Source organism: Stenella coeruleoalba (genome assembly GCF_951394435.1).
Source record: "Stenella coeruleoalba genome assembly, chromosome: 10".
In the NCBI taxonomy this organism is placed as follows: Eukaryota; Metazoa; Chordata; class Mammalia; order Artiodactyla; family Delphinidae; genus Stenella; species Stenella coeruleoalba.
Window position 1 is genome coordinate 29796752 of NC_137156.1, and position 72089 is coordinate 29868840.

Genomic DNA, 72089 nt, shown 5'->3' on the forward strand with positions numbered 1-72089 from the left:
TCTCCACCTGCGGCAGCATACTTTTTCACACCTCTATATTTTCTGCCTAAAAGTCCCTGGCCTCTCTATTTTCAGGACAATCCTGCTTCTTTTCTCAAGCAGTCCCAAGCCCCAAGTAGATTTGTCACTCCTTTTGCTTGCATCATAGAGTGTGTTTTATACACACATCTATTTAGTATTTTTCTTAAACCACTGACACACAACAACCCATTCCTGGTCCCCCACCCCAACTCTGGAGGAAACTGAAAGACCAAGAAACTGCAGGTGTCCTGCACTGAAGGCTGAACCCTGGAGGAGGGTCCATTCTCTATCCATCCTTGAGTGAAAGGAGTGGGGAGGGGTGGAGAGAGTACCAACAGCCCCTCCCTTCCCTTCCTCACTTCTCTCACCAGCCGTTGTCAGAAAAGCAGGATCAGAATCGGTGCGTTATGTTCCTAGCAGGAGGGGGAGGTAGATGGGAGCTGGGAGCAGGGGTAACACGTGGTTGGCCTTAAATAGAGAACTGTAGTAGAGATGGCCTTGCATGCTGAATTAGGAGAGAAGATAGACGTGGAGTTGAAGGCCAATGTAGACCTAGTATTTACATGCCTGCTGCCTTTACGAACTCTTAAAGGGCAGGCATCTGCATCTCTTTACCTGCGGACCTCACAAGGTATTTGTTGCGAAAAAAGAAGGAACAAAAGAAAGAACAAAGGTAACAAAGAATAAAAGAAACAGCACTTATACAGAGCTAGTTCACTAAATTCGTTTCTTAAATAATTATAGCTAGTAATGCCCTGTCACATCCACTATAGTAGTATGTAGAACTTAATGAAAAAATCCATAAGAGTCAAATTATCATCAGTGGGAATCTCTTTGGTCCTCAAATTCTGAGATACAAGAGAGTTTTCCATTGAGGGATTTAAGGCAAAATTGATTTCCTTAGAGGACTACTTTGTGGCATCACTACCATTAGGGTGTGACCCTCTGTCCGCATGAGAAGAGAGAGGCTTCAAGAATCAAGAGCATCTCCCGGTCAAAGAGCCTGTGGTCCAACACCCTGCCCCCATGATCACCCACCTAAATGAGCCCCAGAAACGGCCTCCCTGGCCCTACATTAAGAAATAATAATGATGATGTAATGAATTTAAATATGCCCTAATAAATAAAACTTTTAAACATTGTTCTTAATACCTCAGACTTCACACTATGTACCATGACAATAGGTTTTAAAATAGAATTAAAAAGAAAAAAATTCCAGGGAGGCTCATTCTAGTAATATTCCTGGAAGTAGTAACCTATCATCTAGTTTCCATTTGGCCACTGGAATTTCCTAGCAAATCTTGGCCTAAAGAAAAAGAGGGAGAGGGTACAAAATATAAAAATATAATATCGAGATAGAAGTGTGGTCACAAACGTTTACAGCAGTGAAGAAGCAAATAAGTGAATCATTGTGTCCATGAGTAATGCCGTGTCCAACTTCATACCTCTTGACGGATTTCCAGCACAGCAGAAGACTTCCTGACTGTGGTTACAGTGTGCAGCCTGGATATAGGAGAAGAAAAATGCAATTTAATATATATATAATACACTATATATGTACATACGCACACAGATACATACACAAAGACATATATGTATAGCATGTCAAACTTGAGTACCATGAAGATTATATGCACAAAACTTGAATTAGAAAGAGATGGAAAATAATAATTCAATTTAGAATATTCAAAGTCAAGAAATTCCTTGGGCAGAGCTTTCCAAAAACAAGCCACTGGTTTAGAGCACATTTCCTGTGCCCTAGTGAGTTTCCTGTCCTCTAGGACAAAATTCTCTGCACACCAACCTACCACTCAGTTGGGCCCTGTGACTCACCCAGCTAACGTGGTCAGAGGAGGCATGATTACAAGCAATGCCAGAGTCTGGGGCTTTGTTCTTCTTTGTTCTTTATCTTTACTAAAATACTAGGAATGTGGAATGCCTCAGGCCTTCACTATGCACCACCAGCTCTTTTGAACATTTCTATTCCACCTAAGATTGGCCTTGCATCTGAAGTCTGGGTCACCTGTCACTGGTGATTGGTGGCCTCATTGGTCTCTAGGTAGGTGGGGTAAAAGGCCTATGACTCCACGTGCTGCAATGTCAATGTCTTCCTTTCCCAGACTCTGGTTCACTGGCTTTCAACCATGGCTGTGTATGTGAATCATCTGGGAGAGATAACCAACCAAACAACCGATGCTCAGGTCTAATCCAGACCAGTTAAATCCAAATTTCTGCAGATGGGGTCCAGAGAGCGGTATTTTTTCAAATTTCCCTGCATGTCTCTAATACACAGCCAGGGTGCGGAAACACTGTTTACAAAATATGCGAGACTACTTTCGGATAATATAGTGTAGTGAATAATAAAACTTCAAAAAGGGCTCTTGGCCACATTTTTTCCCTTCAGTTCATCAGTTTCTACCAAAATCTCAGGGGACTCAATTCAAGGGGGGAAAAATGAGTTGACTTTTAATGAACCGTTAAAGTTACTCAAAATTTATTTCAACAATCTCATATTCAAACACATTAGCTTTTTTATTTGAATTCGAACTATTTCCCAAGAGAGTCTCCCATTATGAGTAGTACATTTCAGAGCTCAGAAAATGAAAGACCAAGGATAAAATGAATCCGGTTTAATTCAATTGAATTGTTCTGGTAGTACATTAGCCACTCTGAACTGGCTTCCTATGACTACACCTCACTCTATGGACCTCCACATTACCTATTTTCTTAGCTTTTTGATAGCAGCAAAGATAAATACTGTTCTTCTTGTTTGTCTGTCTTCTTTGGAAAGCTAAAAAGAAAACTCTGGTGGCCACTGCTCAGCCTTCTGGCTCTCCCCCAAAATAGATCCTTCTAGAATCTGCAACTCATCACACCTTTTCAACATTTCTTCTCTGAAGATGCTTCAACCTCTAGCATCCAAGGCCTCCACGCTGCTTCATCACCACCGCCTGCTTTTTCCACCAAAAGCTGAAACTCTGGAGTAAGGAAGCAGCCCTTGCTTTCGTTAGGCAAAGCAATTGCTCTGTTTCATATAAATGGCTAATCGGAGCAGGTGAACCGAATTGTCCCTTGCCTGACTGATTTTTCCAAAGCTTTGTGGCCCTAAGTCATCTTCTTCCACATCATTTTTTTTCTCTTTGTACTGTGGAGTGTTGAATATTTACGTGCTACTCACACTTGTGAGCAAATATACAGAACACAGAGTCAGTCTGAAGCCAAATTATGAGGTGAGTGAAATTTGTCTTCAGTCATTCCTGTCAAATTCCCATCTCCTTCAGATGAAAAAGTGCCTCACTATTTTCTCCCGCAGCTGCTCCATTACAAGTGTTCTCCCTACCTGCATTCATAATAGAGTTGTTGTGTTTTTTTGTTTGTTTGTTTGTTTTGTGGTACGCAGGCCTCTCACTGTTGTGGCCTCTCCCGCTGTGGAGCACAGGCTCCGGACGCGCAGGCTCAGCGGCCATGGCTCACGGGCCCAGCCGCTCGGCGGCACGTGGGATCTTCCCGGACCGGGTCACGAACCCGTGTCCCCTGCATCGGCAGGCGGACTCTCAACCGCTGCGCCACCAGGGAAGCCCCATAATAGAGTATTAATAGCTGATAAGGACAAAGTGTTATTACGTCCAAAACAGATGCATTTTAGCATTTGAATTTAACTAGTCAATTCAACAGAGATGGTAATAACCACCAACAATGTGAAAAAAGAACACTAACAGTTGTCACCTAGCCCTTTTCCCCTGGGCAGTGCCACATGGTATTATTACAGCTTGGAAGATGGGCTTTGCCCTCAGCTCATCCCAATCCTAGGCTCTGAGTGGTTCATCTTCCCAAAGATGTAGGGCTACTGTAAACAGCAAAATCGACCTTAAACTCTGGTCTCCTACCTCCAAGTCGTGTGTTTCTTCCCCTGGACCACGGCAACAGCGACAGCACTACCTTTCGTTTTGTGCCTGTTTTATCTTTTTTTTTGCTGCTGTACCAACATGCTGAGGAAACTCAAGGTCAAAAGATTTGTCACTTGCCCGAGCACAGTGAAAGAACAAGGTCAAAACCCACATCTTCTCTCACTTCGGAGTGGCATGGACATATATACACTACCAAACGTAAAATAGATAGCTAGTGGGAAGCAGCCGCATAGCACAGGGAGATCAGCTCGGTGCTTTGTGCCCACCTAGAGGGGTGGGATAGGGAGGGTGGGAGGGAGACGCAAGAGGGAGGGGATATGGGGATATATGTATATGTATAGCTGATTCACTTCGTTATAAAGCAGAAACTAACACACCATTGTAAAGCAATTATACTCCAATAAAGATGTTTAAAAAAAAAAAAACCTGCATCTTCTCATAGTTAATTCTACCTTTTCCTCTGTTCCCTACTTACTCAAGGAAAATAGCATTGAAAAATATCTAGACTTCAAGTGAGTAAGAATTAAGGGGCCGTTCAATACCCCTCACCTCAGACCAGGAACTTGGTGCCTGTTCCACATTCTACTAAGACTGTCCCTGAGTGGATACAGAACACGACCAATCACCCTCCACTCTTGACTCACCCTGAGCCTTTCAGGTCTTTAGGAAAAATGGCGCTGGATCCCCAAACTCACTTGTTCATTGTGTAGCAGAAGATGTAAAACAGGACATCAAAATCACAATATGTGGGGGAAGGAAGTATAAAAATGTAGATCTTTTTATTCTGTTTAATTTTTTATTATCCTATGGCAGGGATCTTTTCAGAAAATGGGATAATTAAAAGCAACACAGTAGTCATAGCATAAAATGGTAATAAGTGCTAACGTTAAAACTGTAGATCTTTTAGAATGTGTTTGAACTCGAATGAAGATCAGTTTCAAGCAAGTAGATATAGTTATGGGTCAACATGCTTGAGTTCTGAAACCCAACAGACCTTCACCTTGCTTGAACCTCCATTTCCTCATCTGACAAAGAGAAGAAATAATATGGGTCTTGCTGTGAAAATAAAGAAACTGGCAGAGAGTAAAAACGTCATCTCCCCTTCTCCCCTTCCTTTGCCTGTCCAAATCCTATATCTTAGCTAATGGTAGAAATGTCCCAAACAAGAGAATCTTTTCTGTGGTGAAAACTTAATTTTGGATCGATGCCATGTGGCACAGTAACTCTTGGAGTGAAGTGGATTTGGTTCCACATGGGAGTGATACAGGGTGGATGCTCAAATGGTCATGGCTCCGTATCTTGGCTGCTCTACAATAAAAAGCAGAATCACTTTTCCCGCCCTCTACTCCTGTTGTCCAACTCCTATATATCTGATTACTTGATTTCAGGAATTCTGGTGAACAGAAAGTAAAGTCCTCCTAGCACTAATCCTAAGTGATGAGCTCTAACCCTAAGAAAGCAGCATTCCCAGTGGCTTGAACCCCACGGGATTTTGAAACAAAGAGGGTATCCCTCATTTGCAGCTTCAGAAATTTTACCTGAAGTCTTCCAAAGATTTCTTCTTGGTGGCTTTCAAACCACCAGTTTGGCAACAGGCAAATTTGTAATCGATGACCTGGTAAATGATGGGGTTGTACACTGCTGCCGATTTTGCCAGGAGGGTTGGCACCACGGAGAGCTGTATGGGGATGGAGTCTGGCCTTCCAAAAGCTGACCACACGGAGACCACTGCGTAAGGAATCCAGGCGATCAGGAAGCCAGCACAAATCAACATCGCTACCTGGTAAGGGAAAGCGACAGAGAACAAAATCGAGGCACTTGGTGGAAACAATGGGTGTGGGGAAGAGGATCAGGCAGCCTATTTTCACCCAAGAAAGTCTATCATGTGTTCATTTATCTTGCCAGTAGGAATCATTTCATATGGATCTCTGAGATGTTCAGCCAGAAGAAGTTATGACAATTCTTATCCCATTCACCACATCTTATCCATTCTCCACTCCAGAATTTGAATGTACCCAAAGACCCGAAGTTTAACCCTATAAAAGGTGTCAGATTGTGCCTACGTGGAGCAGGAAAATCATGCTAAAAGGACATCTGTGAGCCGGAAATTTCCAGACTTCTCAACCCACATTCACTTAAAAACTAGATGGAGAATATGTACACCTTGATGAAATTTTAAATCGCCCTCGTTTGCCTCAGGAAACTTAGAAACTCTGCCTTTGTTTGAAATTCTAATAGGAAGCTTCTTCAGAGATTTCTATGAAATGGAATTTCCTTTGGCTCAAGTTTGAGGCTCAGATGGTGGAAATTCACTAGCTACAAAGCAAAAGAGAGTCATCGAGCTTGAACCAAAGTGACACAGTTGTATAAAATGAGACTTTTCCAGAAAGTGCTTTTCTCTCTCACCAAATTATATTTACCTTTAGAAGCCTGTTAATTTTAGACCAAAGAATAGTTAGAGACAGGGTTCAAAGCACCCTGACTAGTTTCTCACCATCTGCCATTCAGTCTCTTTAAGAATGTAGTCTGGGACTTCCCTGGTGGCACAGTGGTTAAGAATCCACCTGTCAAGGCAGGGGACACGGGTTTGAGCCCTGGTCCAGGAAGATCCCACATGCCACAGAGCAACTAAACCCGTGCACCACAACTGCTGAGCCCGCGTGACACAACTACTGAGCCCACGTGCCACAACTACTGAAGCCCGTGTGCCTAGAGCCTGTGCTCCACAACAAGAGAAGCCACCGCAGTGAGAAGCCCGCGCACCGCATCGAAGAGTAGCCCCCGCTCGCCGCAACTAGAGAGAGCCCGCCTGCAGCAACGAAGACCTAACGCAGCCAAAAATAAATAAATTTATTTTGAAAAACAGAATGTAGTCTGACCCTACAGATTATCCCACTTGAATTCAACAAATCTTTTTTTAGCAAGTGCTTTGCGTGAGACACTGTGTAAGTGCTCTGGAGACACCCGCACCCCTCCGTGCCTGGGTTGTATCCCTCTAGAGCACAAACAACTACGTGACAAAGCTGAATATGGTTTAAGTGCCGGCTCAGAGGAAGACAAAATTACATGCTATGGAGCAAAGTAGGAACAGTCTCAGGAGGAATGTGGCGTATAACCTACACGCTGGCAAATGGAAATAAAGGCGAGTGAGACCAGCACAAGCAAAGGTAAAGACAGGTGTGTGCGAGGTTTGTATAGGAACTAGTAAGCAATTCACTTCGATGTGTGAGAAAGCAACCAAGGGAGACGAGCCTGGAAAGAAAGATAACATCCACGTATTCAGGGTTCTGTATAACATATTACTGAGCTTGCCCTTAATTCCATATGCCTGAAAGCACCAGGAGGTTTTTGAGCAGGCGACATATGAGAGTCACGTTTAGGAAGATTAACCTCTAAAATAAAATGCAGCTGGGAAAAATCGGAGGCAGAAAAGTCATTGTTTATTCATTCAACCAGCAAGCGTGATTGAGGATCTCCTACGTGTTTGTGTTGAGGATAAAAGAATGAACAAAGCAGACACAATGCCCGCACGCCTAGACTTTCCATTCTGAGCAGGTTTGTTTAGGCAACTGTATGAACAAGAAACAAAAGGGGTCTTAATTAGAGTACCGAGATTTGCAAAGGAAGTCCAAGCTTCCGGTTTTCTTTTAAATGCGAGCTATTTTAAGCCCCGGTTGAGAGAGAGAGAGAGAGAACTAACTTCAAAGCATCCTTAATACCATTATCTACTAGATTATTCTTTCAGTAAGATAAATAATGAAACCGTATTCAAATTTGCCCTCTGTGTGATGAAGATCTGCTGTCGTTTGTTTGTATTTATTTTCCTCTTCCCAGTATACCTTCGGCCTTAGCATTGCCAGCAACCCTTCTGCCCTGTATCCTCTTTTATGGAGTTGGCATCTCAGGAATCACAAGACCAAGTCTGACCAGAGGACTGCATGCCCCTGGCTACAATCCTAGGAGCAGGGTTGGACACAGGACTAGAACGAGCATAGTCAGACCCACCCTGGGATTTTATAAAGGCAGTTTTAGGAAAAGTCAGCCTTCCTTTTGAGTTACCTAAAGGCCTGGGAGGATGAGAGGCTGGAGATATCTGAGGCCAGGAGCCACTTCCTTTCACAGCCCCCATCCCCTAATTTAAGAAGTAAAATGTAAATTAACAGCTCCGAGCATCAAGGTCAGCAACGTCAAGCTGGCGTGGAGGATGAGGAATGAGACACCAAATATTTTATTAATAGTAGTTAAAGCAACAATAGTTGCACATACTTGATTGTGTTTGAAATTCAATTGGAAGAGTTTTTCCCATAACAAAGTCATTTGTGTGCATGTGCATTTCAATATGCTTTTGTGGGAGCAGAGCTATTGCATGCAGGAAGTGGTCCGGACCCCTCAGTCTACTTGATCTGTGGCACAGCCTGCCAGTAGGGTGTGCTTGCCCTGGGAACCCCGTATGTGTGGGCTGTGTCAAGAAGGAAGCATAAGAAATCTACCTGAAAGTCTCAGATTCTAAAGCTCTACCCCAAAAAGTTCAAGGATCATCTTTAAATATTAACTGTAGCAGAGAAAAACCTCAACAGTAACCATTTTGCTCCATTTTGCAAATAGAGAATCTAAATCCCAAAGAGGTGAATCAAATGAGCCCAGATCTCCTGCACGTCCTCAAGTCCCGAGTTAGGGTCCTGAGCTAAACTTCTCACCTGCGCTCAGCAGTTATAGAGGAGGCCTGAAGCACACATGCAGCTCTCCTGCCTACTTGCCTTTCCATCTTTCTGCAGACGCTTACCCAGGAGAAACAGCATTTGGTTTGGTCTGTGTGACTTTTGTTTGTAAATGGAGTGGATGCCTCAAAGCTCACAGCGAGGGTCATATTTTTTTCTAAATCCTCAAATAAACAATAACAGTATAAATAAAGCTTGCTCTAGCCGATGTCTGGGAACTTAACATAGCTCCATCCTCTCTCCTTTGGTGTGAGTCATAAGATGATTTCACAGTATCTCAAAAGCTGTTTTCTGTGTTGCTGCCAAAGTCATTGACAAAAAATAGATTAGCACTTAGTCCATAATATTTTCTATGTTTTACATATTTTCTCTTTTTATGGGAGTGTATAATGGGGAACACTAAGGACTTAAAACATTTGCATTTTGTTATCCTTTTTAAAAGGACAGAAGAGAATTAAAATATACCAAGGTTTTTACATACATAGCAAATGAATCCGAGTGTTTTTTCTGGGATTAGAATAAAGCTAAATACTTCAAATTGAATGACTAGAAATCAAGTTTAAAGCAGAAAGAGGGATAAAAGCTTAGATCTCAAAGTACTGCATAATGTTACTTATGTTTTTGAAGTGAATACAAAGTTAATATGAGGCACAGTCATTTTCTACAAGCTTCTCACGTTAAATAAAGTCCACAAAATATTAAACTTTGAAATATTAAAGCTATTTTTAAGAGAGACTACAAAACTTTGCAAAACTTTGCAAAAGTTTCACGTGACATTCAGTTTTCCCAGAACTTTCTACTCAAGTTGGAGCACGTTTAATCTTCCCATCACTCTGTCCTTCGCTTTCCACATTTCTAAGTGTGTCCTCATTTCTATTTTCCAAAATTTCTCTCCCAGACATCCTTAAACCAATTCTAATACAGGCACCCGTACCCATCAATTTCTTCTAAGTTGTTTATTTTTTTAATTGCTTCATTTTTATCACTGCCTTTTGGTTCACTGGAAAAGGAATAAAACTTCAAATTCTTAAACTAGACAGTTTTTGTGGGAGGAAATTCATAGAATACGTGTTTAGCTTCTACAAAAGAATTACACATCTGCAACCCTGCTGATTTTTCAAATATCTTGCTGCAGAGGACCAAGAAATACTGGTACGTTTCAGCTACATGGTTCAAGCTGGCATCAGGCATCACATAAGCAATACTGCCCACAATGGATCAATTCCAGTGAATTAACCAATTAAAGCAAGAATAGAATAGGGATGAAGAAGTTCTATAAGGCGCTGCCTCTGGGCCCAATACATCTGAACCATTACAGCAGAGAAGTTTTCCCAAAAAGGGAAGTCCTATCTCGTCTGTGTGCAGAGGCAGCGTGGAATAGTGGGGAAGTCTGACATGGAGATATTCAGGTTTGGATTCCAATCTTGCTTCAGTTCCACTGACCACTGTAAGGGAGACAGAATAAGATCTGCCCCTTCAGTTCCTTCCACCAGGCTCCTTTGCCCAGATATAAGTAAGACTTCAGCCAACATTTGAAGCTGCCTGCTACCTTGGATAATGAAATAGATAAGGAGAGGACTGGATGCGGAAGTGAAGGCTTAAAATCAGAGCCAAAGAAATGGAATAAATGCCCCACCAATGATGAGGCTGAATCACACTCCAGAACCAGCTAGACTACTGATAACAAAGATATTGCAGTGGCTGGGATGAGATAAGGTCACAAGGAGAGAGATCACCACATCTGTGCATTGAGAGACAGGGCAGGAGAGGGTCCCGCCTGCCTACAGAGAGCGTACATTTGGCAGGAACACAGGCAGGATCAGATTTGGTTTTTCTCTCTTGGCTCTAGCCAGCAAGTATATGGATTTGTTCCCAACTAGAGGGGAAAACAGTAATAAAAGTTGGCAATGCAATGATAAATGCCAATTGTAAGACTACGGCCCTCCACGTGTGGGCAGCCTGTCATTGAGGGATGCTGCCAGTGACAAGGAGGAAGGTGGGGAGCTGGACAGCTGTGACCTACCTTCCTCGGCCCTCTGTTTCCTCATCTATGTAGAAACAGGGGTAGCGATATTTCGCTTTCACACCACCTTTAAGAAATTAAGTAATGCGACAACTCCAAACACGTCTAGTTTGAGTTTCCTCCTTCCTTCTATTTTACCAGCAGAATGACAACAAAGGCCAACTGTCTCAGACCCACCTTCATACACTGATGAAAAAATTTCTGAGAGCTTTGGTGCCCTGGTTGTGATCCGACTAGGAAATATTAATTTATATATATTTTAAAAAGGAGTAGGGACCTCCCTGGTGGCGCAGTGGTTAAGAACCTGCCTGCCAATGCAGGGGACATGGGTTTGAGCCCTGGTCAGGGAAGATCCCACATGCCAAGGAGCAGCTAAGCCCGTGTGCCACAACCACTGAGCCTGCACCCTAGAGCCTGCATGCCGCAACCACTGAGCCCGAGAGCCACAACTACTGAAGCCCACGTGCCTAGAGCCCGTGCCCCACAACAAGAGAAGCCACCGCAATGAGAAGCCTGCACACCGCAACGAAGACCCAACACAGCCAAAAAATAAATTAAAAAAATTTTTTTTAAAGGAGTGGAAGAAAAAGAAGAATTCTGCACTTCCCAGTTGCAGTTTTCTCAAATCTTAAAATACCACTACTCCATAAGCAAGCGAAAGCTGTGATTGGAAGGAGAGGCTGCAAATTAGGTCATGTCACTCTATGCATCTGTGTTTTGAGTTGTAAGCAACAGAAATGGACGTTAGCTGAGTGAGACAGAAAAGGAATGCACTGGTTAGGACAGAGCATCACTGGGAATGCTCAACTGAGAATCGGGGCCAAGCAGACAGAAATGATACCCCAAAACTATGACCTGAACCTGTTCTGATACACAAACTCCTGCTGCTGTAGCCGTGTCCTTGGGAGCAATCTCCCTGCCCTTCACCAGGTGTCACTAGTTTCTGAGACAGGCTACCATAGCTGGAGCCTAGGGTCATAGCTGCACTCTAGCCACAAGGGAATCTTGGAAAATCAATAACTTGTCTTGGCGTATCTTTTAAGTCAAGAGGCCATCTTTGCACAGAAACATTGTTTCTCCCCTGCTGCTCCCCAGCAAGACATAAAATGTTGACAATTTCTCAACATGGAAATTTCAGACCCGGAAAGGGTTTCAGCCACTGTCAGCCAAAACAAATGACAAGCGTCAGCTTTGCGACATTTCTCAGTGGGGAAGTGGCAAAACTGGCACTGAACTTTGAAATTCTTTCCATCGACAAATATATCTGTGTATGTTTGAGGCATTGTATTAGGTTCTGGGGACACAAAGTGAACAGAAAGATATGGTTGTTACCCCTGTGGGCCTTATTGACTAGTGGTAAAGACAGACATGGAACAAATAATCACAGAAGTAGGTAGGTAATGGTAAATTAACTAAAAATTGTGACAAGTTCTACAAGGCAAATGTAAAAGAGGCAATGAAACATTTTAATAGGAGGACGTGAATTCAATTTGGAGAACGCTTCTCTGGAAAGTAACACTGAAGCTAAGAACAAGTAAGAAGAACCAGAGGAAAGCAATTAATAAATTGGTTCAAGAATACAGTTCTGCTTTCCCACTAACTGCCCTCAGAGTCCCCACGGGGGTTCTCTGACGCCGAACCCCCAATGATAAATAACATTCAATGAGCAATGCTGGAGGGGAGTCTTTTGAAGGAAGCAGAGGTTTACGTTGATGAGTTTTAAAAAGGCTTCACAGTCAATGTGAAAGAACAAAGCAAAACAAAATGCCTCTTCAGGTACAAAACGGACAGAGGGCCTCAAGCTGGGGGTCAAGGGACCAGTTAACACTGATCAAGGTGATTAGGTTAATTAACATAGTATATTCAATTATGTGTCATCCCAGCAATCCTGATTAAGCATCTAGCAGGTGTCGGGCCCTGGGGAGCCAGAGCAAACAGCACTTGCTCTCATCCAGCTACTATCTTGCAAAAAGAGCCACAAAGATGTGTCATTCAGAAAAGTGGATATGCCAAGTCCTCTGGTGGCCCATAGCAGAGGGACTTCAACAAAGCAGGAGGGATTGGGAAGGTTTCCTGGTAGAAATAAGAGAGATAAAGAGCAACCCAGGTGTCCACAGGATCTGGATACTAACTATAGGCCTGGGACATTGTAGGTGAGCTGTGTGTGCTGAATGAATAAATATGAAGTACCAAGATGTGCAGCATAGTCATATACGGAAAAATTAATGGAAACTTCTGGTATTTCCTTCCTGTTACTCCACCTTCCCCCTCATCATAGCAGCAGCAAGAGTGTCCACTGCATTGGTATGAAGGTTGTCACAGGCAGAAATGCCGAAGAAGTAAAACATTCATTTCTCAGCGTCTGAGTTTCAAAATAGAAATTCGAAACTTACAAGAGAGGAAATAGTTGAAATAGAGGGTTTCGAGTGTGACAAAAATGATTTTTGAGTATCTACAGCCAGAGATGTGCAAGACTAGAGGCATTAAGTGTACAGTGTGGACAAGTTAAAGGGACGTACGTGGATACAAGAGCCCACAGTCCGTCAAGGGCCTACAGCCCAAAGGCAAGGGAGGACATCAGAGGAGCTGGTAACTGACCTTGAGAAGCTGTCCTGAAAATACTCCACTGAACCGAGCACAGGGGGCCAGGGAAGGGGTTGGGGGAACAATAGACTCTCAATGCAGTTGCACAAGCAGACAGCTTGTGCCTCACTTCCCAGGGTGCCAGCCAAGGTCTTGACATCCACCCAATGGGTTGCCAAAGAAGGATGGGGAAGTACCTGGAATTTCCAGTGAGTCTAAAGAGGCCTTATAGCTGAAACAAGAAAGATGCGAAGTGACCCATGACAATGGATGCCTGAGGCCAGAGGAAACCTTAACTATCTCAGCAATACTAGGGTCAATAAATGACAACAACCAAACAAGATGCCCCCGCCCATTGGTCCCATGGAGTTATAAAGACCTCCCTGAACTTACACAGAGCCTAGGAAGAGGAGGAAAACCCAATTCAACTGAATTTACCCTGATTGTGTAACGTTGTTTGTTTTACAAGGTCAAATGCCGGCATAAAAATGAGATTATACTGAGTCATAGGAATATGAAGAGAAAGGGTTTTTTCTTTCGGTTTTTTTTTTTTTTTTTTGGTTTCTGTAGGGTTTTTTTTGCTTTTGCACACCTCTGCAATTTCTGTAGTCTGAAATTTCAGCCTGCTATAAAAGTCTAGCAAAACCATTTTTTAATTAATTAGAAGGAAATTACAATGTGGAGAAAGGTTTATAGCTGGAACATCAATTTTTAAGTTGGCGAGGTCAGACTGGCAAAATGCAGGCCCAGATAATAACCTACCTAGAAATAATTAGAGTACACAAAGAAATGAATTATTTTCATCCCATAATCCTATGAGGTAGCCTTTCATAAGCTTTTAGACCAGGACATTATGAAGATCAGAAGCATCAAATGAACAAGCAAAGGGCCAATCCTGAGAGGTAGTTGAATGCAGGACAAGGCTTCTAAGACTATGAAAAGGCCTGTGAAGGTTTTTCTACTTACTTTTACTCACTACAAAAAAAATCAAAATTAACTAGTAATTGAAAATAGTTTAAATTTAGAACAGAATGTGCCACAGTAGAAAGTTCTGTTTATTTTTCAAGGTAGGTTGAATTTTGACTTAAATATTTTGCACAAATGTCAATAATTAGAAGCATTGTATGTTTCGGTTATTTTAATATAGGTTTTATATATACAAATGAAGTCAAGATGTAACATATACTATAGATATCATGTATAATATAATGAGAATACATGTTAGAAGTCATATATAAAGTAAAATCATACACATATATGCCTACGCTTTTCCTCTAACATTGCTTTGATTAATCTGGTCTGGGTGAGCCTGACTATTTGATCTGCACAGTGCAGGGCAAGGAGAATGATGACACATCAAGGTTGGGATTGACATATACACACTACTATATTTAAAATAGATAACCAACAAGGACTTACTGTATAGCACAGGGGACTCTGCTCAAAACCCTACAATCTAAATGGGAAAAGAATTTGAAAAAGAATAGATACATTTATATGTATAACTGAATCACTTTGCTCTATACCTGAAACTAACACAACATTGTTAATCAACTATACCCCAATATAAAATAAAATTTTTTAATAAAAACAAACAAAAGAACTACGCATCAAATTAAATGTTATATGCTGAGCTTCCCCGTGTATGTATAACGAGCTTTAGGAGCTCTGACTAACGAGCTGCCCACCCCCAAGAATACACGAAGAACCAGATGCTAGGGTATTGGTGAAAGCTGGCTGTGAGTGGGCTGAGTTGAGGAGTTCAACTAACAGGAGAGAGGATGATGAGTGATTGCCTCAGAGAAACGGGAGAAGGGCCTCATGGGTAGGAGGACCCAGATTCACCCAGACAAGTGTCTCAAGGCCAGTAACCTTGGGGGATGGGAAGAGGAGAGGACATCATATGACATCTCGGCAGCTTCATGGCATGCCACACTACAGGAATGCAACTGAGATCACATCCCCATGTGACAGCCATCACGTGGTTCCCTGGGCATACTTCCACGAACTATTGAACACAAATACTTTTAGCTCGGTTGCATTCATCTATTTCCTAGAACAGTACCTGGTACCGAATAGGATTTGGATGAAACGGAATCCACATTTAACTTGGATGAATTTATTGGCATTAGTTGGTTTTTTACATCACAGACAGGAGCTAAAGGAAGAGCTAGAAATGAAGAACTTAATTCATGATCCTGAATTTATGGAAATATTTTTCTTACATAACAGCCCATTGTAAGCTAGAAGTTGATCATGATTCCTGATGCTGCATATTTGTCCAGGTAGAACAGCTCCATTTTTAGGTGATCAGTATAGATTTAGAGTGATGACAAGTTCAAACTTTCTTCTACGCAAATGTGGAGTTTAGGGAGTAAAGGAACCAGAAGCTCTAGCTCTCACTGTGCAACCAAGAGGTCCTTGCACAACATCTAAAAATCTGAAATTTGGAGAGAAAACTATTACTAGGACAAAAGTCCTGACTTAGTAGGTAGCCACCTGTGGTCTGGAGGGAACTGTGTTACTCCTGGTCCCTAAGGCCAGTGGTCTCCAGGGTAGGCTGTGAGGACACTTGAAGGTGGATATCACTCAACATGATGGATTGGGACACCAGAAGAATGATTAGAACTTCAATCTACATTTATTTTTATCTTTCAAATATAAGATGGAAACTAGGGTGCGCTAATATTAAAAACTCAGTTTGAGAGTATGTGCTGAAAACTATTTCCTCGATACAAGGGTGAAACGTGATGGAAGTGTAAAGACCACTGCCTTAGCCCTTACCAGACCTCCTAAAAGTTAGAAGAGACATGAGGAATCATGATTCCTTTAACATCATCCACGCAGCCGATGACAGGATAACATGTTTATCTCATTGACTCCCCACCACAACCCAGAGAGATAGATGTTACTATCCCTGTTACACAAGTGAGGAAGTAGAGATTCAAAGAAGCTAAGTATCTGTCTCTGGGTCACAAACCTGGCAAGTGTCGGTGATAGAATCCAAACTCTCATCCGTTTTCAAACTGTCTGCTCTTCTCCTTACACCACAATATCTGAAGAGCTGCTAACTCTGAGGCTAGCATTTGCCAAGGGACTCAATGCTGCAGAAATTGCCCTTGTGTGAAGATGGGTTTCCCATAGGAAAGCAGACATGGTAAGCTCTGACTCTGTTAATAAGGAATGTCCCTAATCGTGCCCATCAAAGTCCATACAGGACAGTAAATACTGTGAGGCGTTCTATGAATCATAAAAGTTATTACTCTTATTAGTGAAATAATTGTAAGAAGCAATGATATCCTATTCAATAGAAAGAAAAAGCCCCCAGTAGATCCATTGTATAAATTCGGTAGCTATTAGACGTGTGTGTGTGTGTGTGTGTGTGTGTGTGTGTGTGTGTGTGTGTAAATGAGAGGGAGATAGAGACAGAGGGAAGAGATACTACAAAGGTTTAAATAAATAATAACAAAGTTCATAAGGACATAAACAGTGGACATTGGAAGTTCTCCCAGTCTCCAACATTCTCTGTCCTCTTTGCCCTATGAAGTTTTAACTGATTAGAAAACACGTCTGTAAATTACGACGCAGTTACCTTGGTCAGTTTCATTTCCAGCACGTGGCTACTAGGGATCCGACTGTCAAAATGAGCTACTTCTTTGGAGGAAGACTTAACCTTAGCAATGATCTTCACATAGGAGAACACGATCACGGCCGTTGGGAGCAAGAGGCAGAAGAAGAGGATGTTCAGGATGAAAATCTGGCCCCCTACTGAGGCCTGGGCCAACCACCAGTCCAGGGTGCACGAGGTTCCGAAGGGCTCAGGTGCGTAGTCCCCCAGACCTACCAAGGGCATGGTGGTCCAAAAGGAAGCATAGGCCCAGATGACGGCCAGGCAGATGTAGGCGTGCTTTCTTTTCAGCCAAACCCCTGGAGGTGGAAGAATAGCATTAGTAGGATGTAATCTACCCTCCGCCCAGATACCTCCCTTCCATAGGTCAAATTCCACATCCAAAGAGTTAATCCATTGGATTCTGGGAGAAGTGGTCACAGTAACCAAAGCCGGAGGGAGAGTAGGGTGGAGGGAAGAGAGTTCCAGAGCTTGGGCCCTTTTTCCAAGAGAATAAAACTGGAAGTGATTTCACAGGGAAGGTTTTCTCTAGGCATCTGGGAGCCTTGGGAGGGGGAAGTGACAAAAGCTGGGGAGAGGTGGCAGTAAAAAAGATGAGAGGATGCTGAAGACAGTGGAAGGTCTTGGGAAAACATCCGGAATGATCTTTGAGATCCTATCCAGGACAAGAGGCCAACTGGTAGAATATAAAGATGGAGCCCAAAAAAGCATGTGTTAAGGGTTTATCTAAGGTAGAGTCCTTTGCGGGAGAAGTGATAAGACACTGCCCGTATCTTTAAAATACGCTTCTTCCTAAAAGCTCGTGTGCCTCTCACCTAAGCACTCGTGGAGTGGGTGTTGGTGCCACGGTCATGACTGTGTGGGGTGACGTTATGGGGTGACCCCACTGGGTGAGAGGAGATTTTGAATCTTCCAATGTTATTAATACGACAGTCACATTCACACAGCCACAGATGGAGAAGTGGGGAATCTAGGTAGATCATATCATGTTCTGCAAAAGAAATTCTGTGAAAATATTTCCAGTAAAACAACAACAACAAAAAATGAGCTCTGTGTTTCAGCACTAGTTTCCATTCGCCGAAAGAGAATTCCAAGAGGCAGAAACAGTGCAGTCATTTAAGGAAAGCTGTAAAGCGCTAGTGATCATTTGCAAAAGTTCAATACAACCACCTAAGACAGGTCAGCCTGATCTAGGGCTTCAGCCTGCAGGGGAAATTACCTCCATACCGGTTATTGCCTGAAACCCAAAGGGCCAGAGAAGTAACCCCTAACTGCCTTGCTTTTTGGTAGCAGAGAAGAAATATCAAAACATGCTTAATAAAAGCCAAACGATTTCTTCAGCACAGACTCAAGGCCTGCCTCTGTTTAGTGTCATGTGAGGTCTGGGAAATCAGAAGGGCCTAATGCTTCTCATTTCTAGTATTTGACCCTCTTCCTGTAACCTTTCCAGACGTCAGTGTTCTTATCAGTAAAATGGAGAAAATAAAGATATACTGCTTACAGATTTTGGTACGGGTGAAATGAACAACGCCAGGCCTCCTTTGCAAACTATGAAGAACTGCACTAACACGAGTATTTACTCCTGTGTTTGTCTTATTTGGCGCTAAGAAGCAATATAACAGATTGTTTCCTTTGTCTCTATTTTTCCAAACATACAGTGCCATAAAATGCAAATTTCACGGACCCACCAGAGAGGGGTAACAATTACGTAGCCACAATAGCTGTCAGCTCTCAGTTCTCCACTCTAATGGAGAAGACACTGGCACAAATAATTATATATATTTATAGGAATGTGCATAGGCATACGTAGAAGCATTTATGGTTAGGGTTACTTAGTGAGGTGTTTTATACTTACATTCGGTTATGGTGAAAGGCTGTCAAGTACAGGAGGGAGTAGATTAGTAGATTGGTTCTGTGATGCTCCAGCAGTCAGAACTAGGACCAATGGGTGGAGGTTACTGGGAGGCAGTTTTGTCTTAATATAAGGAATAACATTGTAACAATGAGAGCAGACCAATCCGAGAATGGGCTGCCTTGTGCAGTAGTAAGCTCCCCGTCACTGGTCACTGGAATTATTCAAGAAGAGGCCAAGTGGCTGTCTGTCAGGGATGCCTTAAAACAGTTTATCACATTACATGGGAAAAAGGTCTACATGTCCCCAAGCGACCTTCTAATTCCAGCATTCCAAGACACTGTGTGGAGTGTTTAATTGTGCGACAAAACAAATGATGAAACTAGACTATCGAGAATCAACCTTAGAAGAAGCTGGAAAAAAATATATCGTTCCCATAGGAATTATGCCCTGCAATGATTCTGGGGATGGGCGGCACCATCTCTTTAACTGACCCAAAGCCTAAAGTCAGGAGAATATTTAAAAAGCAGAGACATCGAGGTTTAGTCTTCCTCAAATATTCTCAGGAAATGGAACTTTTGCTTTTTTGTCTGTAAAATCTATATTTAAAATCTATTTTGATATGATCAAAAATAAGTTTATAGAAAAATATTGAATCTGAAATCATCCAGCATGGTTATAATTGTATTTTTTGTATTTTATTGGAATTTTTGATTCAAGCTATTTCTATTGCAAGTTTTAAGCTGTTTAGAAAAAGATGCAATTTTTATTTTTAAAGGTGAGCCTGGATGGTGCAGACATTGGGCCATGACCCTACCCCTGCCCTGACCCCCTGCATGTTTTTTTTTTTTTTTTAATTTAGGACTGTAAACTTTTAAAATATAAAGAGAAATTCCACCCCATTGAGAGTGTCACATCAACTTGATCCTTCCCATTTCAGGCCCCAAGAAGCCAAAGTACGAAAAGTTAATTTTTCACACGTAGAATCGTTTTATCGTTAAAGAAAAATCTTTAGCCTCTGAAAATTTGTTTCTTGCTGGTTCACCCCTGGCCCGTTCTCTTAGCTGCTCATCTTTCTACCTACCAAGACCACAAAAAGAATGTTGGGCGGTATTTCTGTATGTGTGTCCTTTCCTGCAGGCACGGCTCTCTAACCTGGAGGAGAATTCCTCTTCTCTGCAGTCATAGGGATCCTGAGTGCTAAAGGAGAACCAGAAACATCTTTCCGTATAATTATATTTACTACTTGGGGAACCAGCCAAACGTCTTGGACCCAACATCCTTTCAATGTATAAAACGCATTCTTTTGCTTGTATGGCTTAACACGGTAAAAGCTTACACAATTTAGACAGAAAAATGATACTTTTAAAAGCATCATAGCCAAACACCAGACATTCCTATAAAAGTAGTATTTAAAGAAACCTACATTGACACAGGTTCCAATCTTTAAACATAGGTTAGAACAAGATAAGCTATAAGTAGAAATACTCCTGGTCTCTGAGGTTATTCATAATCCTTATTACCTCTGGGTAAAACTTGTACCGCTTTGACAATCCACCTAGATTTGACTCTCAGGGAATAGAAACCTTCCTACTTACCATACGATAAATAGCAGATTTTCAAGTACCGGTCCAGGCTGACAGCAGTCATGGTGATAAGACTTCCACAGCCGAAGAAAAATCCAGCCCATCCGTACCAGCGGCAGCCAATCCAGCCAAACACCCAGCGGTGACAGAAGCAAGAGATGATGGTGAACGGTTTGCCTACAACTGGAGCGCCAAGCAACTTGTCAAGGGAAGTTCCCTTCGGTTAAAATGTACCTCGCCTACCGCAACTCGCTGTTGAGTTTTATCCCATGCAGACCACAGAGAGCTCTTTTCGGAAATGTTAGGCCCAGTTTGTTTACAGCCAGACCCAGATTTCTGGGATTTAAACTATTTATTCCTTCAGGCTTCATCAGTTCATTTTGTTTGTTTGTTTTTTTTACTTTCTAGGAAGTCATCTTCTACTGTAATTCATGCCCTGCACCCGCCTTATCCAGCTGTGCATTCAATCTTCCCCCTCTTTGAAGGAAATGGCTGAGGAAGCTTTCCAAAATCTGTATCTGATTCATCTGTCAAAAGAGGGTCCCCAACCTGAATGCGTTAGAAGAACCAAGTCACTGACATTGGCAGCCTGCAGGGGCCAGCCTTCCCCACCCCTCCCAGGTGCGCCCCGTACCTGGTACACTGTTAGTTCAGTCAATTAACACATATTTATTGGGTGCTTTTCTAAGTTAGACATGCATCGCCTCTAGTGGTCTACACAGCTGGTCTCATACTCCAACTGGCTAGACTGGGCACCCTCATATCAGAGCTTCCCAGTCCTATTGGGTCTACAACCCATTGTCAGTGAGGAAACCCAGTGTAAAAGAATTCGTGTTTTGTTTAACAAATGAACTATTTAGTGCCCAGGATGCAACAAGGTGCCAGAGGACAAAGTGGAGATTAAGATTAACAGATTCATTTTTAATAGATAGAGGGGGCAAAAGAAACAAATAATTTGTAATATAAGATACAATATGATGGACTGATGGGTCATGATGAGTTCCGGTAAGAAAAATGAAGCAGAGGAAGGAAATAGACGGAAATGGTTGTTTTATATCAGGAGATCAGGGAAGACCTCTCTGCGCATGTGATGTTTAGGTAGATGCTAAATCAGTGGTTGAGGACTCGAGCAAACATCTAGAGGGAAAATATTCTAGGCAGGGGAGACAGCAAACTCAGAGCTTGAATTGAGTGTCTGCTGGGTGGGTGCTAAAGACAGCAAAAAAGACAATTGAATGTGACTCCGATGGAGCAAAATTTGTGTCTGTTGTGCCTGGGATCCATCAGCAAATGGTATTTTAGGCTTCTTTCTGGAGTGGAGCTTTTGATGAACCTATGGGATGTCATCTAGAACCTTCGGGATGCCAAAGGGTTTTGATGAACCTCTTGGAAAGGTCTCTCCCTCCTCCACTAGGTAGAGTGGTTCTAAACCCAGCTGCACATTAAAATCACTGGAGGAGTTTTGTTTTGTTTTGCTTTGCTTTGCTTAATTTTAAATATCAGTGTCCAGAGCTCCAACCCCCAGATAATCTGATTTAATTTATCTGGATTTAATTTACCTGACTTCATTTATCTGGCTGGGCCGTCACAATATAGTGTTTTTAGCTCCCCAGGTGATTCTAATACATATACATGATCGAGAGCCATTGATTTTAAACAATAAATATTAGTTGTATAGATGACATACATCTGGTCTCTAGGATGTGTTTATTCAAGGTGCTTATAATGGAATATAGTGAAACAAGAAAAAAAATTAAAAAGACATAAAAATTTTTAAGGTTTATTGGAAGGAAAAAATGTATTTAAGAGATAACCAGAGGTTGCAAAAAATGATCTGAGTTGATCAGAGAAAACTAACCCATGGCAGAAAATGCTTTCTGGTGAATTACTCTAAAGATATATACAGAGTAATGAGGTGGTTTATGCAATTCTGCAGCAGACTTGCTTGGTTGAAAGCATTTTCAATGTATCTGACCAATTAAGGACATTTTTATTCAAACCTAGTCTAATTCAGCCTTAAGCATAAGTTGGTTATAAGCGAAGGACGTGACTGAAATGGCAGGTTTCATGCAAGCATTTTACGTTCAGTACCAGCGAGAGAACCACTAGGGGGCAGCATGGTGAGCTGACCGGAGAGCCATCATTCATGTTGCGACACCGCCATCGCGTGGCCAAAACGAGAATGGCAGTCACTTTGCAGCCTCGCAAATTCTCTGAGGCGTATCGCGACTATTTTCACAGAAAAGGGCCGGATATGTCACTTTCCTCTTAATGTGCATGTGTATTTCCCCAAAGAGGTCATGATATTTCAGTCTGTCCATACTGAGTAAAGTCTTCCCAAATAACCAAGATCGTCCAAACTCAGTGAGAGGGCAGCACATCCATTGCTGTGTAACAAACAGTGACTCAGTAAGTAGACACATCACCAAGACTTGTTTTCAGAGACTGGCAGTGGCAGAAAAATCCACTTATGAAGAGAGAAACAAATACCGGGAAACATTTTAGAAGGGATGCTTTGGATGAGACCCTGCTAAAAGATTTCCAGTGGAAAGACGAGTTGATGTGTGCTATTCAAACTCAATTTCCCTAATTCTAGTACCTTAAAACCATACGCTGTGTAGCAGAAAGTGGGGATCCAGAGGCATATTTGAGTGTATCTAGGCAACTCTGGAATTTTCTATGTAAATGTAAAGGGAAGTGACTGACCCCAAATTGTTCATATTTGTAAAAATGAATTACAGTTAAAGAGAAATTTTCTTCCAATTCCTCCTTGCTGGGTTACCAGAGAGACCAAAGAAGCAAGAAATAAACCAGTGGTTCAAAATTTTGGCTGCACAATAAATTTACCTGGAAATTCTAATTTTAAATAACCCGATGGCCAGGTAACATTCTCAACTAATTAAAAGCAAAATTTCTGGGTATGAAACCCAGCTGTGAGTTGTTTTTGTTTTGTTTTTGGTTTTGTTTTTAATTTCCCCAACTGACTTTTTTGTGCAGCCAAGGTCAAGAACCACTGAACTAGAAGCTTCCTATACTTGCAGTCAGTCCCTAAGCCACACTTAAATATGTCATTACAAGGGCAACCCTTCCCCCTTCCTTGGCTCACCTTTCTGACCCATCATTTACCCTTAAAACCTCACCCCCTTGATGTTTATTTTAACAGATTTCCCTAAGCGAGTGAGGGATGTAACAGAGCTCAAAACAGTGATCTAAATCCTGTCTGTAAGTTTCTGTTTTCTGAATCATTTAGCCCACTGTACTGTGAGGTATCCAAAGTCTCATGTATCATTTCAAATTGTATCCTCAGCATCTAACATGCCCCGCACATGGAATGGACTCCATCTATGTTAAATGGATGATCTCTTTAGCCAAACAACACTCTGCTGACTTACCACAAACACTGTAAAGATGATTTGTGAAAGGAGGAGCAAAAGAAGCTGGGGGTAGGGTGATCTGTGAGCCAGTGAGGACTTTATGACGGGGCATTCAAACCCCCAAAGAAGAAATGACATGGCTGCGTTACCTGAAATCCCCAGATCACAGATCGCTAAATTGATAGTCATTATTTCCGCAGGTTTCAGCTTCTTTTTTCGTCTAGAAGACATATAAAGGACATACCCATTTCCAAATGTGGACAGAATCCCTACAAGGAAAAATATAAATTTCCATCGTTAAAACTAGGATTTAGAGCTCACTCAGATATGAAACACTTCTCAATTTCAAAAAATGGACACCATAGATTTAGAGGGTAGCGAGAGGATTCTAAATAAAAGTCTAAGTCAAGAAGATGAAATAAAAAGCATGAGTTGTGAGTGACAGGCGAGGGATGGTTCACCTCCAAAGGGATAGGAGTCAGGGATGGTCAAACGGCACTTACCCAGAAAAAGAACCACTAATTTCCCAGTGAAGCTCAGTAGGGTGTGGGAATCCCCATGGTCAGTTCTTGGACTAATCCCCAGGATGCAGCATCTCCTCAGCCATTTTTAGAGTACTAGCTTTATAGAACTCCTCCCCTCTGATGAGAAGGGTTAACCCCTTGGCTATCGATAAATTCTGAAGACGAAGTGACCCAAACCAAATGAGGTGCTTTCACTCTTCTTGTGGACTCCTGAGGGGGGACCAGCATTCAGGAGAAGCAGAGGCCAGATTAGGCTGGCATGACCTCCTGCAAGGACAGGGTCATCTCCTGGAGACACATCCAGGACTTTTTTGCATCCTGAGGACATGGACGCTGGATATCTGCCACTGCTACTGGACTCAGTATGAAGGGGAAGTGGGTGACGATTGATAACATGGACTCTCCCACTCCCACCAAAGGGAGAGAAAGTGGCCGTCAACCCACCAACCTACCAACAATGATATAAATGTGTTCCCACTTTTATATATCCTTTTATTAATGACTGGCTTTGACATTACAATGATACTGTTCAAAAGTTCTTACAAACCCAGTTTAAATCCAAAAAGACCCAATCCCTACTGACTTTAGTTAAGAAAAGAATACACCTACTTCCATAGCTTAACATGTAGAGTAGATTTCTTCAGGAATTCTTGCTTCATAGTGTAGCTGTGTATAAATGAGAATCTGGTACAGCTGCCTTTAGTAGTAAGGAATAAGGAGAGTATTAACAGGAGAAACCCAGATTTTTCTATCTTAACTTCTACTTCTCCACCACAATTCATTTGGGGGGGCAAGGGGGAAAAATGTGTGTTTCAGCTGATGGTCTGAAACCACCAGGCATTAACTGCGTTTGTGGTCTTAGGAAATTCTGAATCCCAGGAGTCAGTGCTGCCTCGTGGTCTATTAAAACCTCTTTAGCTTTCTTAAGACAGAGGAGGAAAAAAATAGAAGAGGTGGTGGAGATTCTAAACCAACTAAAATGAAACCCATGTCGCATTAAAGGAAACCAGCTAACAAGGCACACTGGGAAACTAAAATGTGAAAACATGGCTAGAAAAATTATAAACACATGCCTTCTACTTTGTATCCAAAAAGATTAAAAAACAATAACTATGCATATGCAGTTGATACACAAAGCTCATTTGAACATCCTTTGTCTTTTTACGTCTCTTTTGAGAATATTGATTTTCTTATTTTTCCTTTCTTAAATTATCTTTACTAATGATTCATAAGGCTTCACCCAGTGCCCAAAGCTTATCAAAAAATAGTCAACTCTCTGCGAGAGCTGCATGTTGATTATTCCCACAGGCAATCTCCCGTAGGGGAGTATGAGGAGAATGCAAATTTATTTTTAATGAGAGTTAAAGGAAAAGAAGATTAAGAAGGTAAAAGCTAAAGTGAGGGGGACATTTTTTGATGATCAAAATCCTGACTCTTTCTATGAATACAAAAAATTTAAATCTCGTATATAGACCGTTAATGAACTACGTATTTGTAGTAAAAGAGTAGAGGACGGAAATGGGTCTCTAGTTTATTTCTCCTCTATTCCAAACTCACATTATCTTTTCATCTTCCAGTTTTCCCTAAGACTTCTAGTATTTAACAAAACTCACCAAGAATGTCATTCCACTCTGGTTCCTTTAAAGGAATCTGGGCACATCCCCAGGAGGGAGGGAACCAGACACAGCACCGAACCCAAGACTGGGTCGAGGATGAGTCCAGCCCCCACCAGCTGACCCTGGCCTCATCCTGAACGAACGACTGCTCTGGAACATACATTTGGCCCCACCCCCGACTCCCTGAGTGATCTGAGGCTCCCTTTGTTCCGGGACTCTTTTCGGACCCCTTTATCTGGTGCCTCTTCAGTACTCCCATTTGAATATGATTGTAGATTTTCACCCCTTAATCGTCCTCCCTATTTTGTGTCATCTGGAGAAACATGTCAGGTTACAGATGCTACTTTGTAATTCATTCCTTGCAATTGATTGCGACAAATTCATTTATAAGATGTCTATTTTTCTGTCTTTTCTGATCATTGAAAGTACTTATGTTTAATAAAAATTCAATGTGGATTTTACTACCAGGTAGTCCCTGTGTGGGGAGAGAGTAGTTTGCCCATTTTGTTCACTTCTGTATTCCCAGCAACTTAAACAGTGGCAAAGAATAGGCACTCGATATATATTTGTGTTTGAAAGGACATGGAGGTCCATTGATAAGAAAAAGAATTTAAATCAGTACCATAATAACTAATAGCAAAGCCAAGGACCCAGGGAATCCCTTTGCAGTGGAATTTCTGATTCAATTTCATGGATTCCTTTTGCCTCAAGCACTGACCATAGAGGGGTCTCCAGACTTTTCTAATGAGTTTGGCTAATTTCAGGAGGTTAAATGAAAGTCTTAGCCCGTAATAAGTAGATGAGAAAGAGAGAGAGAGAAGGAGGGGGAGAGAAAGAGAGAAGGAGACAGAGAAAGCTTGACCCAACAACTGAAAAGATTAAAGGCAGACACACCTAAAGACATAACCCACCTGCACACTGGTTACCCAAATTTAAAACAGCGATTTTCAATGTAAGAAAAGTACTGTGGTTGAATCTAATTACCTAGACTAGTGCTGTCCAATAGAAATGTCATGGAAACCAGAAATGTGAGCCACACATGTATTTAAATTTTTTCTGGTCGTCATATTAAGCAAAGTAAAAATATTACTAAATGAATTTTGAGAATATATTTATTTAACCTAATAGGCCCCAAATGTTATAGGTTAGACATGTAGTCGATGGTTTAAAATTATTAATGAGCTATTTTACATGATTTTTTCTGGTCCTATGTTTTCAGTATCTGGTGTCTATTTATACTACAGCACATCTCAATTTGGAAGAGTCACAGTTCAAGGACTCAGGAGCCACACGTGGCCACCACATTGGATACCAGAGCCTGGAAGCAGACGTACCATGCTGTGGATCAGGCAGGAAAACTTTTGACCCTGAACTGACTTCCGTTTATTATTCATACATTTTTTTCAACTCTCATCAAAATCACTTAGTGATGCTATCATGGTGGGACCTGACTTTAGGTGAAGTAAACACAGTGTATCCATCCTGACTACAGCATTGGGACGGAGTTCTCTCCATTGTGAAAAGCAGAGGCTAAACTAGATGAGTTTTAAGGTCCATTCTGATACTATACTCTTATCCTTATATCAAAAGTATTTTTCAAAAAGTAAAAGCATTCTATTTAAATAAGAGCTCATGATCATTAAGTTTGTCATTTGGTAGACAAGCCTACTAGCAAAGCAACCAAAATGAAATATAGTCTCAAGATAAATTATTTTGCTGTAAAACTTCTTTGGATTATCGAGGGAATATTTATCCCTAATAATAAAGATAATAGAGTCGTTTCCATGAAACATGTATGAACTCTGTGATGCCACCCCTTCTTCCTGCTTCCTCCCGCTCTCCATCTCAAAATATCCACTCAAGTGTTGGAATCTTTGTGCAAAATTAACATAGCAGCCCATGAATTTTCTAGATGCAGCCTTTGCACTGAAAAGGCAAGGAAACTTACCAATGATTGTTAAGTAAAAGCCAGCCACTAAATCCGCTTCCCAGGAAAGTTTGGAAGCAAAGGGATCCCCCTCCCGAAGGTAGTACGGCAGGCGCTCATCTAGGGCCGGAGCCGTGTGGTTCAGAGCCATGCCCTCCTCCGGCGCCAGGGTCTGAAAGGCAGATACGTGGAGGTCACCGCAGAACTGAAGAAGCCAGCCCGACCCATCTCATAACCACGCCCCCTGCTTTAAAATGAAAAGCACGTTCCCAGAGTCATGCTTGAGTCTCTAATTAATAACTGGCGAACACTTGAACGTTTTTCTTCCATGATCCAAATATGTCAATATTCAATTCTTCAGTGTGTAGATTAGCCAAGCCTATCCTATGTTATCTCTTTTTTTTTTTTTGGCCACGTTGGATCTTAGCTGCCCAACCGATCGAACCTGTGCCCCCTGCAGCGGAAGCATCTAGTCTTTTTTTTTTTTTTTTTTTGCGGTACGCGGGCCTCTCACCGTTGTGGCCTCTCCTGTTGTGGAGCACAGGCTCCGGACGCGCAGGCTCAGCGGCCATGGCTCACGGGCCCAGCTGCTCCGTGGCATGTGGGATCTTTCCGGACCGGGGCACGAACCCGTGTCCCCTGCCTTGGCAGGCGGACTCTCAACCACCACTGCCTTGGATGTGTGTCAGACACAGGTCGGGGACCCAGGTGACACCTTGGGAATTTTCTCCCCCATTCTTGAGTCTCTTCTTGCTCACTCAGTGTTGTGTAAATTCAATCAGCATAAACCGCGCTCTTCATGACGATGCTTTACTGTGTCGGCAGCTGCCGGGACTTAATGTTCATCAAGCAGTAATAATACTCATGCTAATATGTTGTAAAACAGATCTGTATCCTAGTGAAGCAATTTGGATGATTTTGGCATATATAAGGATATAGTATTTTTCTTTTATACATAAAAATGGATAAAAAACTTTGTTTTAACAAAGTGGCAATCGAAAAAAAATAATTTGGGAGCCCAAATACCTGCGATCCAGGTCTCCAGAGAGGTAACCTTTATCTGTTAGTTAGTGCTAATGAGATCCTTGCCTTCTCTACAGGGGAAATGTTCACAGCCCCAAAGAAAACTAGTGCTCAGCTGAGGTTGGCTGTCAAACAGAAACGCGCATTAACACCCTTCAGGTTTTTCTGCTGTGGTTCAATATGATGCTAGAGAAGAAAATAAAAGTCCAGTTTGTTTGACCCACTTAACAAGACAGGAAACATGGGGAGGAAGAGAGGGCTGGAAGAAAAGAGAGAGGAAGTGAAGGAGGGAAAAAGGAAGGAAAGAATATTTTCGGTTGCAGAACCAAGCCAGCAGGAGAGCAATCAATTCAACTCAGTAGCTTCTAAGCCACGTAAAAAGGGGCTGAACCGTCTGCTGAGAATAATAACCTTCAAGTCAATTGATTCCTAAGCAATTCTGCTTGAAGCAAATTGATAAGTCTAAGGCATTGGGAGGATTGTAAGCAAGAGAGGTCTGCTTTAATATTTTCTTAAATCGTTCGTGATCATTTTTTTAAGGGTCAACTGTCCCGTAACTCCTATTTCAACCATCTCTCCTTTTCTGAACTTCTAAGTAATGAGTTTCACATTAATTTATCCCACATTCTCTCCAAACCAGTTTTCCTAGGCAAAAAAGATGAGGTACAAATTTCATATAATAATTACTATTTTAATTCCCAGCCCTCAGTACTTTTCACTCCTAGAACAAGGGCCCAAGCACTCACCCCAATTCACCTACCAGACAATCCTGCCCACCTCTGGCATGGGGCACCTTTTCCCCTTTCTCTCCCAGGGGTCTTCCTGTACCATATACCTTAGGATCCTTTCCTAAGGAAGCAATCAAATAGCCCAAACCTCTGCAGATCATCAAGGCAGCTCCTAGCCTAGAGATTGTCTCAAGAACATATGGGAAAATACAAACCCCAGAGATGATGCTGGAACCTCAGGACCCCTACCAGCATCATGACAGAACACCAGACCTGCAGACCCTTCTCAAGTTGGAAATCTTTTTGTCTACAACCTCACGGTCGACATTTCGTTTTCTCCCCCTGCCCTCAAATTCTAGTGTAAAAAGAAACTTGGGCAAAATAAAATAACTTTGAAAAAAGGGTACGAAATCCCCTACTTCCTTCCCCAGTTCACTTCCTGCGGGGCCTGAGCTCCTCCATCCCTTCAGATCAGATCGTGTTAGCTGTGATTCCTAGTGATGAAGCTGCCCTCAGTAATAATAATGGCCAACATGAAGCACATGCAGAATCTTCAACCACTGAGTCTCTTCATTCCTTTGAGAAGGAATAAACCACACCACAAGAGGTTTTAAAAATAACCGGGAGGAACAAACCGGCTAGACACACAGTTACTTTGGCAGAAAACTTCAGACAGACCCCAAACTGCAATGTTACAGTCTCTCGTTGTTCTACTGCTGGGTGCCTTCTTGTTTTATTCCTGATCTGAAATTCTGTTTCTGCCGCGTCTTTTAAGCATCAGTTGATAAGCGTTAGTTGATAGATTTCACCCTAAACTCAACTGGAGGAAAAACAATCCAAATTGCTTCATCAATTACACAGTGGCATTCGGAATAAAGATTCAGACAGAATCTTCAGAAAAATTCAGCTCTAACTTGTTCCTAGCTCTTACAATCACACAGAAGAGGGGGAAATCCCCTAAAAGTGAATTAAGAACTGCTGTCTCTGTGCCCCACGAATCATGCCTTGGCAATCGTCATCATACCCTTTAACTGACCATGCAACTCAAAGTTCTTCTCTCCCGACAATCATCTTAGAATTTGTTGTTCCTTTGTTATTTTGTCCCCTTATGAAAACTCACCAATTTAAGGACCTGCCAGAAAGAAATGTCTTTCCCTGGGCTTCTCAGGCTGGGTTTGCTCAGATCTTTTGATGCCTTCCTATTGGCTCTTCCAAAAGCAACACTAGTTACTCTGTTACTTCAGCTGATTTTAAACAGTATCAAGTGAAAGGTGTTCATTTTCTAGACTTTCCTGCTCTCTCCACCCCTCTGCTGAAAGGACCAATCATATCCTTGGAAAAAATAACCTCATCTTATTGAATTATTGAGAAGAGATGCAATTTTTGGAAGCTTAACTTATTGCTGATTAAAAACCCAGCAGCACCTACTGGGCTATGATATTGATCAGAAACTAGAATACGGTACTTTAAGATACCATATGCTTGCTTTTTTTTTTTTTTCCCCAGATTTTTACGTCTCAGATTACTCTTTATGATCGAGAATTAAATCCTAAAGCTTTTTAGTAATTGTTTATCTTCTTAGGCTTTTTTAAAAAATCAAAACGCTCTCTTCAGTTACCTAACATAACTGCCTGAGAAAGAGCACAAAAATAGAAAAAGAGAAGCTCCCACGTAATTTTTAAAGCATAAATGTTAACACTTTGTCCTGACCTGGTTTACAGCTCTAAAGATTTATCAGAATTGAAAGTGAGGTTCTTGCTCTTTGGCATTAAGCGTCCACAGGATCTAACATCTAGCATTGATCGGATACTCTTCCCATAACCGGCACCATGTTTAATGTTTCACATGCGTTATTCCATTAAAACCCTATGACAATAATGCTACAAAATAGGTTGTTGTTATCATCACCATTTTGTTAATAAGAATACTGCGATTTAGAGAAATTCAGCAGCTCACATGATGTTACACTACTTAGCTCCTAGTAGAATGTCATTAAAAGCTTGCGGGCTAAATCAATGAACAAGCCCTTAACCCACACATAACACTATTTCAAATGTGTTTTCATGGACAAAAGGGGGAAATTGCATTTATTTTAGAAAAGAAAAAAAGGTATGTGTCAATAAACACAGTCATTTCAGACAAGCCTCCTAAAAGCTAAGATTATTTCAGATCACCCCCAAAAGAAATATTCCCAGATTTTCCCATATACTCTCGATTTTAAATATTCTATCCTATCAACATTGTAACTGTGCTTTTCCAATCAAATAATACCATTTTGTAAATTTCAGATTTATTGAGGTATAATTGATGTACAAAATTTTAAGATATTTAAAGTGTACATCATAGTTATTTGATAAACATATACATTGTTAAAGGATTCCCCTCCACTGAGTTAATTAACACATTCATCGCCTTACATATTTATCTTTTTTTTTTTTTTTGGTGAGAACATTTAAGTTCTACTCTCTTAGCAAATTTCAATTATACAATACAGTGTTAAGTTTCAATTACAGTCACCATGTTATACATTAGATCCTCAGAGCTTATTCATCTTATAGCTGAAAGTTTGTACCCTTTTACCAACCTCTCCCTATTTCCCCCAACTTCCAGCCCTGGCAAACTCTTTTCTACTCTCTGCTTCTATGGGTTTGACTTCTTTTCTTTAATATTCCACATATAAGTGATACCATGCAGTATTTGTCTTTGTCTGGCTTATCTCACTTAGCAGGATGCCCTCAAGGTCCATCCATGTTGTCACAAAAGGACTTCCTTCTTTCTCATGGCCAAATAACATTCTAATGTACACATACACACATCTTTTTTATCCATTCATCTTTTGATGGATACTTAGGTTGTTTCTGTCTCTTGGCTACTGATATGATCTCATTTTTGAAAATCTTCTCACCATAAAATCATGCCCCAATTCATCTCCCATCACTCACTTACCCTCCCTCTGGAGATCAGATACCTTGTCTTTCAAAGCCTGGATTTGGAGCACAAATTTGTCTTTCCAGGAGTTGTGTGTGATTTATTTTTTAAAACTTACAAATCATTATGCCTTTCCAAAGAAAGATGTTGAAATGAGAAAAGTAATGAAAAGATGCTTAAATGGAGGGAGGAGAGAGAGTACCAAGAACATGGACTTTTTAGATTTGCATGTGGATTCTCTACTGATGCCAGACCTTGCCTTGTGCACAGATTCATGCTTGCCACTAAATGAAATCTCTGAGTGCAGATTCATAGACCCAGGTTCCAGGTTATGAAAAGATAACTGAGGGCCACAGAAATTCAGAGTTAAGTGTCCAAAGAGAGGCTCAAATGCTGGAATTCCAAGAAGGAAGACACCGATGGTTTGGAAGAGGACAACATCATCTATGCAATATAATATTGTCCATAGGACTCTGTGGGTAATATTATTTATTTCTTAAAATAGAGAATATCAGCTTTTCCACCATGGGCCAGCAAATCTACTGGGTTCTGGGAATAACAGTAAAACGACAAAATGTGTTCCTTCCTTCATAGAGTTTCCAGGTTAATAAGTCCAGCAATTTCACTTCTGGGTATTTTGCCAAAGAAAACAAAAATACTAATCTGAAAAGATATATGCACCCCTATGTTCATTGCAGCATTATTTACAATAGGCAAGATATGGAAGTAACCTCAGTGTCCAACGATAGATGAATGGATCAAGAAGATGTGATATATATATATATAGATAGATAGATAGATAGAGATATAAAATGTTATTCAGCCATAAAAATAGAATGAAATCTTGCCACTTGAAACAATGTGGATGAACCTGGAGGATATTATGCTAAGTGAAATAAGTCAGACAGAGAAAGACTGTGTGATTTCATTTATATGTGGAATCTAAAAATACAACAAACTAACAAAACGTAAGCAGAGTCACAGATACGGAGGACAAACGGGCAGTTGTCAGAGGGGAGGGAGTGGAAGATGAATGAAACAAATAAAGGAGAATAAGAGGTACAAACTTCCAGTTACAAAATAAATGAGTCATGGGATGAAATGTACAGTGTGGGGAACATAGTCAATAACTATGTAACATCTTAGTATGGTGATAGATGACAACCACATAGTCAATCGCTATGCTGGAAATATCAATATATAGAAATATCAAATATTAAAATATATAGAAATATCAAATCACTATGTGTGTAACAGGAGTTCACATACTGTTGTAGGTCAATTACACTTCAAAAACAAGCAAACAAACAAACTTATAGAAAAAGAGATCAGATTTGAAGTTACCAGAGGCAGGATGTAGGGGAAGAGGGAATTGGATGAAGGTAGTTAACAGGTACAAACATCCAGTTATAAGATAAATAAGAACTAGGGATGCAACGTACAACATGATTAATATAATGAACACTGCTGTATGTTAAACATGAAAGTTGTTAAGAAAGTAAATCCTGAGAGTTCTCATCACAAAGAAAAATATTTTTTTCCTTTTATTTTGTATCTATATGATGATGGATGTTCACTAAACTTAGTGTGGTCATAATTTCATGATGTATGTAAGTCAAATCATTATGCTGTACACCTTACACTTATACAGTGCTATATGCCAATTATAACTCAATAAAACTGGAAGAAGAAAAGAAGTTCTAAGATCTGCAGTAGACAAGCTAGAAGCCCAGAGGATTTGTTGGTATAGTTCCAGTGTGAGTCTGAATGCCTAAGAACTGGGAACTCTATTGATGTAAGTTCCAGTCCAAGCCCAAAGGCAGGAGAAGGCCAGTCTCAAATCAGTGACCTAAGATTCCATCTTAAAAACCAAGAATGAAAAGAGAGCAAATGTAAACAGAAGAAAGGAAATAATAAAGATAAAAATGAGAATCAGTGAAATCAACAACAGAAAAACAATAGAGAATGACTTAATAGAACAGGTGATGGCCATTAAAATAGTTCCTGAAAGAACAGTCCATGTTTTTGCCTCAGTGAATGATTGAGCAATGGGAGTATATTTATAATTCTGTGGGTTTAGATCAGTGATTTGAAATTTTAACTGGACATTAGAATTACTTATCGAGCTTGTTAAAACGCACGTGTCTGGGTCTCACAGGAGATTCTGGTTCAGGTCTTGTTATGCATATTTAAAACCCCTCTGGTGACTCTGAGGGACATACCTCCACGCTTAAGAGCTCTTGGCTTAATGACATATGATATGAGACTCTGTTTGTCCTTGATTTATTTTCATATTGATATGAAGAGGTAATGACACAGAGTTCTCCTAAAGTAAAGCATTCCTCAGAAGTGAATGTGTGTGTGCGGTGACGAAACATCAGGAGAATGGGAAATGGGAAAAGCCTTCGATCATTCCCTTCCACATCACAACAGGCCCCCAACCATAGTGCGGGATGCCATCCATGACAGCTCAACATGGCAGCCTGATGTCCTCCAGGTAATTTTTGCAAACAAGAGCGAATATAAAACACAACAAAACACGAAAGCATCTACCTGCATTATAAAACATCGGCAAGGGTATATAGGTTCTAATATAATGAGAAAAGGACAAATTTGTCATCAAGAGAAAGATTATCAGCAAGAGAAGGATTAAACAGTACTCCATGGGGAAATTTATTTCTACCTAAAGGAAATTTTGTTCACCTGATGACTAAGATGGTAGTTAAAAAGTAATGGTGATGACGGTAATAATAATAATTCCTACCATTTATTGAGTGGCTTCTATATGCCAACCTATACTTATTTGTATGTGTGAGTGAGTGAGTGTGTGTGTGTGTGTGTGTGTGTGTGTGTGTGTGTAGAAGGAAGGAAAGACTGAATTTGCCTAACAGTGGTGATTACCTTGTAAGTCTGTGTAAGTAAACAGTCCCAAAAGCTAAGTTTACAAGAATTTTCGATCCTAGACCAACAAATCAATCATGCCAATCACAACAATATTTTAGGTTATTAAATGTTATTATCCCCTGTTTGAACCCCTTAAAATTTTGTGAACTACGCTGGCTTGTGAGTTGAAGACCCAAAGGTGGGGAGTGGTGTTTACATCTTCTGTCCAGCAGTCCCAAAGAGGAGCTTCCAAAAGCACTCAAAGAAAGTGAAGTAAAAGTTGCTGGCACGTAAATAAGCTGCCGGTCTTCATGCTGCAAATCTTCTTGCCCAAATGAGGCAGTGAGGAAGACAGGGCCAGACCAGCTGACGTTTTCCTGGGCACACTCCTAAGTGCTAATGCAAGTCCCTGGTAAGTGAGTAAATGCTGAATGTTGTGATTAAATGAAGCATGAAGCATGTTGAAAAGGAGCTGCGTGGGTGTATGTTTGGAAGGGAATTTATAAAAGTTCTCATCAAATTGGCTCTCTGAAGATTTACAGGGAGCAAAGTGGAGAAATACTTTCTTCCCTTCACAGGATTTCAAAGAAGAAAAAAAGTATAAGAGACAGAGGAAATGATCTCTTAAGACACAGTTATTTTATCACCAACTGAAATTTCCATGTAGACATAATTTGAGAACCCCTCAGGTGACACTTTCATGCAATGAAAAAGTACTATGATAGAAGTTTTAAAATTTATTAACCCTCAAAGTTTATTTTAACAGCAAACAAAATTCTCCCAATCTCTCTCATGTCAATCAGAGGCATAAATAGGACAGCTTGTCAGCTAGTAGCGGTGGGTGTCAAGAGCCTCTACGTAATGATATCTGAACAATAGATTTCATCTACAAATTTTATATAAACTGTTATTGCTGTTCATTACACATTTTCAATCCCATGCAGTTTATACTAACATTTTTTGCTCATTCCTGTTTCCTAGCTATATTCTTTATATTGACTGCAATCATGTAATAATGTATATCATGAATAATAAAAATAGAAAATGGGAATAATCAAGAAAAGTCTCTAAGCACATACATATAGATGTGGGTGTGTGCATCACAGAATTTATTTGATCAGATTCACATATCTATTTACTCTTACTTTAGACACAATTCTAACAAGCCTAGTGACTTGGCTTCCCTGACGACAGGGTGTTGAAAAGAAGAGATTAAAAGTACAGAGGCAGTGGGAGTTCCCTGGCGGTCCAGCGGTTAAGACTTAGCACTTTCACTGCTGTGGCCCAGGTTGGGGAACTAAGATCCCCGCAAGCCACGTGGCATGACCAAAAAAACCCCCCCAAAAAACCCCAAAACAGATATCAACCACAGCAGACTTCCTGTGTACATAGTTAAAAAAAAAAATACAGAGGTAGCGTAATTTCCTCAAAGTTCATACATGTTGTAACATAAGACAGAATTTCCTTCTTTTTTAAGGTTGAATGATATCCCCCTGTATGTATATAGCACGTTCTCTTTATTCATTCATCCACTAATGGGCATTTAGGTTGTTTCCACCTCTTGGTTGTTGTGAATAATGCTGCAATAAACACGGGAGTGCAAATACCTCTTTGAGATCCTACTGTACATTCTTTTAGATAAAGACTAAAAAGTGGGATTGCTGGGTAATATAGTGTTAAGAACACATACGGCGTGATCACTCATATGATGATCTAAAGTCGTCAAACTCAAAAAAGCAGAAAGTACAACGGTGGTTGCCAGGGGCTGGGGGAGGGGAAAGTGAGACGTTGCTGTTCAATGGATATAGACTATCAATCATGCGAGATGAAAAGCCCTAGAGATTCTCTGTACAACAATGCACATAGTTAACGATACTGTGCTGTACACTTAAAATATTGTTAAGAGGGTAATCGCATGTTATGTGTTTCTTACCACAATAAAAAAAATACGGAGGAAAACTAGAGATGCCAGGGATAAAAGCAAGAAGTGATTGCAAGAGCCACTTGGGAAGACAGCTTGGCGGTTTCTTACAAAACTAAAGATAGTCTTACCATATGATCCAGCATTCACGCTTTTTGGTGTTTACCCAAATGAGTTAAAACTTATGTCCACACAAAAGCCTGCACACGCATGTTTATAGCAGCTTTATTCACAAATGCGGAAACTTAGAAGCAGCCAAGATACTCCTCAGTAGGTGAATGGATAAATCCAGATAGTGGAATATTACTCAGCGCTAAAAAGAAATGAGCTATCGGGCCATGAAAAGACATGGAGGACATTTAAATGCATATTACAGAGTGAAATAAGCCCTTCTTAAAGAAAAATACATACTGAATGATTCCAAATATAGGGCATTCTGGAAAAGGCAAAGCTATGGAGACAGGAGAAAGATTAGCGGTGGTCAGGGGAAGGAGGGGTGAGTAGGCAAAGCACAGAGGATTAAAGCTATTCTGTACAAGACTAAAATGGTGGACAGGTGTCATCATACATTTGTCAAAACCCACAGAATGTACAGCAGCAAGAATGAACCCTGATGTAAACTATGGGCTTTAGCTGATACTGATGTGTTAAGGTAGGTTCATCGATTTTAACAAACGGACCTCTCTGGTGAGGGATGTGAATAGTGCTGGAGGTTGGGCACGTGTAGGGACAGAAGGTATATAAGAACTAACTCTGTGATTTCTGCTCAGTTTTGCTGTGAACCTGAAACTTCTCTAAAAAATAAAGTTTATGAATTAAAGAAAGAAGTGATTGCAGGCCACCAGCCAGCAAGGGAAAGGGAAAGTCAAATATATATATATACACATATATATATATATGTAAATATAAATATATGAAAATAAAGAATTCATTAAAAAATTAAAATCTAGAGGGTCAAGGTAACCAGCTCTGCATATGGTGACAGCACTGGGGGGCATCAATGTTTTCTATCACAATGTAATAATGAATAATCAATATTCATAATTACGATCTTAGTCAATACACAAATATTTATTAAGCTTTTTCCAGGTGATAAACATTGAAGGGAGAGGAGACGTGGTTTATGATGATGTTGGTCATAGACGCTTACGTAACTCTGGGCTTTTCCTCTGGTAGGAGTAGAAAAATTAAGATGTGCAGTGCAGTCATGCCCAAAAAGGTAGAACATTCCAGTGCCATAAGTTAGGTGTATATGGAGCTTGGGAGCTCAGCCTGAGACAGAGACAGTCTGTCTCAAGTGTGGGAAGTTGAAGGGTAATTAAGATTGAAATTAAGTGTACTATAGTAATTATGAGCATAGCTTCTGGAGTTCTACTTCCTGGGTTCAAACCCCAGCTCCACTACTTACTAGTTGTACGCCTTTGGGCAAGTTACTAAAGATTAAATGAGTGGAAACAGGCAAAGTGTTGAGAACAGTGCAAGAAAGGTTTGCTGTCAGAACTTAAATAGGAGAGGAATGAGGGGTAATGAGTCCAAAAGATGTGCACAGAACGAGCAATGTGACCCACGTGGTCAGGCAATAATAAACAACTGCAGTATATACGTGCATCCACCCACCCATGTCAGTAGGCTAAAAATAAGTCTAAGAGTACAGGGGAAAACTCCCAAACTCAATGGTTAGACACCAAATAGCAGTTGAGAGAATGTTCTTACAGACAGACACGTGGGTTCAAGCACCAGGTGTGGCCGAGCCATCTTAAGCCACCGAAACTCTCCAAATCTCATTTTTCCAGAAGCAAAATGGAGATACAAATATAATGCCTATGTTAAAGAATTGTTGTGAAAAATAAATGAGATATGGCCTGTAACACACACTTCTTGACAAAGTTATTAAGAATTTTCCGGCTAACTAAAGGAAGAAAACTTCTTTGATTGCAACCACTTTATTAAAAAGACTTTTGAACTATATTTATCTGCTTTCAAGTCTTCATAGACTTGTAACCGTCATGGCTTGTTGTCTAACTAGAAGATGACTTTTGTCAAAGAGATGGTCTTTCTCTGCCTCTTCATATGCTGCCCTGCTTTCTGGAACACTTATCCTCTGTCCTCCAAGATCAGCTAAATGTCACCTGTGTGTATCATGCCATTCTCACCATCACACTCCAATACAGAGAACCACTTATTCCTCAGTCACTTCAGTTCCCGTATTTCCTTATACTGACCACTATTATACTGACTCTTATAGCACACATCTCATCGTACCTCAGTTAATCCCCTGTGCCCTTGCCGATCCCCTCTGTGTAATTCTTAAATACAGAGACTGTGTTTTGTTCATCATCCTTGTACACCTCACACCTTCACCTAGCCTGCCTCATTGTAAACATTCCAAAAGGTTTATTACTCCCTCAACATGTTGTTTTGGAAGACACTATCCATCTGGAGACGGCATCAGATTGCACAGGTCAAGGATAAGACTGTTTATCCTCCACCCACCGCTTCAAACACCAGCCAGCTGCAAGCCCAGGTTGTTATCTGTTTCTGATCAATAAGCTACAAACTGCAGGCTCTGGACCCCCTCCAGTTCAGAATGCTAAATGCAAGCCCAGGTTGTTACCTGTACTTCTGACCAACTGCCTATAAATTGAGGTTCCAATGACCCCCTTTTCAGGATGGATTAATTTGTTAGAGCAACACTCAGAGCTCAGAGGAACATTTTACTTACTAAATCACAGAAGTGGAAGAGATGCATAGGGCAAGCTTGCCACTTTCCCCAAATCTCCACGTGGTCACCAAACCGAAGCTCTCCAAACCCTGTCCTTTTGGGAGATTTTTATGGAGCCTTCATTACACAGGCATGATTGATTGAATCATTGGCCACTGGCAAGTGATTCAACCTCTAACCCATCTCCCCTACCCAGAGGTTGGGGAGTGGGACTGAAAGGACCAACCATCTAGTCACAGGTTGGCTCCACTGGCAACCAGCCCCCATCCTTAGGTGTTTTCCCAAAGTCACTCATTAACGTAACAAAAGGCACTTTTATTGCTCTTACCACTTAGGAAATTCCAAGGGTTTTAGGAGTACTGTACCAGAAATGGGGAAAAAGACCAAATACATATTTCTTAGTATAAATCACAATATCACAGGTCACAACTATCATTTTAATGAAAGTCAAGTTAAATTAAGTGCCTGAGCCTTTTTTAACGTCAGCTCTCCTGGTATCTTATTGGCATTTTTTATTCTTTTGAAACTAAAATATAAATTATTAAAAAGACTATAATATATCCTTACTAAATTTTCTTTGTTTCTAATTGTTATCCTAAACTATAAAGATCTTTTTTAAATCATTGTTTTGCAAGCTCAGTACCCTACCAAAAAAAGGGGTAACATAAATTCAACAGGAGGTGAATTATTTGTTAAACAATGGTACACCAACATCATGGAAATGCAATACTTCTCTTTAGCTTTAGATGAGTCGTACAGTATAACAGACTCTGCCCAATTAATATTTTGGGTATGTATTGTCTCAAAAGAGTTACCAATTACCTAAAAAATATTGGAAATTCACAGCTTAAAAATTTGAACTGATGGTGTAGATATTCTCAAATCTTTTATATCTGTCAAAGAAAAATTTCTACCAGATATGAAAAAATTTGTTTTTTGCCACAGCAGATGGTGCTCTGGTTGATTTAGATCAAAATCCATGTTTATTGGACTTTAAACAAGATACTCATGCTTTCCTCATTACTTCATTCCAGTGTGTGATACATATTGAAAATATTTTTGCTCACCTTTCAGAAAGAGTCTCTGTGAAAAGTGTCATGCATACAGTTATTAAAATTGTTATATGTATAAAAAATATATATATATTGCATATATATATGTGCAAATGCTAGAATTCATCACCAATTCATGGACTTCCTGAAAGAAATAATAAGCAGTGAGTTTAATTATCTTGTGTTCTTTGCCAATGTTCATTGGCTGAATTGTGGAAGATTCTTACAAGTATTCATTGTATTGTTAACTCCAATTCAAGACTTTCTTGAAACAAAAGAAATGCCTTTCTAATATCCAATAATCAAAGAAAAACCTGAGGAGTTTGATTTATGTTTCCTCACTGGTATCACACTGCATATGAACGAGCTAAATTTTCAAGTTCCAAGGAAAGAAAAAGCTTATTGTAACCTAGCTAGACAGGTAAGATAACATGTTAACATCAAAACTTACAAGTTTTGTAATACTTATTTTTACACATTTTTCTAACATGAATCAACATAAAAAAGATTTTAATTGTAATTGACAATATTATATGAATTGGCTGCAAACACTACAGAAAAATTTGAACAATGCTTTCTTAACATTGATAAATTTAAAATTGCGTTTCAACTTCAACAATATGCCTTTGAAATTGATGTTAATCGTACTGAGTTGGCACAAAAATTAGTCAATTTATTAAACTTGAAAGACATATTTTTGAAAATTATATGCTTTTGCTTCAAAAGTTAAAGTATTCTAAAACAGATAAAACAATTTTGTCAATGTGAATATAAATATTAAAGGAAAATGATTTTTTGGCGCTTGATCTAAGTATTGAAAACTTTCAAATTTAGTTGGAACAATCTGGATATGTGAGTCTGTGTTTACTTTTTCAGTAGTAAATTTTATGAAATTTAAGTAGGGATCAAATAGAGCACTTGCATTGAGATGTGCTGTAAGTATAAAACAGACATCATATGTTAAAGGCTAAATTTTAAAAACTCATTAATAATTGTATGCTAATTACACATTGAAGTAATATATGACTAAAATAAATATCATCTGTTCTTTTACTTTGTAATGAGGCTGCTAGAAAACTTAAAATGAGAATTACATATGTGGATAGCATTATATTTCTATTGGGCTGATATTGAAGATAATTTGAACAGCAAGAATGATCAACTTTCTAATTAACATGTATAGAATGCTGCATTTAACAACTGTGGAGCACACATATTTCATGGAATATTTACCAAAATTGATCACATGCTGGGCCCTAAAGATAGTATCAATAATTTTCAAAGAATTTAAATTATCAAAAGAATGTTCTAAAGCTTATGAGTACATTTGCCATACATTTATAATAGTGAAAACAGACAGGAGAAATACAAATATCCAATGTTAATATAATACTCAAAGAAACAAAAATATCCCAGATGTACATATTATGCAGTCATTAAAATGGAAAGTATGAAGAACAAAAGCTACATGTGAGAAATAAATGTTGCATAAAAACATAGAACTCAAAACAATATACATACCCACACAGATGTAAAAGGTATGTATTTTAAAAATAAACATATGCAAAAGGAACTTAGAGGGTATTTTAGACACTATTTTCAGTAAAATTGTTAAAGACTATATTTTAACATTTTTTAAACATGCTTTTTATTATCTTGGAAGAGTGAGAGCTTACCTAATGGTACTTCTGAAATACAAAAGAAAAAAAAAATGTAAAGAATTGAAAGACCTATACCATGATGAATAGCACTATAATTTGAACTTTACAATTAGATTTTTTTAAGGCTCAACTTAATTGCTAATTTACACAGGTGGGATTTCTGAAATGATCATTCAGTATTTACTCTCAAAAAAACAGAATTTTTACCACTGGAATCTAATAATGGGATTTGCTTTATAAGAAATCCATTAATAAAGTAACTGTTATGATTCATAAATTGATAAAATATATTTTCTTTAATTTCTGAGCCAATTGGTGGAGAGTTGAAGGGGATTTTCTCTTTTTCTTCCTTTTTTATTTCTTTTTTAGAAAATAAAATGGGAGCTACTTTTAGAAAAATAAAAATGAACCATGCCGGTTCATTTGGGTTCATTACATGCAGAAATAGGATAGGAAACAAGCCATTTTAGAAAGTGACACTTTCCTTTATATTTGCACGTTCAGTACTTGTTTCACAAAGACCAAGAATGTGTGAATATTGTCCACCAGTTGGCTGATTTAGAAGAGCTGTACTCTACAAAGTCCCTAGTAGCCTAGACTTTTAATTGGACGCTAAAAATAATAACCCTTGCAGTAATCAGGAAGTTCAATATTATAAGTTAAAAGGATAATAAGCAAGGAGCCATCAAAAAGCTATATTTATTTAAAGAGCAAAGATTAAATTGGCTTACTACGGAGAGTAAAGTGAATTACAGTAAACTTCCCCAGACCACCCGGCTCCCATTAACGCATTGGAAGAGACTTTGAAGCAACAACCAAAGAACACTTTTCTTCTCTCCCTGTAACTTCAGAGTGATGAAGATCACAGATTGCTCTATTTTCTAAATTCTCCTCTGTCTGGCCTTGCTTTTTTATCAATATTTTACCTAGCCTTATTTTTTAATTTATATTTTTATTTTGTTGTCTTCTTCCTTTAAGCTACCTCAAATTCTTTGTGAAATAGCATGATCATTGGTGAAGAAAAATTCAAAATAAATAGGTCAAATTATTAAATTTGCCTACGTGATTGTCAAGATCCTGTAACATAACTTATTAATGCTGCTTCTCACTCAACTCTTCATTTTCTCTCTTCTTAACTTGTAATTTACAGTACAAGTTAATGAATATGGTGATCTTCACCATAATGGTTGACGCCTCCTCTTGAATTCATTCATTCATTTTTATTCGCAAATGTAAGAGGCTTAGTTGAAAGCCATGAAGAGTACCGTCTTGGCCACTGGCCTCCTGTACTGGGAGGGTACCAGCGCTATGACCTCTGGGCTCTATGCATCCCTTATTCATTCTTCACTGCTCTTGGGGTCTGAGCATTAGGAAAGGAGGGGAGAGTCAGGCTGGAGCTCACTGAATAAGCAGTCATCACGTGTAGACTGGTGAGATTGGACACCTTATGTAGCAGAGTTAACAAAGAGTAGAACGAAGGTATGCTTACAGCACATCACAAGATCAACTGAACCAGATTTCCAGTGAAATAACAGAAAAAAAAAAAATCAAAGTGGAGACAAGACTCGTTGTTGACTTTGAATCAGAAGATAATGACTGGAAATTAGTATTCTAATAAAGAATAAGGGAATGTCATATGAGTGCCTGAATAATTTTTAGATATCCCTGACTTGCACAACACCATCAAGAAAGTGATAAATAATAATAGTGTTTCTATTTATAAGGTGGCAAGATCAGTGCTGCCTGGCATGATAAAAAGGTCTAAAGGGCAATTCTGAACATCTCTCTGCTAGTGACACGTACACAGCTTCACTAATTACTGTCTATTCTGCAGCCAAGACATTTGTAGACTTCTCTTCTCGTGATTCCAGGCAGAGTATAGAAGCAAGGACATCTTTTTGCAGTGTGCCGTGCCTTTCTTTACGGCCTCAAAATTGACTAAGATTCAAAAGCCAACTTTTAACCTCTCTTCAAAGGCATTTGTGAGTCTACAGTTAGAACAGTAATCTTGCGTTCCTGAATCAGCAGATACAAGATCCTCTTCATCATAGTGTCAATACTCTCATCCTTGCCTTCTTGGATTTCCATAAAACTTGCTATGAAGGCAAACAAGTGAAAGTGGACTGCTCCCTGAAGAAAGCCAAGCACATAAAAGTATTGACAACAGTGTCAAGTAAATTGACGAGATGCTCCAACATATGCTCATTCATTGAAAGGCACCAACACTTCTCTTAAATCATTGGTTATCATCTTCATAGTTAGTAGCCTGGCTAAAAACTCTCATACTTGGGAGGAGATCAGAAGTTGCCTTTTGGTGCTCCAGACATATATACTGAACACTAGCTGGATGTTTTTCTAAAGTGTAATATAAATCCTTACACAAAGTAAAATACCAAAATCAATATAAATAGTATGAAGTAATATTAGCAAGAACAGCTTAATGCAAAGATGCATAGTTATACCAAATCACAGACCCAGAAGATATAAAACAACAATTTCATCTGGTCCAAAATGCTAAAGATAATTATTCATGTTTTTTTTCTCTGAAACATGCTTACTAAAGTCATGGCCAACTATTAATTTTTGTCTTTAATACTTTGAAGGAGAAAAATATTTTGAAGGAATAGGAGTGAATTGATTGTCCTTATAAGGCCTCTATAAGGTTTTCCAAAGGATGCTCCATGGTTTATGTACTTAGATGGACTTACACCTTCCCAGAAGTAGCTAATGCCATGGAAAGGATTTATAAAACACTCTCTTGTTCCTGACACCTGAGGTCCACTAAAACCTGCTTTCCTCTAACTAACACATATTTCTTCTTGAAGTTTAAATGTATAAAAATCCTGAAAGGTATATGATTTCTAAAGATAAATGGGCCAAAATATATATCAACTCTGGCAGCCACCGATGGTGCCACCGACACCCTTCTACAGAGAAGCAGCATGCCTGAACACCCTCCCACAACTGTTTCTGTACTGTGCCAATACTGCTGACATGAAAATAGGCCACTTTTATAACAGTAATGATATTATACAATTGGCAACTAACTTTTTAAAGCCAGAAACTTGCTATACATTTTGGTATTGTTATTGTTAGGGGTTTTTTCACCTTTATTGAGATACAACTGTATATAACATTGTGTAAGTTTAAGATGTACAACATGATGATTTGATACACACATCTTTAGTTTTTTTTAACTGAAGATAATATAACCAAAAAGAAATAAACAACCAAAAAAGGTAATGTAGATCTTTCACCTTCTAGCCATTTGACTCTGGAGATGTTTCATGACCTCACTGAATCTCAGTTTCCTCATTAGGGACTTAAATACATTCCTTTATGTTTTATTTCTTCAACCACGCAAAAATCCTGATGAAAAGTTTTCTGAACTATCAGGACACGAAGACCAGTATAGTAATGAGCAGTTCTGCAAACTGCATGTTGGAATAGTAAGTCAAATTTTGTTTTACCTTTTGTGTTAGACTGAATAATGGCTTCCCAAAGATGCCCATGTCCTAATGCCAAGAACCTGTGACTATATTACCTTACATGGCAAAAGACATTTTGCAGATGTCATTAAGTTAAGGATCTTGAGCTGGAAAGAGTATCCTGGATTATCCAGGAAGAACCAAGGTAATCACAAGGCTTCTTATAGAGGGAGGCAGGAGGATCATAGACAGAGAAGATATGCTGATAGAAGCAGAGATCAAAGAGAAGAAAATGTGAAGATTCTTCACTCCTGGCTTTGAAGATGGAGGAAAGGACCACTGGCTAAGGATCGCAGGCAGCCTCTAGATGCTGGAAAAGGCAAGGACACAATCCTCCTGTACAGCGTCCAGAAGGAATGCATCCCTGCTAACACCTTGATTTTAGGACTTCTGCCATCCAAACTCTAAGATAATACATTTGTGTTCTTCTAAACTACTAAGTTTGTGGCATTGTTACAGCAGCAATATATCTTTCAACACTAATTCCACTCAAATAATCTCACATTGGGTGATGCAGCATTCTACACAGCTGGTAGTTAAATTCTCTGGAAAGCAATTGGCAATATATGTCAACAGACTGAAAATGTTCACATAATTTGATCCAGTGGTACCTCTTCTAAGACTCTATTCCAAAGAAATAACCACAAATTTAGACAATGTTCATCCTGGTATTATTCATAATTACAAAAACAAAATTTGAAATAGCATAAATGTCCAATGATAAGGGTGTGGTTACATAAATTATGTAGCATGTGAATTATCTATGAAACATTACACAGCAATTTAAAATGTATTTGGAGAAATGTTAATGACATAGGAAAATCATTATGGAATAATAAGAAAAATAGTAATAATACACAACTTACATGTGCAATACATCCTCACTGCATTGTTTTCAAAATGTCTCTATTGGAGTAAAATGACAATCAATAGAAAATAAAATAAAACTTAGAGAATGATTATTCTCTAGATGAGTAATTTAACTTTTCAAATTCATATCTTTGTATGTTTCCCAGATTTTCCATAATGAGCGTGTATTACGTTTACAATTAGTAAAAAAAAAAAAATTACACTATGTTGTTAACCCACACCACAATTCGATATGGAAACAGATTACTAATGAGAAAGGGACCCTCTAACATATAGGAGGAAACAGTCACCCTAAAAGGAATCAAAGGGGTTCACTGAAACAATAAAACCAGGTTCCCAACATCTCTCTGGAAGGAGAGTACACATGCTTGATACCCCAGCTTCTGCAGCTGCTGCCTCATGGATGGGTCTCGGCTGGCCCTGATAGCCAATGGGGCTGGTATTCACAAGTCCCACAGGACTGAAACATAGTAAGCAAACATAGTAAGTAAACATAGAAGCAGTTCTTAATTGGTGCTCCTACAAGCACTTGCAGAGGCTATGCCCCTGGGGCTCAGCGTAATGGGAACAGGCAAAAACACAGATCTCTCAGTTTTTCCCTGAAAGGGGCTTAATTGCACACTTTACATGCTGCTGCTGACTGAGAGTCCCCACTTTTAATTAGCATACATTGAAGGGCTGGCTGTGATTCTCATTGGAGCCCAGGGGAACCATTGGGCACTTCCATCACCTTCTCCCTCCTGCTTGCTCCAACAATAAACCCAAGTTGCCAGTATCTCCCTAGAAGGAGCTTGTCTACACATCTAGCACCCCAACTTTTATGCTACTGCCCCAGGACAGATCATCAAATCACCCAGCTCTAACAGCCAATAAGGCTTCCATTCATGAGTCCCACAAGACTATAACAAACAAAGAAGCAGTTTTTAAACAGGAGCAGAAGCACCCCCTGTGGCTGTACACCTGGGTCCAGCAAGCAACCAGCAAGCATAAATGCCCATCTCCCAGTTACTCCCTGAAAGGAACTCCCGGAAGCACAAGGAATACCAAATAAAATTAATATAAAGACCAAGACACATTATAATTAATTTGTCAAAAGTTAAAGACAAAGAGAGATCTTAAAAGCAGCAAGAGAAAAACAATTTGTTACAAGAGAACCTCTATAAGACTATCATCAGATTTTTCAGCAGAAATTTTGCAGACCAGAAAGGAGTGGGATGATATATTAAAAGTGCTAAAAAGGAAAAACCTGCCAACCAAGAATAATCTACCTGACCAAAGATGTCCTTCAGAATTGAAGAAGAGAAAAAGAATTTTCCAGAAAAACAAAAGCTGAATGAGTTTATTACCATTAGACATGCCATACAAGAAATGTTAAAGGGACTTCTTCAAACTGAAACAAGACGATACTTATTAATAACATGAAAACCTATGAAAGTATAAAACTCACTAGTAGAGACAAATATATAGTCAAATTTAGAACATCTAATATTGCAATGGTGGTACATTATACTTATAACTCTAGTGTAAAAGTTAAAAGAAAGAAGTACTAAAATTAACTATAACTACAATAATTTGTTAATGACAATGCAATATTAAAAGATTTAAATGTGACATCAAAAACAAAATGTGGGAAGGAGAGTATAAAAGCTTAGAGCGTTTGTGTGCATTCAGTGTTAAGTCATTATCAGCTTAAAATAAACTATTATAATTATAAGGTGTTTTATGTAAGTCTCATGGTGACCACAAAGCAAAACCTGTAGTAAGTACATAAAAGAGAAAGAGAAAGGAATCTAAGCACGTAACTACAGAAAATCATCAAATCACAAAGGAAGAGAGCAACAGAGGAGCAAAGGAACAAAGGAATTATTCAATATAAAACAGCCAGAAAACAATCGACAAAGTGCCAATAGTGAATTCATATCTATCAATAATTACTTTAAAGGTAAATGGACAAAATTTCCCAATCAAAAGATAGAATGACTAGGAGGATAATATATAAGACCCAATTATATGCTACAAAATACTTGTTTCAGTTTTAAGGACACATGTAGGCTCAAAGTGAAGGGATGCAAATGGAAACCAAAACAAAGCAAAGGTAGCTATATTTATATCAGACAAAATAGACTTTAAGCCAAAAACTGTAACAGGAGACAAAGGAGGTCATTGTATAATGATAAGGGGTCAATTCATCAACAGGATATAACAATTGTAAAACTTTATGCACCCAACATTGGAGCACCTCAATATATAAAGCAAATATTAACAGATCTGAAGGGAGAAATAGACAGCAATACAGTAATAGTAGAGGACTTTAGCACCCACTTTCAACAATGGTTAGACCATCTAGACAGAAAAATTGTTAAAAAAAAAATTGGACTTAAACTGTATGTTAGATCAGATTGCTTTCATAGATATACACAGAACATCCCATCAACTGCAGCAGAATGTACATTCTTCTCAAGCACATGTGGAGCATTCTCCAGGATAGGTCAAATATTAGTCTACAAAACAAGTATTAGTAAGTTTAAGAAGACTGGAATCATATGAAGCATCTTTTCTGATCACAATGGTACAAAGATAAAGAAGGCAATCACAAGAAGAAAACTGGAAAATTCCCAAATATGTGGAGATTAAATAACGTGCTCCTGAACAACCAGTGGGCCAAAGAATAAATCAAAAGAGAAATCAGGGAGCTTCCCTGGTGGCGCAGTGGTTGAGAGTCCGCCTGCCGATGCAGGGGACACGGGTTCGTGCCCCGGTCCGGGAAGATCCCACATGCCGCGGAGCAGCTAGGCCCGTTAGCCTTGGCCACTGAGCCTGCAATCCGCAATGGGAGAGGCCACAACAGTGAGAGGCCCGCATAACGCAAGAAAAAAAAAAAAAGAGAGAAATCAAAAAACATCTTGAGACAAATGAAAATGGAAACAAAACATACCAAAAGTAGTTCTAAGCGAAAGTAGTTCTAAGTGAAAAGTTTAAAGTGACAAATGCCTACATTAAGAAAAAAGATCTCAAATAAAAAAGGAAGATCTCAAATAAACAACCTAACTTTACTAATAAGATAAAATGAAATAAAAGGAATCAAGGAATAATCGTCTGCACATTAGGAATTACAACATATTTTCAAAATATAGTGATACCTAATCAATCAGGGGAAATGATATGTTTCACATATGTAATGTTTCTGAGTAATTGAAGCCATTCATTTTATATCCTCGCTATTTCAGAGATCTTCATTTTTTATGGTGGAAATCTGTGGATCATGTAGTATATAGTTCTACCCATCATTAGATTAGAAGTCAATATGCATGATTTGTAGGATAATTTGACATTAGGCACATCACTGGAGCTTTTTCTATTTCTGATCCTTTTACCTATAAACTGGAAATAAAGATTTATACTCTGGCTGTACACAAGGTATTTGTGAGGGTCAAATGAGATATATATATTAAAGCATCTTCAAGACTGGAAAGTACTGTACAAAAGTAAGGAATGTTAGCTACTATATTCTAGGTGATTCAGGGCTATTGTCGTAACCATCAATATTTGTTGGATGCTGGAATAAGTGATACCTTGTGAATCGTCTAACTCCTCAGTGCTACCTATTCCTCACTTTGTAGGGCAATATGCCATGTTTTTGTGAGTTCTGGAGTCTTCTTTTTAGAGTCTAGGCTGTGATTATTAAATAAATATAAAAGGAGCAAAAGATACACACACACAGAGATATATGTATATATACACACACATACACCCTCTATTTTTGTTTATATTCAATGTTTTAATTATATTAAAAAGGCAGCAATTCTCCTTTTAAAGAATCAGTACTCTATTTTTTGTATAATTAGAACTTTGATCCTAAATTGTAAAACTGCCCACCCTGTATCCTCTTGTCAGGGAAAAAATGTAGGTTCCGATTTATTGTCCTGTGAGACTTTTCTTCTTTCCCCGACCACCCGAATTCAATTCTCTAGTACTTGTGTTTCTTCTATACACATGGACTCAGTTCTGAGAAGAGAAGCTATGAGAGAAATAAAATGAATATTTTATTTGCACTTTCTGAGTCATTTTGATTCATACAGGTAAGAGTCAGGGTTTAAATTAGGCAATTTCTGGCTGGACAAGTTATGCTGTTCCTAAAATGAAACATGGAGAATGGAGGTGAGACAATAGTGTAAAATGACTGATCATCAACCACAATTAGACTTTCTCAATCGCCTGCCAAGTGCTTGACAGGCCTGGGCACAGGGCTGCACAGCCCCTGATAAAGACTTCCTTGACTTCTGGTAATCTTCCTCAGTTACTGAAAACTATTGATCCTGTTTCCACACATCTCAATGTTAATTGGCTTCTCCTCAAGCATCCCCGTGGACACCACAGACCAACCCGACCTGTTAGATAAGCAGGGTTGATTCCTATTAATATTTTCTCTCATCTAAGTTAAAGAGTCAAGACACCACCGACTGAGGCAACTTTTAATTTGTTCTTAAAATAGGACAAACATTTCCAGATGACCCACTCACATGAGTCCCTATTTTTGAGAGTGATTCAGCAGTATAATTGGAATCCAGAGAGATGGTGGTACAGGGCAAGACCTAGATGAAAAAAGAAAAAAATCACGGAAGAAACCAAATAGGCCATATGGGTTTTGAAATCAATCAACATAAATCCCTAATCTATCACTTTTTAGCTATTTGTGATTATCTATAAAAATGGAAATATAAAATACAGACACTAAATTCTCAATATCTTAATCTTAAGAATGCCGGAAAGAACTTCCATCATTGGCCATTGGCATTTCTGACTGCCATGTATATATAATCTGCATAAAAACAGTAATAACACATTTTAAAATCCAAAATGCCTATAGGAAAACGATACAAGGCAACAGAAATCAATCTCTGTTTTCGGCTTTTGATTTGCTGATACTTTATGAAAGTCAAACTCAAGAAGAATAACAGAAGATAAATTTCAACAATCTCCACCAAAGCCTGTATCCCTCAGGACAGCACTGGCTTCATGTATAATGATATTTTCCACGGTTTTCTCATTGAGTCAGCTTCAAGGGCGGACCGTGTTTCATTCCTTTGTTGCATGTCCTGTAGCTCCTGAACAGAGCTAGGCCGTAATAAACACCCAGTATCAACTGAGAAGAAAGAACTCGGGATTCTATTCTCAGTGCCACTGAAGGCTTCCCTATGACAGTAATGTAAACCTTAGTACTTTGGCAAATACAATCAGTTAGGTTTGCCCTCTGCTTTTTGAACTTCATGCTTTACTGTTGTAGAAACAAGGGCATGTCTTCAGCCCTCCTCATTACAGGTGAAGAGAGGTGCAATTGATGTCACACCTGCTTCTCCAGAAATCTTCCAGGACATCAGTAAGGGGTCCAGATGGAACCCACACCCTTGGGGTAATGCCTAGCCCCCAGTGGAGTAAGGAAGAACGGACACACTTGGTTTAAGAACATACCTCCCTTAGCCTTCTACCTACCTATTCCCATCTTCGGAGGCAAAGAGAAGAGTGCTTAAGAATGCGGGCATCTGAGGAAGCTAGAAAAGGTAAGGAAATGTATTCTTCCCTAGGCTTCCAAAAAGCGACCCCGTCCTGCTGACATTTGACTTTAGCTCCGTGGCATTCATTTGAGACCTCTGACCTCCAGAACTACAATACACAAAATTCTGTTGTTTTAAGCCACTAAATTTGTGGCAACTTGTTATAGTGGCCACAGATAACTGACATCCGTGCCTCTCAAGTCCAGCCCATCTTTCATCCCTACCCTGCCCTGCTGCTACCAGTGAGCATATTTCCTTCTTTCTGCTTCTTGTGTATATATGTTTTTAACAACTACATATATGTCTAATTTTTCTTTCTTGTTTATGCGATAGATTCCTTACTATATACAAACTGTACCCCTGGCTTTTTTTTTTTTTACTTAACAGCTTACATTCTTGTTCCTTGTTACCCCTGCACAGGACTCCATGGTGAGGATGTTCCATAACTAATTCAACCAGTTCTTAAATGGTCAACATTTGGGTGGATTCCAAACTTTGCTAATAAGAATAGAGCTTCAATGAGTAACTTTATGAATACGGCGTCTAATATTTAGGGAGGTGCTTTATCACACTAGATTCCTAGAAATATTTCCCTACAGGGAAAATAGTAAAAGCAGGTGTCCTTTTGTTAAATAGTGCCAGATCCCCTCCACAGAGGTCACCCTACTTTTCACTGCAACCAGCAATATACACTAGTACCTATTCCTTCACAGCCTCTCCAAAAACACGTGTTGTCAAACATTTGTATTTTTGCCAATCTAAGAGTTGGGAAATGGTTTCTTAGTGTGGTTTTTAATTTTCATTTCCCTTATTGTGAGTGACAGTAAGCCCATTTTTCATATGTTTAAGGACTGTAAACGTTTTCATCTGTGACCATTTTTATATCTTTAGCCCATATCTTTATATAGTTTTAAATTTTTTTTCTTAATTTTAAAAAATTCTTTTATGTAAGGGAGCCTTGAACAGAGCTATCTTCTACTGCTTCAGTGAAGAGCCATTTTAAAAGTTAACCGCACCCTTCTTATCTCCTTCTGACTCTGTTATGCTCGCTTGTTTCAGTGGGGACTTTTGTTCAACCGATTCCTCTTTTCCTTTACTTTCAGACCTCCAAGAGACTCTTCTCCCTCTACAGATCTCTCTCTCCTCAGAACCAGGGCTTTCCCAAGACGGTTGCTTCTGCTCCAGCACACCTCATAGGCCCTTCCCTTGACTGATACCCAAAGGACCAGTTCTCTGTTTCACTGGGCTTTGGGCTGATCCCCTTCCTTTTGGGGTTAAGTCCTAGTTGACGTGATCTGTGCCCTTCGGCTACTGGGGCCCCACTGCCCTCCTCTGTCTTCTGTGCAAATCCCTCCTCACTGTTCACCCTAAGGCAGGCTCTGAAGGACACTTTGATAGTCTTGAATGAATATTTCCTTCCTGATAGGTAAACTGAGGTTTGCAGTACTGTCTCTAAATATAATTGTTAGCTAGGGGTGATTGCATTTGGTCTCCTTGTTGATCTCTATGATTTGGGAGAGAAGGTATGAAGACATTCATATTTATGTCAGCGCTTACAAGATCCTGGTATGTATTAAGCTCTAAGTAAGTGTTAGCAGTTATCGTTAATTTTATTAACTAGAGGGTACAGGGACATTGAAGAATAAGTATTGGAAAAATTAGATTGCTATGGGCAAACACTCATAAAACTGGATGCCTGCCTGATATCACGGTGTCCAAGAATGGGTTATAGATCAGGGTTTCTCAACATTAGTACTCTTGACGTTTGGGGCCAGATTATTCTTTGTTCTGGGGGCTGTCCTGTACTACTCACTAGATGCCAGAAGAAACCCATTCCTGCAAGTCGTGACAATCAAAATGTCTCTCAGTCATTGCAAATGTCCCTCAGAGGCAAAGTTACCCACCAGTTGAGAATCATTTCTACAAATTGAATAAATACCTGAATGTAACGGAGTATCTTTGTGACCAGGGGTACAAAAGAATTTGTTTACACAAAACTTCAAAAACAAAAACATAAAGCAAAACATTGATGAATTTCATTACCTTACTCAGGTTACTTTGTTGACAATTGGACTGAAACGGGACAAGAACCAAATCAGAAGAACCGATTAGGCAGTTCTTTAACTGAGGTGCCCAAGGTCACACAGCAGGGAACCAGAATTCAGATCTGTGTTGTATTATTTTATACACATGTCCTCTACCTCTACTTGCTATGTTTCTGGAGAGTTAAAGTAAGAAAGGTTGTAGGCTGGTGAAAGGCCTAAGAGAATTAAGTTAGCTCAGGCCCCTGTCAAGTTCCCTTGAGATAGGTCATGAGATTAAGTTGAGCCTCTAGACTCAGAGGTATTTTAAAGTTACAAATAATATGGACGGAAATATGGATGGAAAAATCTAAGCACAATGTGGTCACATTTTTATGCCAAGACGAAGTGACCCATGGCTGATGAGAGAATTGGACTTCCTCAATGACCAGCAGAAAATCAGGTTAGAGGAGGAGAAGGTTGAAGCTGTGCTTTTGTAGTTCAGTCACAGAACAACAGCAAGAGGGAGGCAGCTCCTGGGACCCTCTGAACAGGGCCCACTATCTGAGATGCAGCCCCTGTTCAAATGTCAGAGCACCCAGCCTGCCCCTCCAGTGTCCAGGGACCCCTGTGGAGCCTCAGCCAGAGAACTACGTGAACCGTGGGGGGTGGACTTGCCATCCTTTTTTCTATCCTGTGCATGTTTCATTACCTTGCCAATATTTTTTATTGTAGTAAAACCCACATAGCCTAAAATGTATCATCTTAACCTTTTTAAGTATACAGTTCAGTAAGGTTAAGCATATTTACGCTGTTGTGAAACAACAGTGTTTTCGTCTTGCAACTGAACCTCTATGCCCATTAAATAACAACTCCCCTTTCTGCTTCCCCAGCCCCTGAGAGCCATCTCTCTACTTTCTATTTCTATGAATTTTACTACTTTAAATACCTCATATAAGTGGAATCATACAGTGTTCGATTTTTGCAACTGGTTTACTTCATTTAGCATAATGTCCTCAAGATTCATCCATGTTTTCACATGTGACAGGATTTCCTTCCATTTCAAGGCTGTATAATATTCCTTTGTGTGTATCTATCACATTTTGCTTATGCATTTATCCATCAATGGATATCTGGGTTGTTTCCATCTCTTGGCTACTGTGAATACTGCTGTTATAAACATGGGTGTACTAATATCTCTTTGAGATCCTGTTTTCAATTCTTTAGGATATATACCCAGAAGAGGGATTGCTGTTTATATGGAACTTTTATTTTTAATTTTTGATGAACCTCCATACTGTTTTCCATAGCCATTGCACCATTTTACAATTCCAGCAACAGTGCACAGGGTTCCAGCTTCTCCACATGCCCAGCAACATTTGTTACATTCTGTTTTCTTTTGATAGCAGCCATCCTAATGGGTGTGAGGTACCTTGCACTTTTGACTAGATCATGTATGTCCAGACAGGTTCAGATTTTCTCTGTAGTAGAGGTCTAGCAGTGCTATCTGGTTAAAGCAATGCTACTATACTTAATATGAGGTTGGGAAAGGTTACTTGTCCATAGCTAACATCGGGAGAGTAGAGGTCCGATAAATTTGACGGGGTAGGCTTGAATGGAGTGAAGGGTCCCCCAGCCACCTGTTGCACCACCCCTGGCTAATGATTCCTAGGCAGGTCTTACTGGTTACCTGTTTTCTATCATAGGTCCGTGTAATAAAATGCTGTATTCCTGAATGTTTATTCGTGGAGTTCTTTTTCCACTGTATTATTTGGTAATCCCTATGAGCAATTTCAACCTTTGTTTAATCATTTGATCACAATTAGCCTCATGCCTGGAGGATAGTACTTCTCTTTTTAGGGACTAGCTAGAGGTTTATGTCATTTCAAGTCATTCGCTGTAAGATTTCAGCCACCAGGTGGCACTGAAGTGTTTAATTTATACAAATCAATCATTTTCACTGTCGGTTTGCCAAGTTTTAAACTAATTTGCTTGTGAATTATTTATGATTATGTAGCTACTGCTACTCTATTAGCTTCCTATCAGTGCTGTAACAAATTACCATAAATTCATTGGCTTAAAACAATACAATATATTATCTTACAGTTCTGCCTGTCAGAGAGGTCCAAAGTGGGTCTCACTACATTCACATCAGAGCATCAGCAGGGCTACATTCCTCCTGGAAGCTCTAAGGGAGAATTGGTTTCCTTGTCTTTTCCAGCTTTTAGAGCCTGCCTGTATCTTTTTAAATTTATTTATTTATTTTTGGCTACATTGGGTCTTCGTTGCTGCACGCGGGCTTTCTCTAGTTGCGTCAAGCGGGGGTTACTCTTCGTTATGGTGCGGGGGCTTCTCATTGCGGTGGCTTCTCTTGTTGCAGAGCACGGGCTCTAGGCACGCAGTTTCAGTAGTTGTGGCTCACGGGCTTAGTTGCTCTGCGGCATGTGGGATCTTCCCCGGACAAGGGCTCAAACCCGTGTACCCGGCATTGGCAGGCGGATTCTTAACCACTATGCCACCAGGGAAGTCCTGCCTGTATCTTTTGAATAGTAATAGCAGTATAGGAATGTCTCTCCCCATAGAACCCTTTGTACAATCTTATTACTTTCAGCATACAGACGGCCCTAACCACTAATCCTCCATGAAGCTTAGGTTGGATCGTGGAATTAAGTGAGTAAAGTAGTTCAAGAACAGAGTTTATCTTCTCCGTAATTCATTACTGTGAAAATTCTTGTTATCCAGATAGAGTTCTTTGCTCTCTTGTACCAGTTTCCAGGTCCAGTTTTAACTTTCATTCCTGAAGCAGATCCCTTGCTCTGAAACCCTGTCCCTTTTCCTATCTTGGGACAAGGCCAAACCCCTAGGAGGACATTGGAAGGCCTCCTCTAACTCTTCCTCTTCAGTCTAGTGAAAACCCTAGGTCCTTGACTCCACTTTTCCAGTCCACACCACCACCCCGCTTGCTGCAGAGTCAAAAGCCAATGGGTGGCTAAGACAAGGAACCACAGAGCAGGCCCTTGGGGGTGAAAGGGGACTGAGTCTTACTCTTGCCAACTTTGACCAAGAAGCCAGGCTTTTGCAGGTCGTGAGTAGATCAAAGAATCCATAGATCTACCTCCTTCAAGCCCAGTCACCAAATGTTCTCTTCAATTTTTCCTCAGCAAACCTTCTCACACTGAGAGTTTAGGTGTCACTCCTGGCAAGAAGAGAAAGTCTTCCAAAGAAGCATGACTGTCCCTCCACATCCCCGCCTGCCTTCCAGCCTCCTTCTCCAGGAGCTCAACTCTCCGGCCAGGACACAGGACATCCACGAGGAATGGGGCAGCATAGGCAAAATGGATGAAGCCCTGGTTAACAGTCAGAATAATAGCTGGCATGTACCAATAACTTAATTTGAACCAGGCACCAGTCTATCAGTTTTGAATGTGTTGGCTCATTGAATCCTGAGACCACCCTGGGAGGTATGTACTATTATTAGCCCCATTTTACAGAGGAGGAAATGGAGGCACAGAGGCATTGGCAATTTCTTCAAGGTCACACAGCATGAAGGCTATTCCCCCAGCTTAATTTTTCTGTGCACTTTGCCTTCTCCATGCTGCTCCCTCAAGCCTAAACTTGCAGTGCCCTCTCTCCCCCTCCTCTAAGCTTGGTCTCTAGAATGACTCAGCGGCTCTGAATTTGCAGCTTTACTAGGAAAACCGTGTTGTTTCTCTCCGAGTATCTATTCTATCTGTCCCGTTTCTCATTGTGGAATGAGGAGTTCTTTTAATGAATTTTAGGCATGAACAAATAAGTGGAAGAGATTTCAGAGGAATGGAGAAGCCGTCCTGGTGACCCTGAAATCACACTGGGTAACACAAGCTCTGCTGGGTCATATAAAGGTCCGCCCTCCATATGAACAGCAGAGGGCGCTGTGCAGCCGTGGCCTCGTATTAAGAATGCTGTTCCCCTCCCTCCCCTGCTTCCCAGGATGGGAACCCCCAGTTTGGATCTATACATGGAGAAAACTGCCCGGTTTTCACACCTCTGCTGTCCTTCCATGGTTCCGGGACCTCCCTGTACACCTGTCCCGACCTTGTTCCTAAGAATAATCTGACCTGAGGTCACTGGAACATGTGGAGTTTCCAACCACAAGGGCCCCAAATCTGGGCAAGTCCAATTCTGGTCTCCTGCCCCCTTTCTGGCTCTTGGAATTCGGCCTGCCTCCCCAGACCCCGTCAGTCTAAGATTCTGTGTTCTGGTTTAGGGTCTGAAATACTGCCTGTGCTCTGTGGTTGACCCCTAGCCTGGGCCGTGACCCGGTCTTGTGCTTCCCAGACACTTGTGTCCTTGAGCTGTAATTCTGCTCTCGACCGTGTGGTTGGAGCCCTGCTTTCTGCTGAAAGACCTTCCCGGTCCTGCCAGCTCTCCATTCTGGACTTGGGAGGATCACTGATCATGAATTTCCAGTCCTGTCCTCTGAATTTGTTGCACCCCCAACGTGGTGCCGGCTGCTGCTTCTGAGACCTTCTGATTCCTCCTGGGTGCAGATGTAAAAAGCGGAGGACCCCATTTACTGAGAAAATTCAACAGGGCCAGGGCCACCCGCAGAGGATATGCTGAAAGAATGCAATCCTCATCCGTCCCCCACTTCACAGGTTCAAAAGTAGAAGTTGAAAGTTGAAGAAATAGGTGGTGAGGATTTCTTTGGGGAGAGTTGTTAGCGTGTTTCCATCTCCTTCCTCCACTTCCTCCTGATACTGGTCAAACTTCAAGCACCCCCCTGATTCTAGTAAGTGGTGTAATGCCTGATCTTGGCTTCTACTGGTTGTCACCAGCTTTTCATACAGCCAACCAGGTATGCCCAGCTAGCTAGAGGGAAGACTTCAGCCACGCCCCTCTTCTCTAGAATGGTTAGACAGGATGCAGGGCCTCCTCCACCCGGCTTAGTCTAATAAGCTTCCCAAAACAGGTCAAATTAGAACCTTCATGGAAAGATCAGCTTTACTAAATCATCTGAACTACCTCTCCTTAGTGACTAATCAAGAAATGCTAGAGTGGGCTTCCCTGGTGGCGCAGTGGTTGAGAGTCCGCCTGCCGATGCAGGGGACACGGGTTCGTGCCCCGGTCCGGGAAGACCCCACATGCCGCGGAGCGGCTGGGCCCGTGAGCCATGGCCGCTGAGCCTGCACGTCCGGAGCCTGTGCTCCGCAACGGGAGAGGCCACAACAGTGAGAGGCCCGCATACCACAAAAAAAGAATTTATTAAAGATTGTTATTCTATGTGAAAGCTTGCGGTCTGGGGACAGGCTTGCGATATCCATGCCCTTCCTTTATTCTGCCCAGTCTTCAAATGGAAGAAAACTATTCTATAGCCTCACACCTTGCATCCTTTCAGTCTTGGGTTTTCCTTCAGGACCTTGAAGTTTATCTCCATCCTGTAAACCATAAATTCCCAAACGTCTTCTTTACTGTGGGCCTCTCGTCTCTCATCTCAGCTTAGAGGCTCCATGTGGACATGAAAAGAAAATGTGTTGAAGACTAGGAAGAAGGATGCAGCTGATGTGGCAGGAACTGCTGAAGGAGACAGGTATGTGAGCACCGACCGAGAACATGCTGCCCCCATGAAGGTTAGACACTTGACAGTGCTCACTGAGCTCTGAAGGTCAGTGCATTGGATGCAACTTTTGGGAAGTTGAAGTATCCTTGGAGAACACAGTGATGACAATTACAGCACTAAGCTGTTCTCTGCCTGGATTAACTGAAACTGTGGAATGAAACTAATGTGGTCCACCCGATACCGTGTATCCTCAGAGAGGAAGAAGTGAGCAGGTACTAGGAATGTGTGCTAGGTTACAATAATAGAATCACAAACTCTCTGTAGCTATGAAAGACGGTAAAGATCTAAAAGAAGAAAAAAAAAACACTCTTCATGTTATAGGTAAGGAAATTAAGGACTCAGAGAAATGAAGCAACTTGTGCAACTAACAAGCAAAGTTAAGCTTTGAACCTAAATTGCTCAGCTGCCAGGCTAGTGGTTCCTCCTCTCACCAGCTGCCTGTCTACATACCCCGTGGCTTTTTCTGTAATACTGTTGCACCCTGTCACAACAATACTGTACTGTCTTTTCTTTATTCCTTTCTTTAGAAATCTGCCATTAGTAAGGGTAAAATCGTAGTCATCTAAAAATTTCTTTTAAATGACTTGTTATTTATCATAACTCTAGTCATCTCAAAGAACTGACTGATTTCTAATGGGACCACCTAAAAATGGATCAAACTTACTTTTATGTGGGTCTTGGATCTAGGATGAGAACATTCTGTGGCCAGAAATAACATTAAACAGTAAATCGTGATTGCCTGGGACTTCATTTTCACACACGAGGCTCTTCACCTGCAATATACAACAAAGTTGGCTCCAGCTGAAGGTGACGACAGCACATAGCTACTACAATACTTAGCCAACTAAACGACCACTTAGTCCTCAGCAAACATGAATTTCCTTATGCTCTAATGGAGATGAACTCACTCTGATCCACTCAGGCTCATGGGGCAAACTGTGACCGGGAAGCAGACAAAACTCACTGATCTTGGCTCAAAGCCTTCCTGGTTGGAGTCAAGATTAAGAGGGACTTTCACAGCTCCACTGAGTCTTCTGCTGAGATGACAACCCACGGGCACTTACAGGAAGGCTTCCAAATTGTCTTTGAGTTTAAAATTGTCTTTGAGTTCCTAAGTATGGAGGTTCCTTAAAAAATTAAAAATAGAACTACCATATGACCCAGCAATCCCACTACTGGGCATATACCCTGAGAAAACCATAATTCAAAAAAAGTCATGTACCACAATGTTCATTGCAGCTCTATTTACAATAGCCAGGACATGGAAGCAACCTGAGTGTCCACTGAAAGATGAATGGATAAAGAAGATGTGGCACATATATACAATGGAATATTACTCAGCCATAAAAAGAAACAAAATTGAGTTATTTGTAGTGAGGTGGATGGACCTAGAGTCTGTCATACAGAGTGAAGTAAGTCAGAAAGAGAGAAACAAATACCATATGCTAACATATATATATGGAATCTAAAAAAAAAAAAGAAAAGTCATGAAGAACCTAGGGGCAAGATGGAAATAAAGATGCAGACCTACTAGAGAATGGACTTGAGGACAAGGGGAGGGGGAAGGGTAAGCTGGGACAAAGTGAGAGAGTGGCATGGACATATATACACTACCAGATGTAAAATAGATAGCTAGTGGGAAGCAGCCACATAGCACAGGGAGATCAGCTCGGTGCTTTGTGATCAGCTAGAGGGGTGGGATAGGGAGGGTGGGAGGGAGGGAGACGCAAGAGGGAAGAGATATGGGGATATATGTATATGTATAACTGATTCACTTTGTTATAAAGCAGAAACTAACACACCATTGTAAAGCAATTATACTCTAATAAAAATGTTAAGAAAAAAATAAATTAATAAACAAAGCACCCATGAAGGAAAAAGTTAAAAAAAAGTTGTCTTTGAGTTCCTAACCAATGAACAGGAAAGTATTTTGACTTATACCATCATCTTGTAAACCAAATCTGAGCAGGGGAAAGGGAACATGGCAGAATGACAGGCAAAGTGTGGTAATGGATTTGCATAGGTGTTGAGATATACGTGCGGAATTCACGATCTGACAGTGTGGGTAGAAAGAAGTTCTCACATATGCAGCCACGTGGTGGATGGGCACACTAGGAAATTTGCAATATTACTATTGTTTAGGATATATATTTTATTTATTTATTTGGCTGCGCCGGGTCTAAGTTGCAGCACGCGGGATCTAGTTTCCTGACCAGGGATCGAACCTGGGCACCCTGCATTGGGAGCTTGGAGTCTTAACCACTGGAGCACCAAGGAAGTTCCCTAGGATATATTTTTAACTGATCCTTATAAAGGGAAATAACAGAAGAACCAGTGTGAGCTGTCTTAAAAGTATCCTTATGTTTCACATATACATGTAGCTTTCAATAAGTTTTGACCCTGACACAGTGAGAAACAGATCTTACATTGTGACTCAGAGTGTACAGACAAAAATATGTATGTATATAGTGATCCGCATATAAAACTCAAAAAGCACATAATTTTTATATTTGAAAAACTTATATGTTAAAATACTATTCTTCCTACCTGCAAGACACTCTGATAAATCCATGATATTTATCTTGTATTCCACTTTATTCTATCTGACATTCTCTCAAAAATTGGTTGCCACCCACTAAACTAAATTCACAACCCTCTAATGGATGGTAACCTGCAATTTGAAAAACAGAAATATAGAGTATGATTCATTATCATTGTCAAGTCGAAAATTATTCACTTCTTCTGCTAAATTGGTCGTATTGATCCTCTCTCTTTGCTATTCTTCACAATTCTGTTGCAGTCCCCTTCCCCAGATACATGTATCAGGGAGAAAAGATGCCTACATTCAGGACCAAATAATAGGACTGATGGGTAAGTGCAATTCTCCTCCACCTGGAGAACATCACATTTATAAGTAATAATGCCTGCTATCTAAGGCTTCAGGAGAAGGGCCACTCTTATTCTCCATTGTTTTCATTATAGGAACTTTGCTTAAAGCTGATCTGGCTGGAAGAAAGTCGAGTGTTTGGCATAGTGATGTGATGTGATTTATGGAGTCCAAAAATGTTCTGCAACCAATGCTAGGGCCTCTAAGTCCACAGTCCCTAAAAATGTTCAGAGAGTATTTAATCCAATAGCCGTGGCATTTTCTGTAGATCATTATGCTCTTTGTGGAACATTGTGAAATAATGATACATTTCATGTATTCATATAAACTAAGAAACATTTTACTAGCACAAATATATATATGCAAGATGAAATCATAAGCGTGAGCATAAGAAACAAACGTTGAACTAAACACAACTGGCTAGTTTGGGGTTAATTTGCTAGTTGATCACTCACGTTATTATAGTCTGGTGTATGTAACCCACATACCACTTGGCATGATAATTATATGGTAAATTTCCTTCAGTTACTACAAATGCTGGGGAGAGACTATTTAATGCTATAACCCAAGAGGAGTCATAGCATTTTTATTTTTGCCCAGTTTGACTGGTGGGGATTAGTCACATGGATAGATGTTTTCAAGTTAGCCTCAGTTGGGTTGTTTTTCTTCTCACCAGAAAGAGTTGAATGGGATCCCTCCCATACCAGAGTTCAGATGTTGGCTGAGGCCAAAAGCCAGAGTGCTCTGCAGAGCAGAGAATGAGGAAAGCTTAAGAGCGTGGAGAGTGAGGCATTTAAAAAATAAAAAGAAGCATTGCCAGCATAATCCTTAATCAGAAGTTGATATTATGTAGAACAGAACGGAGGAAGCGCGCTTTCCTAGATTAACCATTGATAAAGACAATAATTAGAGTGAACTTTGAGTTTTGCATAATTCCAAACTGAAAAATTCCTGCAAGTACAAATAAAATGCCTCTTCAAGACGTAGCACAATGTCTACATACAGTAAGATTCTCCTTGAGTTTTTAGTACTCACATCTTATCCTCAACGATTCATCAATTTAGATCCATCGGCTGGGCTTAACGATGCATTCTAAATGGGGAAAAAATAACAGTGAAGTCAATGAGGAATGACATCGACCAAAATGCACATAGATTTATATTCATGTCTGTGCCTGACTAGAGATAAATGTGTAAAAGTGAAAACGTGAAGGAAAGTAGCCAAATTGACACCGTTACACAGAATTAAATTACCATATTACACTGAACCCAACACTGTAAGCAACATTATTATTTTTATGTCCACTGAGAAAGAAAAAGAAGAGAACTTGCCAATGAAACCATGACATGCCACTAACTGTACAATACATTCCAATTTCAAAAATGTTCAGAGGTGAATAAAAAATGCCTATCACAGAGCTGATGAACTGTGGCACTAAAAGTCACACTCAGTGCTAGCTGACCATAAATTCTGACTCTCAATGTGTCCAGAAAACTTTCTGTTGATTTTAAAAGTAGCTCTTATTGAGAAACTGTTGGTTGAATCAACGACTTCTTTCTAATTAATATAACAATGATGGTAATTTCAGTTGGTGCTTGAAAAGACAGAAAGCTAGACCAAAATTCATCTTCAAGATCTATAAATACACAGAGACTGGAATTCAAGGGAGTGTGGTTCACTGAAAACGTCCAAAGCAAGGAGAATGCTAATTCTCATGATTAGTTGGGTGGCTTTGGGCAAATCTCACATGTACTCCGGGTCTCCTTACTTATGAAAATTACTAGGTTGGACTAGAATCTCATTTCTAACGCATGTCTTATTTCCCACTCCTGGCATTTTATGAATCTATGGTTCTGGGTTCATACTGTTTCATCACAATGGTCCAAACGTCAAGTTGAAATACAACCGATATGGAAAATTCTTTCAAGGGGTATATTTATATAATTTAATGCCTGAAAATATAACAGTCAGCTCTCCTGAGACAGTACAAGCCAGCTCCAGCACAGCACTGCCTCATGCCTGCCCCAGGGTCTCGCCTTCACCCAGACCCTGCTCTCAGCTTCTCACCGTCTCATCGGCACTGGCGTTTAGATGGCAGTACCGATGAACGAGGAAAAGAAACCTAGGTTTCGAATGAGGAAAAGAGAAGAACAAAGACACAAAATCTAAACATAAACTAGATTGTCTAGAAGAGCATCAGTAACACACAGGCAGTACTGAAAGGAAAAGCTTTCAGATGTGAACGTAACCAAAGCCAGCTCACCTGGACACTCACCTGGACGCGGGGTTTACTAGTTCCTCGCGAAGAGTGGCCAGAGTCCGTGCCAGGTCCTATCCTACATGGAGAATCCAGAGTTACTCTCTGTCCAGGATGCTTAAATTACCTTTATACCATGTACTGACTTCTGGTTCTACAGAGTGTTCAGCTTATCAATGAAATCGTGTATCTTTATAAAATCCCTAGTTCTACAAACCCCCTGGAGATGGTGGCAGAAAAACACTTTGTTGGGAAGAACTGTCGCTGGCTATTTAAATCAAGATCCTAATACCCAGCTGGGGGGAAATGAAAAGAGTAAGCAGTAATCCTGACAGAATAACACTGCAAAAATGCATATTCATCCTGGGATACGCACATTATCCATCACCGGTTTGGCAACAATTTGTCCCAGGCACCAAAAGGTAAAGAAAAAAAGGGTAGAAGAAAAACAACACTGAAGACATTTGTATAAACGTTCTATGAATTCAGGAAATCTGCCTGCTTTACTCTTAGCGGGCGAACAATTTGGTGTCTATTGGATTTGGCCAAGGCATCGTGTCCTGACGTGGTTTTCTGTGGATCACTGGTCTCATAAAAGACTAAGGGATTCCATGGTCAGATCAGTTTGGGAAACATTGTGTACCAGTACCACCAACCACCCCCCCCCCCACCACACACATACATTTGCATAGCAAAGTTATGAGAGTTCTTGAAGTGAGAAGACTGTCACACAGGTTTACCAAATTTACTTGATCATCAAAAGTGCTTTGGGAGAGTTGAAGGCTGCTACCCAAAGACAGTATGCTATTTTGGAACATATCAATCTCTCCAGATTCAAGCTTCACAAACCTTTGTTGGACCCTACCCCATGCCAGTCCTGTGCTAACACCTTCCTGGGAGCTCCTTTCATTCACTCACATCGTGATCCAAAGTAGCCCAGCGGAGAGCAATAGTCCCGGCCTTAGTGCATCCTGAAAGAAGGCGGCAGTGGGCAGGCAATCTTTAATCCATGCAACATGTAAGAATTATCCTGAAACTTGACATGACGCTCAGAGTAAAGCTGGAGGGAAGACAGGCACCTATGCATGGCAGTCAGAAGTATGGGATGATCACAAGGGAGGGCAAGACAGACTCAGAAATGGAGAATAAAAAAGAGGAAAAGAAACAAGATGTAAAAGAACTCTCACCTGAAGCTCTCTATGGTAATTAGGTAAATAAATAGTTATCTGACATTTACAAAGAAACTCCCTCCAACTTGTACACTAGTCATCCAATAAAGGCACGCTGCATCTTATTCCCAAAGTATCTGAAAGAAGACTTATTTAAGAGACAAAAGCAACAAACAATCTGGAATGGCAGCTTCTCAGGAACTAAAGGAGTGCCAATCACTCCTTCTTATTTCCACAACCCGCCTCTCTTTGTGTATCCTCACAAACGTGTGAATTACTTCTTCCATACACTTCTGCTTTTCATTTAATAATAAGCAGCTATTCTAGGTAGCTGAATGGAAGCCAGTCTCCCTGCTCTAACATGGTGATTATGTCAAAGAGAGAGAGAGAAAATAGTGTCTTCTGGCTTCAGAGGCTTAAAGGAAAATATAGCTACACCCAAAAGTCCCAGAGGGGCTGCATCTCAGGATTTAGCTCTGTGGAGAATCCACAGCAATGAGTACCGTCCATACCACTGCCTGTGCTCTGAGACCTAATGACAAGGGGTCAGCAGAGCACTGGGCTTAGTGCTTTTAGTCCCAGAGCCCCAGAGAAAGTAGGCTGCACTTAGTGGAAAAATCAGGTTATCAGGGCTTCCCTGGTGGTGCAGTGGTTGAGAGTCCGCCTGCCGATGCAGGGGACACGGGTTCGTGCCCCGGTCCGGGAAGATCCCACATGCCACGGAGCGGCTGGGCCCGTGAGCCATGGCCGCTGAGCCTGCACGTCCGGAGCCTGTGCTCCGCAACGGGAGAGGCCACAACAGTGAGTGGCCCGCGTACGACAAAAAAAAAAAAAAAAAAAAAATCAGGTTATCATTAACCAGGAGGTGGACACAGAAGGACATTTCTCTGTCCCCAGCATCCAGCAGAGCATAAGATGTATAATAGACACTCAGTAAACATTTGTTGGATACATGAATAAAGGTGTGAATGATGCCAGCTTCTGAACTTTTTGTTTTAAAATCACAAGGCAACTTTCCTATTTTAGGAGAGCAGAGGAGCATATTTGCAATGCTAGATCATTTTGGAACCTGGTAAATTAAGTAGAAATGCACCCAGCCTAATGGACCTCCTGTTTGTTATACTACATCCTTATGTAAAAAAGGATTGTGCGGTCTCATCTAGATTCAGCAGGAAACAGCGTACTGCCAGATTAGTGATGACATGACAGTGCCAGTGTCTTTCCACGCTGTCTCCACAAAGTCAGAAATCACAAAACACTGCTTCCCTGGACAGACCCAGAAGATGCTGGCTGTTCTTAAACACCATCTTCTATTTGTCCCATCTTTGTACCTGGAGCTGAGTTTCTGAGTTGGAATTCAAAAATACAGTTAGACTTCCTGGGTCCTGGAACATATTTCTGATACTAGATGCTAGGTGGAGTTGGGGCAGATGACTCACGCAGCCTGAGGCCCTCCCCACCTGTCTGAACACGCTGAGTAAGGGCTCGTAGCAGGACTCTCAAAGAAAATAATAGGAAATACAGCCTGGGAACTGTAACCACAGTCAGGCAGAAAGGAATGCATGGAAAAGTATGACCTCTCAAACCTCTTCACGCAAAACACTCTGAGGTGAGCTGGATGGGAATGCTGGTAAACAAGTGGATACTTTCCCAAAGTGTTCCGCTCCACTGAACTGCACCGCAAGGTGAGAGAGAGGACCTATTCTCACTCGCTTGCTAATCTTTTAGACAGCACCTCACGGCATACTCCTCGGCCAATCCCACTGATGGGAAGGACCCATTCAGAAAGGTTAACTGGAGGGTGAGGAAGTTAAGAGTTAGGTGACCCACATTTTGGAGGGGGTGTGTGTGTCTTTTGCTCCCCTCAGCCTAATTTCCTGTCTACCCCACTAGTGTAATTAGGACAGATTATACAGCCAGATGGCCGAACAAGTTGTTTGTGTGTTTCTGGCCTGGTTAATAGAATGTATTCAGTCTCTCTTACGGGTTCTTCCTTGCCATGGATGAGCAGTTTCATAAAGAGCCTTGGGGGAAAAGAAAGATATGAAGGATCTTCTATAATGAGAAACATCTCATCCTCGGTTATTTTAGATGGCATCCAGCCAGTGTCTTTGTAGCTCAATATCTTCTCTGAGAATTGCAGTCTGGATTCAAATTCTGATAAGTTTGAATAACCACATCACCTCAGAGTTGGAAAGCTTCCAGCATGTCACCAACTATCTTGATACTTGTATGACGTTAAAGAAATTGATAGGACAAGCAATTGCCCTGCTCCATGAAGAAAGCTCTCTCGAGGGCTGACACTAAAAAAGAATAGCATCTTAAAATGCACATTTTACAGCTCCCACAATTGTCCTCAGAGTTTAAGGAACATAGACCATCAAATGGCATAATATTGGCTACTCAAAATGAGAGGAGATAGGTTTCAGCAAGTGGAGGAAATGTTTCCCTTTAAGTTGATATAAGGACAGCTTTGTCAACCCCACTAAAAGAAGAGACTATTAAAGCATGCTTCATAAAAAAGAAAAATCTAGCTTTACACTCAGCCTGAAGGAAGGGATTGAAAACTAGTTTGCTCATGCAATGTATCCAGTAAGTGGGACTATTGGAGAACAGAGAATCTAACTGCCTAACAAAGTTCTTTGCATTTTCACCCCTAGAAGTGAGCAATTTAGAGCCTGACAAACGACTTTTTAAAGAAAAACAAATGTAAAAGAGACTGAGGAAATACTCCAAACTTGAGTTAGCCAATCTCTAAATAATGGTAGGGAAGGTTCCTGCAGAAGCAAGCATTCCAGAAAGTAGCATCATCAATCACACCTTTTCCCCATTCTGGAATATGTCTAACAACAACCCTGCCTTCAGCAGGAAAAGGCGTTGGCATGGCGTGTGTACTCACAGCATTCAGGAGATCCAGCAGCCCTGCAGGAGGGTCGGCGCGGGGCTCCCCACCACCGTGCCCCACCATCACTGGTGCTGGCTCTGGAACCTCCCAAGGTCCCCATCAGTGGCTGGGATCTGTCTTCTCCATATTTGAAAGGAAGTCCAGGAGGCCCCAGTGTAAACCAGCCGCCGTGGTGAGAAGCCGGTGGGAGAACTGTAAACCTGCCCTGAGTTTCAAGGCTTGTGTAAGTCTGGGATTCACTGCACAGTGGGTCCGTCAAACAAGTCTAAGAGAAATTACAGGTTTCTCTCATCTGAAGCAAATTCATTAAAATGAGTCACTTGTTTGTCTTTTCATTCCTCCTCTTTATCTCAGACGACCACGTGAGACTCTGCTGCACCTACTGCACTGGGGTAATTAGAACGCAGGGGGTAAAATGCCAGGTTGTGTCACTTGTTGATTTTAAAAGGCGACCACATTTTTGCCTGTACTGACGTTGAACTTGGAAAACACTGACTAGGATACTGATCAGTACATCGTGATCCAATTCCTACCTTAACACCAAAGGTATTTTTGTTTTATTTTTTAATGACTGGCCCAAGGAGTTCTTACTGAGCCTCTCTACCTTGGTGCACAACCGTGGGGAATTCAGATATAGAATTCCACTTGAGGGAAACTTCCCTTGATCTGACTTGGGACAGGGAAGCCAGTTGGATTGTCCTTCCCACCCCCAAATAGTCCCACACATCCCAATTCTAGTGTCTCCCATTTACTACCTACCTTCCTGGCCCCCCAAATTCCAAGGCAAACCTCCATTTGAATATTACCAGAGGAGATGTTGGCATGAAGGAGAAATAAGTGAAAGGAGTTTTGTTACGTCTTTTGTAGTCATGAGGCTCGAGGAGGCGATGTTGTGGAAATAGGACATTCCATTTTGGTCACTAGTTTAGTACTGTGTCATTTGGAAATTAAAAAAGCCAGTATCATCAAACCTTTGGTTGTGTCATCAAAGGACTTTATTAAACATATTCTATGTGCAAATCACCTTGCTCTGCTCTTTGGACATACAAAAGTGAGTGACATAGTGAGTAACAAGAGTAATTCTGTCCCCAAAGGTTTACAGTCTTATCTGGGAAAGAAAATACATGCACACAAAAAAGCTAAAAGTAAATAAACAATATTACACAGTAAATACTGACTATACAGTGAATGGCACAGATGATAAATATTGTAGGAAATCAGTGGGGAGAATCAGCACTTCTGGTTGGACAGGTCAGGGAAGACTTCACAGAGAAGGCAAAAAGTGATGCAGAGCTCGGAGTGCCCTGAATATATGTACACTCTCTGACATACACTGTTTCCAGGGCAGGGAACCATATATGACAACTCTGGAAACATTGAATGAAGAGATCCTTCCACACATTTTGCTGGCTGGTAGCCCTGATGAAAGAGAATCCAACACTTAACACTTTCATTTAGCTGTCAGTGAACAGCTCCATGAGAGTGTCTCATCCAAACTCAGGCCAAAGGTCATGGCTGTGTGTTTGGTTGTGTGTGTGTGTGTGTGTGTGTGTGTGTGTTTGTGGGTGTGTGCATGAATTCACAGGTACTCTAATAAAAACAGCTAACATTTTAATGGCCAATTACTATTTGCCAAGTACTAGTCTAAGTATTTTACCTCCACTTATGCATTTAATCTTTACAACAACCCTATGAGGCAAGCTCAGTTTCTGGTTGGGAAAACCAAAGTCCCAGAAATTTAAATAACTCTCCCGAGGATTACCAAGTACTAGGTGCTCTACCCAAGAATCTGCCTTAGACACTGTTACCACCAGTTTCTCCTTGAGCCGCCTGACCAAGTCACTTCCTTGGTGAGGTGTGAACGGGACATTGCGTCTGTCTCCACCCTGGGTCTTCCATGGTCAGCCTGATCCGTGCAGTTCCTTGACACCTTTCAGGATGGGGCAGACTGGGCTGTGGGTAGCAGGAGAGGAGGCTCAGCTTCTTCAAGGGATTCCCAGATGATTCCAGAGTTTCTCTGTTAGCATCCATGAGGCTTTCTTTTTTTTTGTTTATTGTTTTTTTGCCGTACGCGGGCCTCTCACCGCTGTGGCCTCTCCCGTTGCAGAGCACAGGCTCCGGACGCGCAGGCTCAGCGGCCATGGCTCACGGGCCCAGCCGCTCCGCGGCATGTGGGATCTTCCCGGACCAGGGCACGAACCCGTGTGCCCTGCATCGGCAGGCGGACTCTCAACCACTGTGCCACCAGGAAAGCCCCCATGAGCCTTTCTTAATTAATAATAATCCCAAGATAGAGCGTCTTTCCCGCCATCTTCTCTCAAGGAGTGAGTACATCTGAGCAGAGTGTGTTTTCATACTAGATGTGATCGCTCCATGCACAATACAGATGAAAGGCCAACCTCTCTGTCTGTCTGTCTGTCTGTCTCGTGTTCAGTGTTCCCATCTGTAAAACAAGGCAATTGGACTCAGTCTTTTCTAAAGTTTTTTCAGAGTTAAAATCCTGTAACCATTTAGCTCCATGGGATTCCATCTTCACTTCAATATGTTGACTTAGGATAAATGACATTTCTTCATACTGAAATCTCTGCATTGAGAAAACCAGGACTGTGCCCGTCCCATTCTCTTCCCTTGAAGAGACCCTACGGAGATACTGGGAAATGTCA

At 40.6% G+C, this 72089-nt stretch overlaps 1 protein-coding gene across 1 annotated transcript; it reads right to left on the bottom strand.

Moving 5' to 3' along the window:
- Positions 1-1312: 1312 nt before the first annotated feature.
- Positions 1313-27915, bottom strand: OPN5 (opsin 5; the record flags this gene model as incomplete). The annotated part of the gene is made up of 7 exons (XM_079934305.1): positions 27782-27915; positions 23843-23962; positions 20332-20502; positions 16846-17180; positions 5468-5709; positions 1467-1524; positions 1313-1327 (listed from the first exon to the last, which is right to left on the bottom strand). Exons 1-7 carry the CDS (start codon positions 27909-27911, stop codon positions 1313-1315), a joined length of 1071 nt encoding a protein of 356 aa, XP_079790431.1. The 5' UTR covers positions 27912-27915.
- Positions 27916-72089: the final 44174 nt, after the last annotated feature.